This window comes from Chelonoidis abingdonii, chromosome 2 (genome assembly GCF_003597395.2).
Source record: "Chelonoidis abingdonii isolate Lonesome George chromosome 2, CheloAbing_2.0, whole genome shotgun sequence".
Classification (NCBI taxonomy): domain Eukaryota; kingdom Metazoa; phylum Chordata; order Testudines; family Testudinidae; genus Chelonoidis; species Chelonoidis abingdonii.
In genome coordinates this window covers 112,366,492-112,435,296 of record NC_133770.1, presented here as the reverse complement: position 1 = coordinate 112,435,296, position 68,805 = coordinate 112,366,492, and the positions used below count along the sequence as shown (strand labels likewise).

Genomic DNA, 68,805 nt, shown 5'->3' with positions numbered 1-68,805 from the left:
TGGCCACAGCTGTTCTAGTTAATCTAAAGCAAACCTTCCTCCCTTGGCAGGGAATAAGGCCCCCTGCTAACACTCTTATGCTGCCTTCTGGCCATGCTGTATCACAAAGGAGAAAGGAGCCAGGAGACAGGTGTGTCTGATATAATCTGCACTGAGAAGACAATCATGAAGTGCTGTAAAGAAAAGAAGAACCTGGTATGAATGAAAGGAACTGGTGTAGGAATGCTTCTCAGTGAAGGACACAGAAGGAAAACTCAGTGTATATGACAGGAGCTGCCCAGTTCCAGCTAAAGGAAGCAGCCACGCACACAAGCAGCTGGTACTCCTTGACCTGCTCATCAGCCTGGATTCGTGACTGCAGGCAGACACATCAGATCTACCACACTTAGACTTCTCAGCCTCCATGCTGTCGCTGGTAACGCTCCGCCTGTGTAAAAGTGTGTGGGTGCATGAGAGTCTGAATGTGGTGAATGTGTGCATGTATGAATAAGTTCCATCTCTTTTCTATCTGACCGAACAGTGACATTGTAATAAAACAAATACAAATGTGACCCTGGGTTTTTAGGGGAACAGATCTGGAGAATGCAGGCAGCTTAGTGGAGGATTTGACCCAAGAGTAGGGGTCCTCTGGTGCCCCTAAGTGCTCTCTTGGGTGGGTCCGGCTCCAGCCTGTGTAAAAAGTAAATCCACTGCAGGGAGAAAAGGACCATCACTGCTAAGTATGCCACTGTGGGGCAAGGGGAAGGGTGCCACCTGGGGTGTTGTTAGAATGGCTCCAAAAGAAAGGGGCAGAACCCTGGATGCCAGGGGCCATTCCCCCTGGGGGTACAATTCATGAGTTCGAGAAGGAATGGGATATGTGGAATGTGCAGGCTCTGACTGCTAGCACCCAGGCATCTTCCCTCTCTGTAGCCATAGTACAGGTGGTGGCAGCAGAGAAGCGGGACTGGATGGAAGTAGAGAATGGCGCTCTGAGCCAGGTAGTTACCCACCTGAAGGATCTGGTCCTGGAGGGGTCTGCCCAGGAGAACAGGGTCTGGGGGACTTATTCAGCCCTGGTCACCACCATCGGAGTGAAAGCCCAGGGGGTGTGGGACCATATAATGATTGGAAGAGAGATATCTGGTATGATCCAGATCTGGACTCCGGATGGCCAGATCGAAGACACCATGGACAACTCAAATGAGCAGGGTCTGCCACGGTGGGAGCACTGTGCTAATTTGTTTCTAAGCTTCTATCTTTCAGCCTCCAAACCAGAACATCAGGAGAGCTGCTACCCAGCTGAAGAGTTATAAAAATATCATGGTAATAGTGTCACAACAGAGTCTGTGTTTGGTGTTCTGTGTTGCATGTTCTGTGTCTGTCTCTGGTGGGTGTCCTGTGCTAGCATTGGGTCCAGAGAGAGAGAGGGGATACCACACTAGACAGGGTAAATGCCTTTTCCTCTCTCTACTTCCCTCATCTCCAACCAAATTATCAATCACATCCACCTCTGTCCAAAAGACTTTGGTCCCCAGTGCATCAGGTTTATTTTTTTATTAGGCTCTCTAATAAGCATTTTGTTGTTGATTTTTGTTATTGATACATTTGTATTGTGAGTTACATTCTCTTGTATTGTTAATTCCACATTTTCCTCTATGCACCCTGGTTCTACTTCCCCAAGCCCTGAAGGGTAGTTCATGGGCCCCCACAACCTGTAAGGTCTTGGCCTGTGACTGTAGGGCCCTGTCTTTCAGGTCTTGGATTTGTCCCCTCCCTCCCCCAAAAAGACCTCTTAAGAACAACTGTTAGTAATAGGGGATTCTGCAACATTTTAGCAGTTAAATGTTAGGTTAAGTCCAAATCATTTTAACTTTGCATGACAAGTGTGGTACTCCTACAAATCTTATTTGTTGTGTGTACTTAAGGAGGTCCTGGCCTCAGTGACTTTTATTGTTTGATGGCTATTGCAGCATTAATCTTGGGCTTCATTTTGTTTGTCAATGTACCTAATTATTGTAATGGTGATGTTTTTATTGTATTCCCAATTATTAAGATTATGATTGTTTGCATTTGTGTTTACGTTATATCTTGTGGTTAGTGAATTATAATGATTTTAGTTATATTCACCTGGTTATGATTGTTTGGTTCACCTGTGCCCTGCAACAACTACTACTGTAATGATCATAGATCAAGGGGCAAAGTGTTGTAGGAGCACCAGTGATCTGTATGCTATCTATAACCTGTATGCTTAAAAGGTCTGTTACATTTACCCCGCCTTCCCCCCGTTTTGTCTCCTCTCCCTCTTTGAATACCTATGAAGTGGCTTTTCCCCTTCCCCTCCCTCCTGGAATGCTTGTGGGATGAACGGGCTGATTGAACAGCTGAAAGATCAGAAGAGCTCCTAGGTAGACAAGATGTCTGGGACTCTAATTAGGCAGCACTCACACAACCAATGCATGGACACTGCCCAAGGTGGAGTTTGACCAACTAGATACGGCCAAGTCATCTCTAGTCACAGACATGAGGAGCAGGTCCTTAAAAGGGGAAGGGGCCCTGTGCTCAGCAGTGCACTCACAAGCTTGTACCTCCTGTGAAGGCCCTTCGCCCGGACTGCCGGGCCAGTGTTTCGCCACATTGCATTCCATCGTGCCTTGGGATGAAATACCTTCATCACACTGTCCATCACTCAGCTGAGGGACACTTACTTTAAAGAATTCTGACATCTCCAGTGCTGTGCCTGTCCTGGGAGCATGAATATGTGAGTGTGAATGTGACCCCTGCCCCTTCTTTTAAGCTTAGCTATCAGTATAATAAATATGCTGCTTTCTGCCAAACTCTGGTGGGTCATTAGTCCTCCCTAAGCTTACTAGCTAGCCCGATTTTGGGTAACAGTATCCATACCTTTGCCTCTCATTATGCCATCTCTCAACTATTTAGAGATGATGCTGAATTTGGATGTTAGGTCCTTCCATCTTTATTCAGATAGAATCCAATCCCACTTCTATATTGAACCACTTATGAGTCACCTAAAGTGGAATGGACCTGTGCAATCACTGGAATTAAAAAAAAAGAGCAGTTACTACGCTGTCCTTGTCCTGTAACTGTCATTCTTTAAGATGTGTTGCACATGTCCATTTTGCAACTCACTCTCCTTCCCCTTTAGATTGGAGGATATCCGGTAATAAGGAACTGAGGGGGTTCGGGGGTGGATCTGTGCTTTTTACTTGCATGCACTGGTGCAAGGCAGCAGAAGGCACATGTGCTGCCCCGCCAGGTACTGCTGAGGGAAATACCTCCTACAACTGTGTTCTGGGCCTACACACATCTGAAATAGAATGGACATATACAACACATCTTGAAGAATGACAATTATAGAACAGGTAACTTGTATTTATTCTGTTATTACCTGTTAGTAAATATTACTCCCTTAATCCGCTTTTTCTTGTATATTAAATTTATTTGAATATTAACTATTCCCCCAGAATCTTTTACAATATTAGCAAAGAGCGTGTCTGAATTCTAAGGATCAGAGTATTGGTTCTTCACCTGTGAGTGACCTGTTTTCAGAAACTTCGTGTGATCAAGTATTTGGCTGTACTTCATTATGGCAGGTGCTTCCAAGTCTGTGGGAAAATAAATGTGTACGGAAAGGACCCCTTAAACTGATAAAAAGTTGTTTACAGAAGTATGGTTTAAACAAGACTGGGTGATTGAAAAGAGGTACTTGTTACTGCAAACATTTTCTGTAATTTTTAACTCAGAAAGGACTGCCAGTGGTCATAGCTTTCAGTAGTAATCATCAGATTAGAATTCCCTTTATCTTATTAATCATATAATCTAACGATACCATAAAAGAAATCCCATAAGTAATTAGGTAAAATGAAAATGTCAAACTAGAACATATAGTGAAATTAATTGTGGAAAAGGATTTTCCCTCCAGAAAGAAGGGTAGGAGATTGGTCTTGTACTCTATATAAGACAGAGGGCTTGAAAAATTAGGTTCGGCAGTGCAAACTACTGACATCCCAGCAGTTACAGGGGAAAGAGAGAGGCCAGCTCTTTACCTTACATTATCACCCTTGGTGTATCTATTCTTTCTGTATTCCGTATAGCACTGTAGTAATCTCTCTGATATTTAATCAAGAGATTAACAAATTCCATTTGTATTGTTGCATGGTTGAAGTCAATAAAAAATTGAGATGCTTAAGCTGAGCACAATATGTAGGCTTTGAAGGATTAGATTTTATCAGTAAATGTCAGTAAACATCGATTTCACCATACACCAAATACCCAGTGACAAAATAATTCCATTGATAATGAGTTAAATGTACAGATAGGCAAAATAAGAAAAATGCTGCTTCAAAACTGACTTCGATTTCAGGATACTTGCTTTTTTATATTTTGCCATGTGGTATTGACAACTTGTACTTAACCGTTATAAAATTTAACTTTTTGAATCTCTCTACTATCACTAAAAATTGTTTGACTCCTCAACCAAGCCTAATTATATGGTAATGTTTTCACTTCTAGCCTTATGAAGGTTTTAAGCAAAGCTGTACTGACATCTTTGAGAAAATCCAGCTGGCATGAAAGTCTATTTTAAAAATAAAGCGCACCAAACTCTCAAGCCAAAATAATACCGTTAAAACCAATGGAATTCCTCTTTTCTCTGATACACAACCTTAGCTGTCCCTCCCACAGAAAACCCTTAGATCTTAGATATGAATTCTGGGACTCAGTCCATTCTCCAGTCTTTCTCACTTTTCTGCTTGTGACACTGTTTCTGTAATGACACAGATTAAATATATTAGCGTAAATCAGAGCTCTAAAAGGGACACAGAACAGCAGGTTTCCATTAGACTGGAATTCTTGAGCTCTATTCTGAGACTGAAGAATAGATGAAATTATAGTAGGGTTCTGAAGTACTGTTTGCTGGTACTTCAAAGAACTTGGACCAGATCCTCCAATCCAGCAGAGATTCAGGGGAAATCAAACTGAATCCTTGCCTGCTCGTCAGATGGATCATAGCTAAATGGCATCACCTGAAATTCTGGTAGGGACACAATCTTTCCCCAAAGCAGCCAGCATCACAAAGAAATCTAAGGAGGCTGCAGTCCCACACCAGAGCACGCTGACTGCATTCATAAAGTTCTCTCAGCAGCAAATCTGAAGAAACAGTTCATCTGGAATGCTGCAGATTTAAAGAGACAGTGCTCATTCTCCCACAAATCAATTACATTGTAAAAAATATTTCTCACGCTTTTCTATAAAACTGTTCTACATTCATGATAAACACTCTTTAGACTTCTTACTCTTAGCAAGCCTGAGAAAGTCTGTCCATCTCTCTCGTTTTCCTTTTCCCAAATACTTTGCAAATGTGCTTTAGCTGCTTGTAAAAAATATATGGTGAGCTCTGGCTGAATCAGTCACTGGTTGAAGGGCCAAAATCCATTTGCTGTGTTTGTAAAACCCTGACCACAGGCCCTGTCAAAAACTTTCCACATAGGCCCAAAGTCCAAAGCTTGGTTTGAGCTGGGGGCCTACCATGAATGATATTGGCTAAAAGAAGCTGAACAAACAAGAGACAACCTTGCTTTTTACTAAGATGAGCATGGTCAGTAAAACTCCAGATGGGGAGAGGTAATTGGTGTCCTTATCAGAAGCTACAGACATACCAAAGTATTGAAAGGGTCCTCCATGTTCACTCCGTGGAGGAATAAGATAGCTAATACCCTCCCCACATACCAACGTTGAGTTCATGGAGAGACCCAAGCATGTCAGTATGAGATATGACATTCTCTCTTCCACAGATGCCTCCCCGCCCTTTAGATGCCAATGTTAGCTTTTAGGAACACAATGGGGCACTCTGAAAACATTTTCTATGGCCATGTACTTTTCAATGTTTTTTTGCTTTAACCCCTAGGAATGTACCTGTTGGACAACCGGAAGAGCTACCTCATTCCTATGGACCTCAGATCAGAATTCAACATATATATATTTTATAATTATACACTCTACACATTGTTTGAGGGAAAACACCTGTATACTAACAATATATTGTATGTTAATATGTTAACCTGCAACCCTGGGTGAAGCCATTATGTAATCTTTTAGACTATTGGCTTATTGTGCTTATCTGGTCTTGCTGTTAGATCTATCCAGGGGCTCGGGACTTTCCACCCTGTCGCTTCCCTCCACCCACGGATAATCTATTGTTATCAATTTCTTGGCAATGTCTTTGAGCCTAATAAGCAAAGTGACAATCCGCGAGTGCTTTGTGTAATAAACCCATGTGCTTGACTCTACACCGTGTCCATTTTATTCCTTCACTGGTGCAAAACAGGAGTTACATAATTCATTAAAAATTATATTAGAGGCTATATGGAGCAGCCTCTTATTCATACTGATGAGCATTTACTTTCTTGAGAAGTCCCACTGACTTCAATAAGCCCTCACATCACATGCAATTAAGTAATCAGCAATTCACTGATATTAAGGCCACAAGAAATCATTTTGATCATCCATTTTAAACTCTCTGCATCAGACAGGCCGCTGTGAGGAAGAGTAGCAGAATCTGTCCTCTGGTACCTTTGCTGCTGTTCGTGTGTTACCCTTCTCTTTGGTCTTTTCTTCTGCTGATGAGATCCCACCTCCAGCTACCTCTTTATTTCAGTGTAGATTATTTCCAACACTGGAAAATGTTTATCTGCTTTAAAAAGAAAAGACAGAACAACTAAACCTCTATTGTGCTTTTGAATGACAGAAGCATCTAGAGCCACCACTGTACAATGTATGCTTTCCACACTTCCTCTGCAACCTCTTCATATGCTCTCTTGGGTGACGCTCTGTTCTTTGTTCTTGAATTTTGCTAGAAAGGTTTAATTAACAGCTGCTGAAATTTCACTTCCAGGATTATTTGTTACCTGGTGTGAAATGCACTTATAGAAATGGGATTTCATTGTGTGATGGATAAGACCAGGGTATCCCTAAACTCTGTAAAAAAGTTGGGCAATAGCCAATCCATTTATTCATTATTTGATTTAGTTTCTCTCCACAGAAGGGCAGAGGTGATAAGTGATGGGAAACTTCTGACAAATGTTAAAAACTTTGTAAGTGATATTGGATATACTGAATTTCTACAAGGGGCTCAGGCTTCTGCTGTATATATTAAGCAAAAGAAAGGCTTGTATTGATTTTTTTTTTGATGGCATAAGCAATTTTGAAACCATCACTGGTATTAATGGGGAAAGGTTAAATTTCCTGAAGAAAGATCACTTCTGCTATTAGAAGTTTTTGCTGAGAGGAGATTTTACTACTGGAAATTCACTTAGGAAATATAACTGAACCAAAAATAACTTAGTTTCCAAATATAAATGATTTGTTTACAAAATTGTGAAGAAAGTCTGGTAAAATTCTAAGTGGCAATGATGGAGAAGGGAAATAAGTGCCTGCTCTGGTTAAAATATGAAGATGTTAAATATCTTCTCATTAAAGCTCTGTTCCTCCTATTTCTGGTTTCTGAATTAAATATTGTGGCAAAGCACTGAATGCTTCATTGAGTAAACATGGGATTTTCAAAGGCACTCAGTCTTGGCATAACTCTGCTTCCATTGAAGGCAATTTAAATTTTTCAACTGAGCTCAATCGGAGCATAATTAGGCCAATTCTTTGCACTTTTGAAAATTGCAAAGGTGTCCTATACCAGTATAGCTATTCCCAAACAGGAAAAGGAATAAGCTATACTAATATAAAGTAGTTTTCTGTTTAGGCTTCAAAGGATAAGATTATTATCAATACGTGTTGGTAAAAATTGATTTCAGCTTGCACACACAGAGATGAAAAAATGTCAATTTATAATCATAGAAATTTACATATAGGCAAAGTAAGAAAAATGCTTTATAATTTAGATTTTGATTTAAGAGAGAGGTCCACTTTGTATTTTTTACATGTGATAGACAATTAGTGTGTTAATTATAATTAAGTTTTAACTTTTTTGAATCTCAGTGTCTGTCATTAATTATTGTGTGACCCCCATAATTCCCTCAAATGTAAATAAAGTAAGAAAAAATGTGTAAAAATAAACATGAATATAATCCATTGAAATTCTAAGAAAATCAAATTCTGTCAAGCCTACTATATCTATGGTAGGGGTTGTAGTGATAGAAGTGTTTGGTTTAAAAATAAAATCACACCCTTAAGTGAAATACTTATAGTGGTACACAAACTATATGTAGCCTAGGCCTTAAAGAGACATTACAAAGGATAAATCATGTTTTGTCATAAGCCTTAAATTTATTTGAATGAAAAGGCCATTTATGGTTGACTTCAGTCATACTGGCCAATGAACTTCATGAACTTGCAGTTCCTCTGGTATTTGTAAATGTTATCTGGGTTCCAGGTCACATCCACCCATGCTATTATAATCCTTGGATCCAGAATGGTTGTAAAAAAATCAAAGTACTTCCACCAGATACTAATCATCCATTGCCGGGTACTTTCCTCTTTCTGGGTTCTCTTTTGCTCTTCCAAGGCCAATTTTACCTTTTCCAGCATCTTGCGGTGTGCCTTTAATTCATGCTTATGCTCACACATTTGCCAATGGTTAACAATCTCCTCAGTCCTTGGTTGTGCATTCTTTAGCGTGGCGTTGGTATCTTCATCATAATCCAGTTGATGTGCAAAGATGAAATCTTGGGCAGCCTCCTCCCAGTGCCCCCAAAGCAGGTGTGCTTGCCCTGTCCACTTGTCAGACTCGCCTGAATTGGGTTTAAGCTCACAGGCTCTGTCACAGTCTCTGATGGCAGCATTCGGCTTCTGCAGCTTCACGAAAGCACTGGCTCGGTTAACATACAAGAGGGTGAAGTGAGGATTCAGCCTGACAGCATCCTTGAACAAGTCAATGGCTTTCTTATGTTCACCTTCATCCAGGGCGGCAAAGGCATGTTCCATCTTTTCATTGGCCTGATTTATCATCTCATTTGTTATTTCCAAATATTCGTCTCCCATCTCTTGGGGATCATCCAGATCCTGTTCAATAACACCATCATCCTCAATTTCCAAGTCACTTTCCTCACTCTCAGCTGCTTTGGGTTGTTTCCCTTGCTCCTTGAATGTTTTCTCTGCAGAGGCATGTTTCACTGAACGTAATATGGTATCTCCCATGCTCTCTATACAGTCCCGCAGGAAACTCAATTGCTTGGCTCTCAAAAGAGTTGGATCTTGGCTGAGAGATCCACCAAGGCCTGAAGTTCAGTAATTTTTTTTTGGATCCATGGTGGCTTGGCCAGAAGGGAGCTGGGCAACACAGACTGTGCTGGGGCAGAGGGAAAACATAAAAGCTGTAGCAATTGCTTAACTATTAACTCAATGTGAGACTACACTATGGAGGAACACGCTAAACTTGTATCTTCCCTTCTGACTGTGATCTTTACACTGCAGTTTGCAAATACATATATGATATTTTTTTTGAAGGTGTCATTCTCTATTACAGCTCTGGTTATGTCATAAATTCTGATGATATCATAATTTATGACATCATCTGAACCCACAAAAAGATTTTTATCTATTTAATCACCAGGCATGCATTCACTGAACTACATATATTATAGGAAAGCACCAGGTCAAAGCGGCTAACCATCCATCTATATTTTTACTGGAATGTTATCACCTTTTATTAATATATGTATAAATAATATTAGTTTGATCCCTTCATTCATTTTTAAAGAATATGAGATCTTGCATTACTATATAGAGGGTAATGTAACAATTTTAACTGCATGGGCTTCATAGATGCAATCATATTGTGATTACAGAATATTTTACCTCTCATTATTTTATGACTACTATAGTAACTATAACACCAGATATGAGGCACTATAGCCAAGCTGTATCAGCATTTCCATTAAAGGCCCCTACAGTATATTTACTATTAATTACCTCTGGGTCAAAACACAGCAGATTGATTCTTGACCGAGGAATTTGAGTAATATTTGTCCTGTACATTTTTTTTTTAATGGAGAGATCACTATGTCTTCAGAATGTTTATTTTCCTCACCCCTAAATAGGCAAGATACATACAGTTTACATTGGATAATTCAGTGTAAAGTGTAACAGAAAACAGAGAATAATTTTGGATAATAAAATACATTTTCGGTAGGAAATTTTATCCTCTTTCGAATAACACAATTTCTGACTACTGACGTTTAGATAATCAAGATTACACTGTGAAATAGCCACTTATTCCTGATTCAGAACAGAAATTTTCTGATATTTTCATAAGATTCACTAGAAATGCACATTTGCTTTTCTATAAATATATCACTGATAAAAATCATTACAAACTTGAAATGTTACATAGTTAAATATGCTGTCCGATAACCACTCTTTTGAATGATTACACTGTATTAGCAATGAGATTAGTGTGCCATTCACATAAGTAATAATCAGTTTTACAGTCAGTGATTTCTAGTTCATCTTCATAAAAGAGAAGCATCCCGGCCTACGTAGACAGGCTTGTGCTATGAAATAATCACATGGATAATCTTCCCTCCCTATAAAATCCTTGTGGCTACCATAGCAATTGCATATATGGAAAAAGCAATTTTAGAAAGGCACTTACTTTTTTTTTCAAATGTGATATAATAACTGAAAACAGAGAAGAAGCCAGAATCATGTAACCAGATTTTTCTCTATGAACCAGTAGTACAGTACAGACTCGTTTACGCACGGATGTTAGGAGTCAAGGTGTCATGACCGCATGTTAACGGACTGCGGGTTAAGAGGGCCATGCTGAAATATCTTAAGATATCTGTATAGACATGCATAGTTATCTAGGATTACATACATATCCACAGTGTCCCAAATACTGCAGGCGTATCTGTTAATGGCGCTTTGCAAGAATATAAATTTAAATGTGTAATCCAATAAAACCATTATTATTACTACACAGGGGTGAAAGTAACTCAGGACACTTACCGTATGGGGCAGGGCTCTGGCCCCCAGAGGAGCAGGGCCTCGGGCAGAAGAGGTGGGGCTAGGGGTCAGCATCCCCCAGCCAGCCCTTCCAGGCCACCTGGTCTGCGCCACCCAGAGTTCCTGTGGTGATTTAAAGGGTCTGGGACTCCAGATGCCACTGCTGCAGTAGTGGCATCCAGAGCCCCAGGCCCTTTTAAATTGCCATCCCCGGGGAAGCTGCTCCCTTTGTCCCCCCTGCCCAACTGCCCCTAAGGAGGGGGAAAAGGATCCTTAAAACACTGCCATGGCAGCGCTTTAATGTCCCTGCTCTTTTTGCCTCACCCATTGGCAGCCCTGCTGGTAGGGTCCCTACCAGCAGAGCCACCGTTGGGGATGGAGGGGGGAAGGGGCAGCAACATTAAAGCGCTGCCGGGGCAGTGCTTTCAGGACGGTTCTTTTCCATGGCAGTGCTTTGAGGATCCTTAAAGTGCTGCCACAGCAAAGGACTGTCCTTAAAGCACTGCCGAGGCAGCGCTTTAAAGTTGCTGCCCCTTCCCAGCTCCCCCCTTGGTGGTAAAGACATACAACGCATTTCCGCTGAACTGGGGTTAAGCTCACAGGCTCTGCCACAGTCTCTAATGGCAGCATTCGGCTTCTGCAGTTTCACAAAAACACTGGCTCGGTTAACGTACAAGAGGTTGAAGTGAGGATTCAGCCTGACAGCATCTGTGAACAAGTCAATGGCTTTCTGAAATTCACCTTCATTCAGGGTGGCAAAGGTGTGTTCCCTCTTTTCATTGGCCTGGTCTATCATCTCATTTGTTTTTTCCAAATATTCATCTCCCATTTCTTGGGGATCATCTAGATCTGGTTCAATAACACCATCATCCTCAATTTCCAAATCACTCTCCTCACTCTCAGCTGCCTCTGGTGATTCCTCCTCCTTCTTGGATGTCTTCTCTACAGAGGTATTGCACTGAAGAAGTGGTATAGGATCTCCTATGATCTTCATATTGTCACACAGTAAACTTAGCTGCTTAGCCCTCAAGAGGTCTGGATCCTGTCTGTATAAATGCACCAGGGCCTGCAGTTTTTTCAGTCTCCTAAGATCCGTGACACCGTGACCTGCACAGTATAGAGGAATTGGCAGGTTGCTGTTCTGCTTGTAAGCAGAGAGAAAAGAATTAAACAGTAAGCTCTTCAGAAGAGAAAATCACTATGGAGCTGCAAACGAACAGAACAACCTGTAGCTTTCCTGTGCACTAGTATAATGCTGCCAGTTGTTTAAAGGCTGTAGCTCCAACTCTGTGGATTGATGTCATAATACATGCAAGTGCTGATGGTGACATAATCAGTTCTATACAACAGCATTAAAACCAAACTGTATTTTATCTCCTTATTTTTATCAGTTTTTAAAATGTTTTAAATATAAGTATATAAATGCCCAGGACTAAGTACCATAAGTGCACAGATGACACATGTGCCTGCTATACAGTATGTTTCATGTTTTAACATGGGATTTTATTATCTCTACAATTAAAATGGATTTCCTAATTAAATAGCTTTATTATTGTCTAATACCCAATGTGTGGGTTTTTTTCTGGTGTAGAGAGAATCTTATCTAAGAGACTTTCAATCTGCCTTTATCTAGTGGAAAGAGAAGATCATTCTGACTGTAAGGTTGAGAGAGAGAAGGAGGAATCCCCTGGTTCTCTGTTGCAGTTTTTCATGATGAGTGAAGAGCATAAGTGAGTTAGGTGCCCAACTCCCACGGACTTTCTACAAGAGTTAGGAACCTAATGTGCTTAATCAGATTGAGTAATCCTACAGTCCTCACACAGTCAAAATTCCCATTGACTCAAGTGCATTTTGTTTAAGGTGTGACTATAATTAGTTATTATACTTTAACCCAAACTTATTTATATTGTGGGCTACTGAGCTCTTCTCTGCAGTGACAGACCCAGTATTGAGCAACTTTGAATTTTTATTGATACACTTCACTTGGTCTATCTGGTTAATAACAAGAGGAAATTTTCATAGACCCAAAGAAACAACAGCCTGCACTGGGCCCACAGTAGTTAGGTTTGTGCTAGATTTACACCTCTCTCTCTCTCTCTCTCTCTCACACACAGACCCCCCCGCACCTTTCTCCACCAAAAGAAAATGTTCCAATCAAAATCAACATTATACATGTAGAAATCAGTCTTTGATAGTTTGTGTGATTAGTCAGCATTGAATGTTTTATCAACTAATAACATGGCATCTACTAATAAAAATATTTAGTGATTGTGCCTTGTCTTTTTTCTTTTGTTTTTAACTGGAAAATGCCAGTGAGGTAACCAGAGAAAGGAGGATAAGAAATGACCTTGAAATTTAGGTTAATACATCCTACAAGCTACTTTCCTGTTTTAGGTCCCATTTCAGCAAAATTCTTAACCACAGGTCTAAATATACATATGGGCAACTCAATTTGCAATGACACAATCTTCTTTTGCCCACACTCTCAAATCCTTTTTATTAAATGTTTATATTTAATTATTGTGGAATTTATTTGTGAATAAATAAAACCTTGTCATCATATTTACTAAGATTTTAAGCATGGGGAGAGGGGTAGAAATACCAGGATAAATTCCAGTTTTCACTGGTATCCAGATAATTTAAACTTCTCTTATCACAACTTGCAAAACTAGCCCCTTCAAACTATATATTCTACACAAGAGAGTTAATTTAGGAAAACTCTTAATTCTGAAAATCAAGAAACAAATAATAACACTATAATTTAGGATGATAAAAACTTCATATTTTCTGTTGCAGGATAGGGTGAAACATATTTTACTATAATGTTGATTCATGAGACATAGTACATATACTGGTAGGGGTCATGAAATATGTCATGGAATATACCAGGAATTATTAGGTAATGTCTAATTTGTAGTTTATTTGGCTTTTCTCTGAAGATTTGCAAAATGCCATAGATGAAACTCACCTCTCTCAGCAATGTTTTTTTTAAAAAAAAAACATTAAGGGATCATCCAGAATAATTTTTTCCCTAACAAGATTTCTCAATTTCTAAAGCTTGAGTTTTAATAGAAAAATGTTAGCACAACTAATAGGAGCACAGCACTTAGAGATGTAAAAGACCTATTATATCATTTAATCTGAGTAAAATTTTCAATACCTACATGACTTAAAAGCTTAAATCTCATTTTCAGAAGTGACTTAGGGCCAGATTTACAAATCTGTTTAAGTAGCTACATGAGTTGCTAGCCAAAATTCAGGGTCTTGTAGGCTGTTCTGATCAGGAAGAGAAATTGATGGAGTCTGCTACCTTTGATGCAATCTTCCTTTTCTGTTTAAAAAGCATGTATGAGGTTTTGTTTCTTTGAATACAAGAGAGACCACACAACAGGAGGTAGTTGATTTCTGTTCTCTCTCTCTCTCTCACACACACACACCCTTAGCCAAACAATATCCTGCAAACTCCTTCCACCTAGATCATTCAAATTCTAGACTCATATACCCCTTTGTTTTGGTCTTAATTGTCTCTTATAGCTCACTTAAATGAAAGGGCAATGGTTAAACCTTTAACATGCATATAGGTGCCTAAGGAATTTACAAAAGAACCTACGTAGGTAAACCTCTAACTCCAATGCACTTTGAAATAGATTTCAGCTTCTAAGTGCCTAAGTCACTTCTGAAAGGGGACTTCAGCTACCAAATCACTACAGCACTTTTCGTAATTTTTCCTTTTTCCAAGCATGGCAGGCCAGATCCTCTAATGGTATACAGCTAGGGTGACCAGGTGTCCTGTTTTCGACCGGAACACTCAGTCGAATAGGGACCCTGGCGACTCCAGTCAGCACTGCTGACTGGGCCATTTAAAGTCCAGTTAGCGGTGCTGCAGAGCTAAGGAAGCTAGTCCCTGCCTGTCCTGGCTCTGCACTGCGCCCCAGAAGCAGTCAGCAGGTCTGGTTCCTAGACAGTGGGGACATGGGGCTCCGCACACTGCCACCTTCCCAAGCACCAACTCCGCACTCCCATTATCCAGTAACCATGGTCAATGGGAGCTGTGAGCATGGTGTCTGTGGGCGAGAGCAGCATGCAGAGCTGCCTGCCTCCCCTCCGCCTAGGAGTCATACCTGCTGCTGGCTGCTTCCTGGGTGCAGCATGGAACCAGGACAGGCAGAAAGCCTGCCGGAGCCCTCTTGCAGAGCTACTGCCCAGAAGCCACTGGAGTTAAGCCTGTGCCCCAAACCTGAACCCCAACCCGCTGTCCCAGCCCTGAGCCTCCCCAAAACCTGGATCCCCCTCCTGCACCCCAAACCCCTCATCTCCAGCCCCACCACAGAGCCTGCACCACCAGATGCAACCCTCACCCACCTCTGCACCCAACCCCCTGCCCCAATCCAGAGAACCCTCTCACAACTTGAAACCTTCTGCCCCACCCCCCCCAGGCTGGAGCCCCCTCCTGAACCCCATACCGTTCATCTCTGGTTCCGCCCTACAGGCCACACTCCCAGCTGTAGCCCTCACCCCCTCCCACACCCCAATCCCCAGCCCAGAGCCCCCTTCCACTCCCTGAGCCCCTCATTTCTGATCCCACCCTGGAGCCTGCACTCCCAGTGACAGCCCTCACCCCAGCCCAGTCAAAATGGGGATAGTGATCCACCGAGGGACAGGGAATGCGGTAAGCAGGGGTGGGAGGGGCCTGGCCTCAAGGAAAGGGCGGGGCTAGAGTTTTCAGCTTGGTGCGATTAGAAAGTTGGCAACCCTATTTAAATCACCATCAGTCCACTGAAAAATCAAGGTCTTTTAAAGTCTATCAAGTTGGGCACTCCAAAACTGAAGCATACAAAATCACTAGTCATTCATGAAAACTTAGGGCTGTATCTCTGACTGCCCCAGTGACAGGAAACAAAGGATTAATGAGGACAACGTTATGTGAAAAATCTATATTGCATGTATAATATGAATCTTGGAGATAATCCCAAATTAAATACAATTTCAGAAACACCTTTGAAATTACAGGCTTGATAATGCCTTCCTTGTACACCCAAAGTTGTAAATCTAATCAATAGAGGTTTTAGGCACACAACAAATGCATATTTATCAACCAGTTGATGGAGGAAGAAATTAGTATTACCAAATGGTATCCTTATTAGAGGAAGACTAGAAAAACAGTGGTAATCATGCATGACGAATCTATTGTAAGTGAAAAATGCAAATATAAAGTCTCCAGAGGTTTAAGTGATCAATGCAGTGATAGTAGAATGAAAAACAACAGGAAAAAAAATCAGGATATATATCAGGAAGTACTTTTACCCTACAAAGAATCATCATAGCTGTATAATGGCTATCCAGGCAAGATTACTTAAGCAAAAACATTGCATTATTAAAGGAACAATTAGCTGGCATCCGTAGGCAATGGAGCATTTACAAAAGGAAGTTTACAAATGCTAGTTAGATTGAATGGTCTTTATTAATGCCTTAAAACCTTCTAACACATGCTGTCAGGGCAAATCTATTTTGAAAAAAGTACCATTATCTTTCCCGATTGTTAGATGTGGTCTGAAAGCAAACTCTTTTTCATGGTTTGAAAATGTTTTAATCCTCCTTTCTCCTTAGTTTTCAGCGTCAAGCACATCTACACTTTTGAAGATTGTAGTGGTACATCTGGCCCAACCAGAAGCAAGAAACACTGAAAAGTTTGCCACCTTCTGCCATGTATTTCTTAAAAATTGGAAATTAATATATGCAATTTCCAGTTGAACAATTTCTGTATTCACAAATATTTTTTTCTACAGATGTAAATTTTCATTCTTCTTCCTACTCTGTAACAAGTGTGTAATCTGCTCATTGGGGTCGTGCAACACTTAACTATGTAAGTAATTTTTCTCTCTTACTCTCATAATGAACTTTATGGTACTTATGGAAGCTGGTTTTACGTACAAATGTTACAAGTCTAAATACTAAGATGAGTGAATTTGAGTGCCTGATATTAAATGAAGATATTGATATAATAGATACCACAGAAACTTAGTGAAATGATGATAATCAATCGGACACAGTAATGGCGGGTACAAAATATATAGGAATGACTGAGTAGGTCATGCCAGTCAGGGATTGGCACTATATGTGAAAGAAAGCCAAGATTCAAATATAGTAAAAATCTTAAATGAATCAAACTCTACCATGGAATCTAATTCCATGCTTGAATAATAAGAATATAGAAGTAGAGATGTATTACTGATCACCTGACTAGGATGGTGATGATGATTGTGAAATACTCTACAAGATTCAAGAGGCATAAAATAGAAAATGCAGTAATAATGGAGGATTTCAACTATCCCCATATTGACTGGGTGCATGTCACTTCAGAAAGGGATTCAGAGAGAAAAAATGTTAATACAACAAAAGATTGCTTTTATCTTTTTGTCTATACAACGCACAACAATTTGAAAGGACGTTTGCTTTAATTAATTTATTTTGAATTTATTTTTATTTTATATTTTACTAAACAAATTCACAAAAGAATTTATGAAATTGCCTCTAAAATACTATAAACAAAAATACAAGAAGATCCAAAGATTCAAACCCTGGACAATCAGCAGATCTCCTCAGCTTATGTGAAACTTTCCCACTTAACTATTACAAAATGTCCATATGTAGAATAACTAGACTATGAAAAACCAAAATTCTCCCATATCAACAATGTGGAAGCTAAGTGCTCATATAGCACCTTCAGAACAAAGTAAAAATTATCATACAAAAATAAAAAAATAGTAGCAAAACCGAATCAAGGCATTAGAATAATATGGTCTTTCCTAAGTTGAATTGTTTTGAGAAGGTACCACGTTCAAGCTCTACTAAATCTTTTCAAGGTGACTTATGAAAGTCCTTGAAACATTGTATTCTGACAGACATGTAACAGTCACCAAAATGAAATGGGTCATTGAATAATTTAGTTTCCAGTGGTATGGCACTGAAGTGACACTACATGGCCTTTATTCCTGCAGAGAATCTGCTTGGAAATACTCTAGATACTGAGATCTGGGCATGATGTGGACTGCTTGGTGAAATCCTGGCCTCACTGAATGAATTACAAAACTCCTAGTGACTTTACTGGGGCCAGGAGTTCCCCCATAAGGTTCCTGGCTAAGGTTCTCTAACACATGGCACAGAAACAAATATTTCATTTTGATGATGAACTTCTTTTCCCTTATCTTTCCATATGTGCGTGTGCATCTGCATGGTATGAAACGGCAGTGGAGCACACACAGAAGTAGCCATTCAAAACTTCACATGCCCTGATGCTAGAGAGGAATCTTTTATTTTATTTATTTATTTGATTGAGTGATTTATTTATTTAAAAAGAAGAACTTAGTGTTTATTGAATGGAATTCAACCTGCCAGGCAGAATTTTTTTTCAGGTTGGAGGACAGTATTTTTTTTAAATAATTATATATAAAAAGAAAAAGAAGGAAATAGTAACCCCAATCCTCTGTTGGTGTAAATCAGCCATAGGTCCACTAAAATTAATTGATCTAGGCCAGTTTATGCTAGCTGAGAGTCAGGCCCATCATGTATAATTATAAAGATAAAAATCAATGAACCTAAGGAAGAAATTGTCTACAGTCACAAAACACTGGGAATATTGCTACAAGAGGCTAGCATAATGTGGGAAGATTGAGTGAAATTGTAAATTCTAAGTGTCTTAATTTATGTAGTTTCAGGTTTGTCTACACTGGAATGCTTTGCTGCACTAATTAGACCAGCACACTTAAAGGAGCAAAAATAACTCTGGTGTGGACACGGCTATAACAGTATAGCTTATTCCAATTTGGACAGCAAAATAAGCTATATATTGATGTAAGGTAGTCTTTACACCAATAGAAAGAGCATACCAAGCAATAAGGGGTATGAACATCTTTAGGTATATTCTTAATGCACTTTCACTCTCAGACCCTGGTCCAAAGCCCACTGAAGTTAATAGGTGATGATCCTTGACTTCAGTGGTCTTTTGATCAGGGCCTGGCACATACAGTTTGATTTACATATTATAAATTAAGCATGTACTTTAGTCCATACATACATAGCAAAGTACTTAAGCATGTGCTTAAGTCCCAACAAAGTCAAGCACCTGCTTAAGTGCTTTGAAGAATGGAGATAGTCTTAAGCACATGCTTAAAGTTAACCAGGTGCTTAAGTGCCTTGCTGAATTAGGGTCTCTTTATCAATCTCTGTCCACATGACCAATTTTCATTGAGGTCAACAAAAGTTTTGTCCACTATTAAGAGCAGTGCAAGGCTCTGACGTCAGTTACACTGGTATATCGCTTAGAAAAAGCAAAAATAAATTACAGCATAGATGTTTGTTCTGTGTCTACAAATTATTATTATATCCTCCTTTCTCTAACTGGTCACACATAAACAGTTAAGAAAAAGATAAGTACTGGGAAAAGCTCTGCAACTCAATCCAAACTCTCCTACACTTTGAACTTCTTCTCTCTGCTGCTAACAAAGCCTTGAAATGAATTATTGGGGGACTCACCTCATATTTTGACCTCTTTTGACTCTCATTTTTATGCTCAAGAAAAGAAAAAGCACTCATTGTAAAATGTTCTCCAGAAGCTGCATTCATATGCCGTTTTCTCCTCCTCCTCCCCTCTCAAGCCCCATTCTTCCAAATGCACTCATGTGAGTAATCCTATTGATTCCATTGCGATTAATCATTGAGTAGTATATTTGCATTAATGTCTGCAACATCAGGCCTCTTTGATGCTCAAACTGTTACTTTGAAAATGTCCATTTGGTATTCCTATGCTCTATATTTCTTTGCATTTGAGAGTTAATCGTTAGCTAAAACAACAGTAAAAAGAAAAAGCAAATGGTGGAAGTGATCTGTTTCTGAATGTTACCTTCGGGCCCAATCTGATAGATGCTGAGAACCTCCTGGCAGTTGTGGAGCTCTCAGCTACCAATGTACTAAATAGAATTTGAAGGCTTTTAGACCCAGATCCTCAAAAGTATTTAGATTCCTAACTGCCATTGATTTCAGTGGGAGATAGTCACTGAAATACCTTTTGAGGATCTTTGCTTTTATGCCTCCTGAGAGATGCCATTACAGATTCAAGGTCATCATATCTTTTGTGCTTGAAGTATTTTCTACTGCCTAATATGTCAATGAGATTCTTTTCAATACATTATTTTAGCTTCTCTTTGTAACAAAAGAGCATATGGAAATAGATAAGACTTCTTTTGGAGAAGCTGTGGATGGGGAGGGATATTTTGTTTTAAATATTAAGGTCACTCTTTTTGACAGATGCAGTGTACTCACAAAATGGAACATGCAAGAGACCGGGGTGTTTGACTTTTTGGTGTAGAAGTGAATGCGCTATTCTTTTATAATACAACTGAGAGTCCCGTGACACCTTATAGTCTATAAGGTGCCACGGGACTCTTTGTTGCTTTTTACAGATCCAGACTAATACGGCTACCCCTCTGATATTTTATAATACGTGCATGCATATAGTTTGTAACATTCAAATGGATAGCACAAGATTTTATTCAAAGAAATGCTACCCCTAAATTAATTAATTAAAATAATTAAACTAATGGGCATCTTATATTCTTACTAGTAATCTATGATCTTAATACATACATAAGAAATAAGCAATTTATTATGCACCTATAATTTACTAACCATACTGTTCTTTGAGAGGACATGGGGGGGTGGTAGAAATCCAATAATAATCCAGGAAGAAAACATTTACACCCACAGCAATTAAACTATAATTTTATAATCATCGTAAATCAAAGCTTATGAAAATGTAATGAGGTCCAATTTATTGTTAATAGTGGTGTTTAATTTCCCTGAAAATAATGTTTTTCTTGCAATTTAAAACACAACTCTTAGGGAAAAATTTGAACAGTGTGGTATGAGAAGAAATATTTTATATATTTTCAGATGAAATTGTTAAGACTACAGTAACAAAATGGCTGTAGGCTTTGAGAAAAAAATAAAAAAGTAGAATGAAAACAAGAAACTTTTCAAATGTTTTGTAGAGAAAAGATAAACTGCAGATGGTTCCCCCAAATCCTTGAGATCTAAAAGTCAGATGCGTCCTTCAACCTGTTATGGAAGTCCTACTGATTTACATAAAAATTTGTATTTACAGGATGGGCAGAAAGGATGTAGTAATGGGACCTACATGGCCAAAGATAGCCACTGAAGTAACTTTTTATTCTGGAAAAATGAGCTGAAATCATGACTCTGATCACAAGTGGCAATATGTTTGGTGCAATTAACCTAACTGGAGTTGAGTGAACAAGCTGACATAACATTAGACCCTTTCACCCCATATTCAAAGTGCTCCATTTATTTATTTCAGAAGATGAACATACAGTTTCTTTTTTGGTTTCTTTTATTTGTGTTTGCATATGCACTATATTTCTCCTGTTGATATCAGAAGCTGAAGTGCCGAAACACCATTAGCTAGGTTATTTTCATATGACTTCTATTTCAGCATTAAGTAAACAGTACCCAAAGTCATGATAAACTATGACTTTGTAAAAGTCTCAGCTTGGATTACTTATTTAAGTGTCTGAATTTTTGGATGCCTCTCCAAACAGAACCAAACATTTAGAGATTCACCCATGTTAATCGTAAATTTAGTTTGCACATATTTCTGTCCAAGAGAAGTCCAGAATTGTGCATATCCTGTTAAAATCTGTATTCCCAGACATAGCTATGGGGAAGTGGAAACTTGCATAGCACCTGCCTATACTTAGTTCCCAGAGGTCAATTTTTTTTTGTTTTCATTCAGTCTTTTCAAAAAAGTAAATATTTCCTAAAAAAACAGTCTGACAAAATCTAAAGTCATAGTGCTGAAACCTTCCCCTTTCTACAGTTAATTCTATATGGGTTGTGCCTTGTGAGGGCACAGAGTTCAACACGTGGATTCAGTTGTAGAATTCTGTCCTAAAAGAACACAGGATTTGTCCCTTAAGGATTTTGTTCCTAGTCATACCCTTTATACTATTCCATGACACTGGATATTGAAAGGGATAAGTTCATCCTCCTTGATGTACTCCCACTGCTGATTTAGAAGAATCTTTCCATCTTCCATAGAAATTTCTGAATTTATCTCTGGCCCGCATCCTAGTGCCTAAATGTCAATGGGCATTTTGCCATTGATTTCAATGCAATCAGAATTTGGCTCCCACTGAGCATTCATATGTAAAATAATTTTCTAGTTGCAATATCATTGTCATGAAAAACTTTAGGCAATATTACATTGCACTTAATATACATATGGTTAATATTTTGCTGTTTTCTCTGATATGAGTTGTGTGTGTGTGCGGGGGGGGGACGGTTGTTGGTGTTTTTACATAACTCTGCTTGACAACTCTGCTTTATAATCGAACTTTAAAAAAAATAAAATTAAGCAGCAGCAGCATTGAGGCTGCTGGCTGCGTTAAGCTGGGAAAATTAACAATTATTTAGGAAAATTTGTCTTTTAATTTAAATACAGACACCCTCTGTATTTCTCTCTGTCTTTCTCTCAAGATAGTTTTGCTAAACATTTGGTTATTATTCATACGGGCATTAAAATTTGTGGCTACAATTCTTTCCATTACATGATAGAATTCATGCTTGTGAGGATCATAGGCTATGAATAAAATTTCTGATTCATGCTGTCAAAAGAAAAGGGAAATACAAGGAAAATTACCTGTTCTGGAAGCAAGACAAGATTAAACCAAGTTTTGCAAGTCTTCCCTCCCCTTCTCTGAGCCATAGGCAGCAGTGTCATTATCATCTTAAATATCTCCTGTTTGGCCTTCTCTTGCAAATCATGTTTTCCCTCTGAAATACTATACTAATCATAAATTGAACAACTAGTTGAATGTGATTTATTCTCACAATTTTATTAACACAGTGATGTTATTTTCATGAAGCAAAGTTCAGATCTTGCTCAGGAACATAAAACTTTCAAATCTGAAACCTTTCTTTTGCTTTCAGTTTGCTGTTTTTGTATCTGATAGAAACAGGACAGAAGGCTGAGTAAATCAAAATGAGTATGCAGCTTAAAGATTCACATACTGAGAAATTGTCAGCTGGAACAGATAATTGTTTACATGACTGAATGACTATAGCATTTCATATGGATTCCTTTCCCTGCTCATTTCATGAAGCTCCTTTGTTCTCTACTGGAATTACCTTTTTAATCACAGAGCATGGAGTAGAAGAACAAAATAATTGTGGAGCTCTGTTTGGGTTCACGTTTGTTTTTTTTTAAAGTGTGTGTGATTATGGGGGGTGGGGGGGCTACAGACTGTAGAAGTGAAACATATTAACCATAATAACAAACACCTGTGGACTGGCATTTTAAAGTGTTCAGCATGAGCTTCAATAGTTAGGCAACTGCTCAGTGGTTTTGAAAAATCCATCCCCTGTGCATTGAGGCAAGAAGGTTGTTTCAGGGGACAGCTGAGAAAGTAGAAAATCTAGAAAGCTGATGCTCTGGAAAATAGAGGTAACAATATTATTGAATGTATTATTCTATTAAATACAATAATTTGTTATGAATAGTGCTCCATTTCTACTATTAATGAACAAACTTAAAAGGATTCAAGTTTGGTTTGGAAAAGCCCTCAAGAGGTGAGCTGTAGATCCAAAGTTTCTCTGAACTCTAGGATCATAGAAGTTACAGAGCTCCAATCTGAGAAACTTCAAAGCTCTCCAATGTGAGAAAATAGGCTAGAGGTCCACAAAGAACTGAATGTCATGAACTTTCTGGGAATTCCTATCATAAGTAAAAATCATGAGGGCTTTTTTGTGTTATATCAACACCCCTGGCAATTGCAGGACACTAGCAAAAAACAAACATGTATTTGAATAGTTCAGAAGCTTCTCAAAGTTTGATTCAAATTAAATTCCAGAATCAGGAAAAAGTTTTGGAGGAGACAAATTTTATTTATTTAACCAAATTACTCATTCCTAACCTCTAAGCAGTTAAGGCCTAATAGTACACGCTAACACTTGCACAAAATAAAAGGTGGATGTACTTAGTTTTTCATTGATTTAGATGGAGCTCACACGTCCTACCACAAATAAAGTGCTGTCCTTTCCCTTTGTGGCACTAACATTTCGATACATTCCTTATGGTTTGTATTGAGATCACTGTTGATTGAATGAACAAGAGTCCAGAAGAACCTAATAATTAAAAAAATCTTCTGAATTCAAATAAAATACAGTAGGATACCACAAGGAGATTATCATTGACTTTAATAATTGACTCAGAGGTAAGTGCTGCAGAAGGACTCTAAACTAAAGATAATGATTTTCTCGCTGCTGGAATTAGATTTGTAATTTCTTCAATGAAATGCACAAGAAATTCCTCTGAGGTTCTGCTGACTTTTAGAACATATTTATTAGTGAATAGTGACAGGTGCTTGATTTACATTGTATTCTCTGAAATATAAATCAGTCGCTTTTTTGTTTCACCTCAGCTGTATATTGTGTTCTATTAAGTTTGTGTGCATAGCAAAATATCACTGCCTCATCCGGGTATAATTCTTAAAGTATAACCTCTACTTGTGAGTAGAAGGCTGTTGATTAACTGTGCTAATTTAGGATAGGTGTTTATTGCCCAAGTTACCCTCCTAGCAGGCAAAATAATTCAAAATTTAAATATTATTTAAAAGTCTATCAAGAGAATGAGGATAAACTAAAAATTCCACCAGACATATATGTAGTAAGCTAAATGAGTATTACCACCATTTTGCAGAGGGGGAACTAAGACGTTAAATGACTTGCTTAAGGTCTAGTTTGTAAGTATTCAAATACAAGTTGTATTTTACATTTAATTTGTTTTTATTAGTACTTAATCTAAATTATGATAATTGGGGTCTCAGAGACTTGGTAGGATAAATCTCGTGACTGGAATATTGGTATAGAGGGCTATAGCTTGTTCAGGAAGGATAGGCAGGATAAAAAGAGAGGAGGTCTTGTATTACACATCAAGACTATATAGGCTTGTTCTGTGTTCCAGAAGGAGGTGAGAGGTGGATCAGCTGAAAGTCTCTGAGTAAAGATAAAAGGGCTAAAAAAATAGGGGTGATGTCATGGTAGAGGTCTACTATAGACCACCAAATCAGGAAGAGAAGGCGAAGGTGGCATCTCTCGAACAAATAAAACAAATATCCAAAACAGTAGTAGTAATGGGGCACTACACAGACATCCACTGTAAAACTAAAACAGCAAAACACAATCTGGAATGCACTGGGGACAAATTTGTGTTTCAGAAAATGGAGGAAGTAACCAGGGGGACTGCCATTGTAGACTTGTTTCTGATCAGGCAGGAACTGAGAGTGAACCTGAAGGTGGAAAGCACTTTGTGGAAAGTGATCGTGAAATGATAGATTTCTTGTTTCTAAGGAAAGAGTGAGATCAGCAGAATAAGGGCAATTTATTTAAATAAAAACCAACTATCACACATTTAGAGAGCCACTAGGTGAAGTCCCATGGGAAGAAAATCTAAGAAAAAATAGAGTTCAGGAGAGCTGGCAGTTCTCAAGGAGACAATATTGAAGGCACAATAGTAAACTATCCTGATGTAAAGCAAAGGTAGGACAAATAGTAAAAGGCCAATCTTTCTCCATCAGGAACTCTTTACTTTCCTAAAGATCAAAAAGGAATCCTACAAAGAGTGGAAACATGGAGTATAAATGAATAGCACAAGTAAGTAGAGACAATGATTTACACCAGCAAGAAATGCAAAAGACAATAAGATGTTTATTAAATAGATTAGAGCTAGAGAAAGATGAAGAAAAGCGTAGGTCCTCAACGTCATGAGAAAGGAGAGCTAATAACTGATGATATCAAGACTGAGGTGTTTAATGTCTATTTTGCCTCAGTCTTCACTGTGTCCAAATACTCTACACAATTAATACTAATTATGAAGGGGAAGGAGAACAGTTCAAAATAGAGAAAGAACAGGCTAAAGAATATTTAGATGAGTTAGATGTAGTCAAGTTACCAAGACTGGACAAAATTCAACTTAGGGTACTTCAGGAACCAAGCTGAAGCAAGCTCGGAACAGTTGGCTTGATCTACGCTACAGAGTTAGATTGATATAAGGTAGGGTATCTGCTCCAAGCCGGCTACCACTCAGGCTTTCTGCTTGGGCTGCCACTCAGGGTCCCTGTGTGGAGCCCTGCTGCCCCCTGACTCCTGGCTCCCCACTCCTCACATGGAGTATGGCAGCCCACTGGACTCCAAGTGGTGATCTCCCCATCAGAAGTGAGAAGCCCCAAGTGGCTTGACCCCTTTTTCTGACTGGAAGCAGGGAGGCGAGAAGCCCTGGAGTGGGGCAACTGGGCTCCTGGTGGGGAGCTGTGCAGAGGTGAGAGCCCTGACTCTCAACCACCCATACTGCCCCTCTTCAGTCAGTGGAAGTGCTCCTGATATGGATGTGCACCACTGACAGAAAGAGAGTAGTGTGGACATCACTGCGGTGGCTGTAAATCAAGCTAGCATAGGTCCGTTAAACATTACAGTGTAGACATGCCCTTAGTAGTGATCTTCTAGAACTCAAGGAGGATGGGTGAGGTCCCAGAGGTCTGGAGAAGGGAAAACAGAGAAAATTATAGACCCAGAAAATTATAGATCAGTCAGCCTTACTTTGATTCCCAGAAAGATATTGGAACAACATTATTAATCAATTTGTAAGCATCTACCAGATAACAGGCTTATAAAGAATAGCCAACACGGATATGTTGAGAACAAATTATATTCTTGTGAGCAAACTAGGGATAGAGTTTGGTCACTAGCCTGGCTGGAAACATGTGGTGAGAATGTTTTGCTTGACTCTAGTATTGTTGGGTGAAGTTAAACATTAGTAAAGGTTTTATATTTATTTTTCTTGTAACCATTTCTGACTTATACCTTATCACTTGCAGTTACTTAAAATCTCTGTTGGTAGTTAATCAGCTTGTTTTTACTGTTTTTTATCTAATCCTGTATATTTAAATTTAAGTATCTGAGTAACTATTTAAGGTAATAAGCTGGCAAAAATATTGATACGGCTGAGGAAAAAGCTGGGCAATACAGGACATACATTTATCGGGGAAAATTCATGACTGCAGGTGTGTTGTGGTCACCCCGCAGCATAACCAAGGGTGGTGAGAGTCAGGGTGTAACTGGCAGGCTGCAATTACACAGAGACACTCAGGAGTGGGAGGGTGTGCCTTGCATGCTAGAAGACTCTTAGTGAGCAGCTCAGGTGAGAACCTCTTCAGCTAGGCATTATATGGCATCCAAGGTTCCAGGATGGGGGGGACACTGCCCCCACTGGTCTGGATTGTAATGTGGTATGTCACAGTGTGTAAATAACTGCTTGAAAGATCATACTCAAGGAGTAAACATCAATAGTTTGCTATGAAATGGGAAGGTCCATATCTATGGCGGTCAATCCTGGGTCCAGTGCTAGTCAATATTTTCATTAATGAGTTAGATAATGGAACAAAGAGCACGCTGATAAATTCGCAGGTGATACCAAGCAGGAAGGGGTTTCAAGTACTTTGGAGGACAGGATTAGAATTCCAAATGATGTCTGCAAATTGGAGAACTAGACTGAAATCAGCAAGATGAAATTCAATAAAGACAAGTGCAAAGTATTTCACTTTGAAAAGAAAAATCAAATTCACAACTACAAAATGAGGAATAACTGAGTAGGTGGAGTACTGCTGAAATGGATCTGGGGGTTATAATGGGATCACGAATTGAATGAGTCAGTGTGATGCAACTACAAAAAAACCTAATAATTCTAGGATATATTAACAGGTGTATCATATGTAAGACACAGAAGATAATTGTCCCACTCTGCACAGCACTGGTGAGGCCTCTAGTGGATTATTATGTTCACTTGTGGGGATCACACTTCAAGCAAGGAGTGAACAAAGTGGCGAATATAGGAGAGAGCAACAAAAATAACAAAAAGTTTTTAGAAAACCTGACCTGTGAAGAAAGATTTAAAAACCCGGTCATGTTCAGTCTTGAACAAAGAATGAGAGGGAACATCAGAACCATAACGCCAACTCCATGGGTGCTCCAGGGGAAAATTAGTGGGTGATCTGCACCCACTGACAGCCAAGCTCCCCCCTCCTTGCCTCCTTCTGCCTCAACTCTAGCACGCCATGTCCCCGCTCCTTCCTCTCTCTCCCCCCTGCCACCTAATAGCTGTTTGGCAGCACTTTCCGGGAGGGAGCAGGAGGAGTGGCGATGCAGCACATTCAGGGGAGGAGGCAGAAAAGCTGCGAGGACTTGGGGGAAAGGGGTGAAATGGAGGAAGGGACTTTGTGGAAGGGGTGGAATGGGGGCAGGGTGAGGGGTATGCAGGGGTGGGGCCAGGGACAGAGGTGGGTCAAGCACCCACCAGGCAGAGGGAAAATAGGTGTCTATGATCAGAGCAGTCCAACAGTCTTCAAATGTGTTAAGGGCTGTTATAAGCAAGAAGGTGTTCAATTGTTTTTCATGGATAATGAAGGTCGGAGAAGTAGTAATGTGCTTAATCTGCAGAAAGGGAGATTTAGGTTAGCAATTAGGAAGAACTTTTTAAATATAAGGAGAGTTAAAATCTGGAATAGTGTTCAAAGGCTGGCTGAAGCATCCCATCACTGGGCATTTTAAATGAAAGGTTAGACAAACACATGTCAAGGATGGTCTAGGTTTACCTGATCAGCACAGGTGGCTGGATTTGATGACTTCTAGAGATCTTTTTCTGTCCTACTTTCCTATGATACTATTATTCTATAAGTTGTTACTACATTATACTGTAATCTAACAGAAAAAAAATATAGCCAGAAATCTCATGAAGTCCTTATTAATGAGATTTACAGCTCAATCCACAGACCCCTCCAAAATTTGGTCAAGTATTTGATGAAGATTAGGCCTTTGGGATTCTTCTTCACATTGGGGAAAATGCCAAACATTTGGAAATTTGGTTCCTATAAACATCCAAAAATACTGAACCTATCCAAATTGAATAGATTAATAAATTCACCTAGATATCTCAAGAGATCAGTCATTCTTGCAAGATGTTCAGTACTTCATTGTTTGGGATTGAATTAAAAAAGCTGTGAAAACTCTTTTTTTGTGGTATTATATTCCTTATGCACCTGTGTCAAATCCTGCACTTCCTCTACTCCAATCAGTCAATGGTACTAAGTAAGATATTGAAGTCAGAGGGAATCAAAAACACTCAGGGTGAAATCCTGGCCCCATTGAAGTCAATTGGAGTTTTGAGATTGACTTACAGCATCAGGATTTTCCTATCAGCATTTTGCAGAAAATAGATAGAATAAATAAAACTAATCAGGCATTTTCTAACCTCAGTTACTGGTTATAGTGACTGGTATCTTCAGTGTTCCAGATTCTTCACAATATTCAAATAGTGTTTCTGTATTGTTTTTTAAACCAATGAACTACAGAATTACAAATTTTAAAGACCACATAAATGTGGTAATATCATAATATGTACTATATAACAAAATTCTAACTAATATTATTGAACCAAAGTTGTAATATAATGACAGCTGTCTTTGTCAATTATCAAAAACATTAACTATGAAACTCATCCTTAAAATACTTTACATAATTAAAAATGAAAACCACAGCCAGATTGCCTTTTTCCCCCAAAATTGAAATTTGATTCAGTATTGTAGATGACACCAGAAGAGAAGTGATCTAAAGTACTGAACCATCTGTGCTGCTAAATCTATACACAATGGAGTGTGTTAAAGATGGAATTTCATTTCAGGCATAACTTTTAATTGCCTTGCTTTCATGGGATTATTTATGTTAATCTTCCTGCCGCTCCAAAAATATGTGCAACTTCCATTAATGTAAAGAAGAAAAACATGCATATTAAGAGGGTGAATATAGCAATGTTAATTTTAAGTATGCAAATATACTATCAAAACTGATAAACAAAGGTCCCACCAATGGTCTCTGCAATGCTTGCCTAGAATATTTAAAGTTTTAAAATATTTTAAGTTTACGGCCAAACAAATCTTTCATTTGTTTGGGCAAATGAGCAACAATCCCTCAGATGATTTCACAACAATGATTTAGAATAGAATTTTCATCAGAGCCTAAATGACAAAGAAGCACGAGTCCCATTGACTTTCAATAGGATATGCGCTCCTAAGTCATTTAGGCTTTTTAGAAAATGTCATGTAGAGTGACAAGTTGCTAGTAGTCCAGGGTTGTACTTCTGGATTTGCGATGACAGAGAATATTACCTTGTGCAAATCTGTAACTGTGTCTCAGTTTACACATTCTGAAAACTGGAATAATATGTTTTACCTAGTGTACCTCCTACAGATGTTGTAAAGATTAATATATAATTCTAAGATGATTTAAAATGTTCAGATGAAAGGTGGCAGAACATTTTATTTAACATTCTCACTGTCAGTGTAAGATTATTTTTATGTATGTGACTGGAATGTGAAGCGTTTTGTGTTCAGACTTATTGAGCATTTAGCTCTTAATTTTACCTCGACTTTGCTTCTGTTCAGCACAGTCCTGAAAAATGTAGGCCAGATTCATTGGTCAAAATGGTCTTTCTGAATTTACTCCCCACAATCTGATTCCAGATTCTAAAATATAGCTTCTTCTATAGTTAACCAAATATACAGCGCAAATTATGTAGACACGGATAACTGTAAGCAATGGTGACAGCATTTGTCTATATTTCTGAGTGGTCTGGATAAGTTGAGATCATAATGCGTTTTTTTCCCCCCTTTCTCATTTCCTTCAATAGTTAGATCACTGAGTACAGCTGCTATTTGCTTAAAATGCTGATCTCTTACCTATTGAATTATATGTGTTATTTGCCCTGGGTTTCATAAACGCTGAAATCTGCTGTCTGAAAGCAAAGACATACAAGTGTCCACAATGTTTTATTTTTTGGTAAAAATGGATTTGCAATTTCAAGGAATTTGTTATTAGTGAAAAGTATTACATTGACAGCATTAGCAACTGAAATACTATCCATATGGAAGTATACGTTTTCCAATACTGTTTTACATGTCCCCAATTTAGGAAAGCACTTGAGCACACGCTTAAAGTTAACTGTGTGCTTAAGTACTCTCCCGAATTGGGGCATTCATGTCTATAATTTTTTTTTCCTTTTTCTTCCTCTCCATCCCTCACTTTCATTTCAATGGGAGCAGAATTAAGTCACTGTTCAGCACTTTTGAAAATCCTACTCTAAATTTTCTATAATTTTTCAGGTCCATTGATCTCATTAATGTATGTTCCTCCTTCTACTGTTCTACTTCCTAATTATTTATTCAGTCCTTAAGAGAGCTTTGAATTGGAGTAGCTTCCTTACATCATATTCATTTGTAAATAATACTGGAAAATACCAGGAAAACACAAACATTATTATAATTCAAGGCCAGACAGGACCATTGTGATCATCTAGTTTGACTTCCTGTATAGCATAGGCCATAGAACATGAATTTACATAACACACTTGCCAAATAGTTCCTGCAGAGTTTGTCAATGAATACAAGGCAAAGAAACCAGAGGGAAAATTTAATTCAAAGTGTGTTTAAAGAACACTGTTCCTCTAGACAATAAAAATCTTAGAGTGTGTCTACACTGCAATAATACGCCTGTGGCAGATGACTTGGGCTTGTGGGGCTATAAAATTGTAGTGCAGACATTCAGGCTTGGGCTGGAGCCAGGTCTCTGGGACTCCACGAGAAAAGTGAGGAATTTTATAGACCCACAACTGTATAGCTCCATAGCCTAAGCCCCATGAGCCTGAGTCAGCTGACATGGGCTAGCTGCGGCTATTCCATTGCAGTGTAGCCATACTCTTGTTGTGCATGGCACTGAATGTTATGTTAACTGATACATTACACTACCAGTCATTAAGTAAAAGTGCTATTTGAAATTCATTAACATGAGACAGCTTGATTTTTTTTTGTCATAAAACTTCAACAGTTGTATTTTAATAAGGGATTAAAAAAGTAGAAAGAGTGGGAAAGAATAATAAAAATATTTTTTCATGTTCTGTCAGGTAATATGATGGTGGTTAGTTATTTATTCATATATTTCAAGGCCAGAAGGGAACACTGTGATCATCTTGTCTGACCCCCTGTATAAGACGAGCCATAAAACTTCCCCCAAAATAATTCCTAGAGCAGATCTTTTAGAAACAAAATTAAGTCTTGATTTTAAAACTGCAAGTGATAGAGAATCTACCACAATCCTTGGTAAATTGTTCCAGTGGTTAATTACTCTCATTGTTAGAGCATATTTTTTTTATCTCCAGTCTGAATTTGTCTACCTTCAACTTCCAGCCATTGGATTATAGTATACCTTTCTCTGCTACACTGAAGAGCCCATTATTAAATATTTGTTCCCATGTAGATACTTACAGATTAATCAAGTCATTCCTTAACCTTATTTTCGTTAAGTTAAATAGATTGTGCTCTTTGAAGTTATCACTATAAGATATGCTTTCTAATCCTTTAATCAGTCTCATGGCTTTATTCTGAATCTTCTTCAGTTTATCAACATCTTTCTTGAATTGTGGACACCAGAACTGAACACAGTTGTGACACTACTCCCCACATTCATCATAGTGGTATCATTATGATATGATTATGACATAGTTATAATGCATATTCTACAAGATAAGTCTTGTGAGGTATCTCTGGAAAAGTTATAATTTGATTAACATAATTGTCCTCTCTGTATGCATGTATCATTTTTGTATCTGAAGTTTTTAATATTGACTATGTATCTGTATTTCAAATGTGCTAACTCTGGAAAACACCCACAGCTAACCTTTCAGGTACAACAATGAAGAAACTAGACAGTGCTGATGGCCCATCAACAAAGACAATGGACCATGGAGGAGCTTACCCTTCCTGTAAATGTTTCAGCCATCCTGAAAGTAATGGCTGCTATGACTCAAGAGGGCATGTGACCAGACCACATGCTGCTGAACTCCATTATGATACCTGTGTTTTTCCACAAGCTAGACTGGGAACTGAGTTCGGAAGAAAGGATTCCAGCCTTATGGAAAAGGTATATAAGGTGGGGAGTGACATCATCTCTTGACCTCACTTCCCACACAAGAGATCTCCTGGAAACACCTGAGAAACAAAAACTGAATTGGGGGGGGGGGGGAAGTGCTGGTCCCAGGAAAAAAGGGATTTCTAGCCTGTGTATGGAAACCTGGTGGATTGATTGTATCATCAGCTAGAGTGAGAAACTGCTAACTCATATCCAATACATCTAGTATGTTAGGTTTAATTTGCATTTTGTTTATTTGCTAGGCAATCTGGTTTGATTTTTCTGTCCCTTTATAATCACTTAAAATCTACCTTTTGTAGTTAATAAACTTGTTTTATGTTTTAATCTAAATCAGTGTGCCTTTAAGTCAAGTGTCTGGGGGAAATCTCAGCTTTGTGTACAAAAGCTGTTGAATATCTTTCCCACATTGATGGGAAAGCGAACATATTAATAAGCGTACTTTGTACAGATCCCTGTGCAGTGGAAAACAGGATAATACTGGGTTTATATTCAGCAAGGGTTCAAGCCAGAGGAGCTGGGAAATTAGTTATTGTCTCCTGCCTATCTTTGAGTGGCTTAGGTAAAGCACTCAGGTAGCTCAGTTTGTGTTTGTGGCACCACTTGCTGTAATGATTGGTGATAACAGGGCCTGGTAAGACTGACTGAACCTCCCAAAAAGCAGTTTGTGCAGGACCAGCCCAGCTGGAGGGTTAGGGGGCACAGCGATTTCCATGGCTTCCAGACTGCACCTTGGGGGTGTCGAGGTTGCACCAGTGCCAATTATAAAGATAGAATGACCTCTTTACTTAAGTTTCTCCTGTTTATGCATCCCAGGATTGCATTAGCTTTTTGGGCTAGAGTGGCACATTGAGAGCTCATGTTCAGTTGATTATCCACTACAACTCCTAAATCTTTTTCAGTCACTGCTTGCCAGGGTAGAGTCTCCCCTTTCTGTAAATATGACCTGCCTTCTTTATTTCTTGATGTATACATTTACATTTATCTGTACTAAAACACACAGTTTGCTCCCAATTAACCAAGAGATCCAGATTGCTCTGAATCAGTGACTTATCCTCTTCATTATTTACCACCAGCCCCCTTTTTTGTGTCATCTCCAAACCTTATCAGTGATGATTTTATGTTTACTTCTAGGTCATTAATAAATGTGTAAAATAGCATAGGGTCAAGAACTGATCCTTGTGGGACTCCACTGGAAACACTCCTCCTTCGTGATAATTCCACAGTTACACTTACATTTACATTTTGAGACCTATGAGTTAGCGAATTTTTAATGCATTTAATGTTTGTCATTAATTTTACATCTTTTTTAAATCAAAATGTTATTTAGAAAGTTTTCTGAAGAAATGTAGAAGTTTCTTTCAAACTCTCCTGTTATTGGTACAGTCATATAATCTAACTGATTCTCAGATCATTGTCTTTTATTATTATTTATTTTTATTGGTGAGACTAAAGCAATGCAAGTATTTGAGTATCTTTTGTGTTCTGGCCTCATGCTTTTTATCCCTCTCTAGTATCCATTTCTCTAATTTAAATCAACTGTTCCCAGGCTACCCATGGGTCCATCACTCGGCTACGTCCTGGGCCAGGGCTTCCAAAGAGGACAGTGTAGGCATCTAAGCTCTCCTTACAGTGGGAAATTATCTTGTCAATCAGTGATTTTATGCAAGTGCTAACTTAAAAATGGTATTAATACTGACCTAAAAAGACCAGATCTCTTAGAAGTAGATAATTCTGCTTAAATTATCTTTTTACTGGTTTCCTGGGAAAGGTTCTTCTATGTAATGGAGCAATACCCTTTGAGGGGATCTATCTTCAGAGATAATTAATGACATTTTTCTGCCTTGAGGTAGCTACTGTCAGGTACAGCTTTGGCAAAACTGAATCTTTTGGAGTTTCGTTTTGATTTCTCAGAATAAACTTGTGAGGACTCTTTTCTACCTCAAAGCAGCTTTGATTGCTGTTTTTCTATATTTTCACAAGATGTGCATTTTACCTGCATTTATAAATTTTCAGCATGCTCTGGATCATTGTGCTTTCTAAGCCCCTTGGGAATACTTAACAAATTTTGGAAAAATAGCATAATATAATTTTTATGTTGTCAATCATATCCCCCTACAAAATAATGCATATTCAGCAACGAAAGCTACAGCTTTTCATTGCTTTAGTCCTCTATGCCATTCTCAGCTCCCATTACATTTTACATTCATGTCAGCTTAAATTTTTACGAGTTTGCTATATTTGTATCTTGATTCTTCAAACATTAATTTCCTATTGTCTATCGAATTGTTTAGTTCGTATATATTGAATTCCAGAGCACTTTAGAGTATAAAATAAAACATACAGCAATAGACCTGATGGAAAGTTCTTAAACAGTATTTGGAATACAGAGTTAATGGGAGGAATAATACGTGAATAAAAGTAGCATCAGTAGAAAAATATGATTGGCAAAAAATATTATATTGTGCCATTTATCCAACATGTTCATTGTTCTCAAGGGATCTTAAAGTAAAATTATCAGGAACATATTAGAAATTTATAAAATCAGTTAAAATACATCTTGCACAATAATACATGTAAGAGCAACCAAGGCTCAAGATGAAAAGGATTAGAAACCCACATTTCCATTCTTACAAATAAAAATTTTCAATTTGAAATATGAAATGTTGCACAGTCTATGATCTGACTGAGAGTAAGGGAGGAAAAAAATTGCCTAATGTCCCTTAAAATTAATCTCCTTGGATTTAAAAGGTGCTTGGATAAATGGCAAGGGAAGTGTAGGAGCAAGCGCATTGTATGCATAGATTTTTGTTAGGCTGGCACCCATTGCTATTGCTAAGAGGGATATTCAACCTTGTGCAAAGGATTATGTACAATTTATGTCCCACTTAAGCCATGTTTTGAGGATGTCAGACAAGAGACAAAGCCAACATGTTGTGATACAGCATGGCCAGAGGGCGGCATGAGAGTGTTAGCAGGGGGCCTTATTCCCTGCCAAGGGAGGAAGGTTTGCTTTAGATTAACTAGAACACCTGTAGCCAATTAGAGCACCTGACTCCAATTAGAGCACCTGACTTCAGTCATGTGATAAAAACCCCTGCTTCAGTCAGACAGTGTGGGAGTTGAAGGAGGAAGGTTTGATTGGAGCAGAGTGCAGGTTGCAGAAGTTGGAGAAGAGAAGAGTTTGATAAGAGAGAAATAGAAAGTTTGGAGGAGTGCTGCAGTGGATTGTGAAGTCCAGAAGAAACCCTAGGTAAGGGGCACCAGGCTTGTGTAGAAGGGAGGCAAGAAGCCCTTCACAAGCTGAAGGGTAGGAGAGGGAAGTAACCCAGGGGAAGGAACCGCTAAATCAAGTGGTTTTCACCACAACCCTCAGGGCCCCTGGGTTGGGACCTGGAGTGGAGGGCGGGCCCAGGTCCCTCCCTCTCTACTCTGCTCCTCCAAGGACACTAGTGGAGTAATTAAGCACCAGTTCAGAGGCAAGCAATAGCGCCCTGAACCTACCCCAGAGAAGAGAAAGCGCGAGACCCAGCAGAACAGTACCGGCAATTTGCCACAATGTACTTTTCATTCATCTACTCAAAAAGCCAAAGGTTTCAGGAAGATAGAGACACTGATGCTTTTGGTGATGATGGTGAATGGAACTGGTCAATTTTTTTCTACTGGAAAAGTTTTAATTTAATAAAATTGACACTATTGAAACAAAATGACTGGATGGTTCCAAACTGAAATTTTATTGGAATTTTCATTTTGCAGGAAGTTTTGGCTTTTTGTTCCAATTGAAAAGATTTTCTCTTCTCCTCAAAATATCAGAATTTCCGATTGAACAGAAATTTCAGTTTCCAAGAAGCTGTAGTGAGAAATTCCTCAGGCTGCTTGTTCCAGAGGCCATTAAAATCCATGTTGACAAGGCCTCATATGCATTATCAAAACCAATCATTTCCTCTGTTCCAACTTCATGGTTTACAGATTCTCTTGACATATTTGGTATTGACATGGAGCCACCACGAGAAACATGAGCTTTTTGTGAGCTCAGCTGCCAATATGCAGATGATAAACAACTCCATCTGTCTTTCATAACACCATATGACTGTTATTGTCCTGGTATTTGGTCAAACTCAACATACTGATGAGGAAAAGCTGGGTCATAACCCTAGACAGACAGATTGTACTGCTAGACAAAGTGAAATATTTTAGAGGACTTGCCACCATAGTGCTGGCTTCACCAGTTGAAGACATAAATATAGAGATAAGCCTAATTTTAGGCTTCTATTTAGAACAAAAAAATAGGGCTGCCTTTTACTTTCTGGCTTTGATAGACTTCCTGTGTGTCACTGTATAAGTCAGTCTTATGAAGTGACACTAATGTCCTGGGAGACCAATCACTGTGGGAAGTGCTGCCCATGATAGAAATGATTGGCAGCCCCTTCTGTTACCTCTGATTAGCTCAAACCTACCATTTAAGCCTGGAGAGAGTACCAAAAGTTGTCTGTGCAACAAGGCTGACCTCTCTTTGTTCATGCTCCCTTGCCTTGTGCCTGGTTCCTGCCTCTTGCTCTGGCTTCTGGCTATCAGTTCCATTACAACCTTGGCTCTGGCTCCTGACTATTGACCTTGGCATGACCCTTTACTCTGAACCCTGGCTACCAACTCTTGCTCGACCCCTCAGGTCTAACCACCTACAACTCTTAACATTGGACATGACCACTCATACCCCTGTTTATGACAGGAGACGTCTTTTAATAGGTGATAAGATCCTAAAGTAGACCCCATTGTCCTTAAGCATTTCTACTGATGGATGAGCTCTTTTGAAAATCTGGCCCTAGAAGTCTAAATTCAGGCCCACGTTTTCTAACTCTTTTGGTCAATGTCTTTTGATTACCAACACTGTGTTTCAGTCACAAATATAGTGGTTATCAGCAAAAGTGTAGGGAAAAGGCTATTAACAATTATTCCGTATGTTTTCTCTGATTGCTGAAGTTTTTTTAATAACTCTATTTTATTTCTGCATTTTTACAAAGAATAATCTCATTGCTACTGAAGATATCTTTCAATGAGGGACCTATTCTGAAAAATAGTTAAGTGTCTTGATACAAGTGTTGGCTATAAACAGGATTTCCATCCCATGGGGATTTCCAAGATTTAAAAAATTTTGTTTCATCTTTAACTGGGTTGAAAAAATCAAAGTCTCTGATTATTTTTAAACAAAATGAAATATTCATAAAACATTCTGTTTAAACATTACCAACATATTTTGACAGTAGAACAGTCAATATTTCGACTTTTAAATTGTTATATTATAGAAAAGGCAAAACCATAGTCAAAAACACTTATACCTTATCAAAACAAGAGTGAGATAATTTCCCATTAAAACTTTCAACAAAATAATACATTCCATGCCACATTTTGATTTTGTCAAATCAGTATTTTTCCAGTTGAAAACTGTTCTTTTTCCCCTAACCAGCTCGAATTGCTACTATTTCTGAAAAAATTACTCAAAATGCTTTACAATTGTGATAGAAGATTAAGAGTCTTTCCATTTGCTAAAAAAAAACACCATAATTAAAGAGAACTTGTGGAATTATAGACCAGTCATCTTAACTTTAGTACCTGGAAAGACAATGGAGTAAAAAAATAAGCAATCAATTTTCAAGCGTCTAAAAGACAATAAGGTGATAAGTAACAGTCCACATGGATTTGCAAAGAACAAATCACATCAAACCAAACTAATAGCTTTCTTTGACAGGGTAACAAGCCTTGGGGCTAATGTGGGAATGGGAGACATGGTATAGCTTGACATTAGTAAGGCTTTTAGTATGGTTTCCCATGACCTTATCATAAACTAGGGAAATATAGGCTAAATGGAACTACCATAAGGTGGGTATACAACTGGTTGGAAAACGATTCCCAAAGAGTAGTAATCAGTGTTTCACAGTCACGCTGAAGGAGCATGTCAAGTGGGGGTCCCGTAGGGTGTGGTCCTGAGTCTGTTCAATATCTTCATCAGTGATTTAGATAATGGCATAAAGAATACATTTATAGTTTGTAGATAATACCAAGCAGGCAGGAGTTTCAAGTGCTTTGGAGGTAAGTATTAAAATTCAAAATCCTCTAGACAAACTAGAGAAATGGTCTGAAGTAAATAGAATGAAATTAAGTAAGGGGAAATAAAAAGTACTCCACTTAGGAAGGAACAATCAATTGCACATGTACAAAATGGGAAATGATTGCCTAGGAATAAGTCATAGTGGATCACAAAATAAATAAGTCAACAGTGTAACATTGTTGCAAAAAAATGATGGGATGTATCACCGGGTGTGTTGTAAGCAAGACATGAAGTAATTCTTTGATTCTACTCTGCACTGGTCAGATTTCAATTGGAGTGTAGTGTCAACTTCTGGCACCACACTTCAGGAAAGATGTGGACAAATTGAAGAAAGTCCAGAGAAGAACAACAAAAATGATTAAAGGTCTAGAAAACAAGAACTGTGAGGAAAGATTGGAAAAAATGGTTTTGTATAATCTGCAGAAGAGAAGAATGAGTGCAGACATAACATTTTTCAAATACAAAAAAGATTGTTGCAAGGATGAGGGTGAAAAACTTTCTCATTGTTTTCCTTCCACAGAGGTTAATGTCCTCACTCTCAGTCTGAAGCAACAAGCCAGAGGTAGCTTTATTTCGAGCAATTGCAATATGCACAGGAGAGTACACATGGGCAGGTCTCTTCCCTAGGCAGGTCTCCGTTAGATAACACTGCTCTGCAGCCAAAATGCTTCTGAAATAAATGTAGTCAAACTTTACTAATTCTGGGTCACTGAGAATGAAAATGATGCTTAAAATTGTTGATTGGCTCTAGTCTAGCTGTTGGGCTCCAGGACTACAGCAGGAATCCTGGCAGGTGATGTTAGGGTTTCCATGTTCCGTGACCGTCAAGGATCTTTTCCCATTCTTCTTCATGGGAGGGTGATCTTGTACCTGCAACAACATCGAGGGTGTGATGGGCAGCCCTTCAACATGGTTCACGATCCAGATGAATGGAGATTGTTCATTGATTCATCGAGACGGCGTCTTATAAGTTTTGCTGCATAATGCAATGTTTTGCCATCAATCCAGTTGGTCATGCAGTCCATATGAAGGAAACCTATGACACATGAAACAACTTTTGAGGTGCATAAACTATGACAACATCAGGTGGCAAGCTTGTTGGCGATTTTGAAGGTTGTTGCTTCTGCTTGGTCTGCCAGACGGATACACAAAGTATTGCTGTTTTCTTCTGTGAATGGGATAGTCCTGCGAGAGATTCCCACTACATCCAAGGAAGATTGGCCACTCCGACCCAGTCATTGGAGCTGGGAGGAAAAGTGTTCAGCATCACCACTTGTTGAATCAAAGGAAGATTTGTTACACCCTTACACATCAAGGTGGGTCGAGAAGAACTTTGTCAAGGGCCATTGACAAACACAAGCAGCTTTCCAAGTACCTCCGGAAAATTCTCCAATGTTAAGTGAAGGCTAGTAAAGGGCAAGGTGTCTTTGTTGGTCCTCAGATTCGTGAACTTCTATCGAGATGATGCATTTTGACCATTGCCTGCGTTGCAAGAAAAGACGGCATTTGAAAGCCTCCAGTTAAGCTGGCAATAAATTTTCTCCGGGAAACAACAGGCATACAACTACAGGTTGTTGGTGGAGAAACCTCCTCAAGCATACAAAAGCTTGCTTGCAACATGCCACTAAGATACATTTTTCTGCACATTCTCATTGACTTTTTCCCACTGAACTGCCGGAGCACAGTGAGCGACGAGCACGGAGGGCAATTTTACCAGGAATCATAGGTTTCTCCATTTTGCAATTCACGGGCAAATGGACCATGAATGTTGCAGACTATTGCTGGACATTGACAAGAGATGCTCCATTTAATGCAATACAAGAGACAAGCCAAGAAAGCGCGAGTAGACAACTGAATAGGACTAAACTATGTACATAATGTTTTTTGCCTTTTTGTTTCATAATAAATTTTATATAACACTTTAAAAATCAGCAAAAGGGTTACATAAACAGGACAAGTGAAATATTATCATGTAAAGAAACCATAAACACATGAAAAGACCTAGGTTTACAATTTATGATTAAAACTCTACTATCTACACAATATATATAGACATAAAATGTAAAAAACTTAATATCTTAGAAACAGTAGCCAATCAGTTATTTTAATTGTCATATTTGAATTCAGCACATCAAAATACATAATAAATACCACATTTTATCTCTGAAGCAGACAACTTCTCAAAAATTGTAGACCAGTGCAATTAGGGCAAGCATTTATCTTTTGTGACATACAATAATGAGCAACAACTGCATTTTGTCATACGTATTCCTTCTGATATCTTACTTTCCTCAGCAGTTCCTGCTACAGTCTCTATTTAATTCTTATCTAACACCAGGTCGAAAAATAGTATCTCTTACAGTTTTGTTTTGTTTTTTTTTTTCCCCCACTCACTTTCCACTTGCCCAGGCCCTGCCTTGAAATTTTGTGTTATTAGAGCTAGTGTTAACCTGACTCTTGCTCTATTCCTAGAAACTAAGATATCTGCATTCAAATTCCCTTTATTCTTTTCTCTACTTCCACACTCCCCCCTTTTATGCTTCAAGCACAACTATCAATCTTAAACCTCCATGTTCATCAAACCTTGTGTTTCTGATTCTAGATCAAATGGTTCAGCCTCATGGGTTTTGATTGGATGCAACTACAATGCATGGTTAGTACGAACATAGAAGGTGTTATTAATCCTTTGCAACAACAATAACCTAATCCTAAACTAACAACAATAAAAGGATTAACATTCTATTATAATAATTTGATGGAGTTGTTATACAACCTTAGTCACAAAACACAATACGTCATACTTAGTACATAAAATAGACACTCTGTATGTGGTATGAAAGGCATACTTTTCAATTTGATATATATATTTGGAGCATATAAATCTGCCCTTGTAATTCAGAGATTTTCTGGACCTCTGGTAGGAGTGAAAGCAAATTTTGGAACCAGTCAGGTACTAAGGCAGTCCAGTTAAAAAGGTATCTTGAACCAAAGGGCTGATTGTAAAATTCTATCCGCAAGTCAATAAATAATATTGCCTGCAGCAGTGGTGAGATTAAAATGTATGTCTTGTAAAATGGTGGCCTTAACATACACACAGATGTCATTAGCTTGGAAAAGCAGGTGTCCTGTCAGGGTAGTTCCTTGTCCTATACCTTCCCAACAAACGTTGTCATAAACAGTGACAACTCCTCCTAGCTTCAGCTTTTATACCGACTGAAGCTGCAGGGGCATTCAATGCCAAAATGTTCATTGATTTTCTATCCCTAGCCAAACATCAGGCATTATTCCAGGAGCACTGACTATAAATCAGCTAGAGATTCCAGGTGGTTTAATTCCCCAAATGTCATGGTGAATTATCCAATCCCACATGCATCCTCCCCACGGACCCGTCAGGATTCAGTATATGATTATTTACTTAAATAATATAAAATATACAAGTAAATTCTGGTGACATTTTGTAGTCTTGCCGCCTCATCCATATTCAGTAGAAAGGGTTGTAAAATCATGCTGACAAGTTGAGAAATATAAAACCCATGAAAATTTGGGGAGATGCAGTGCTCACCAAAAAATTGGAATGAAGCAAATGCGTAAGTTACCATTGTAAAACCTGTACTAATGGTGCAACGTCTATAACATGCTCATCCCACAGAACACTTATCTGTATAGACCCAGTTCTACAAACACTGGACTGGCCTCTGTGCCATGCAAGTTCCTAAAAGCCAATTTTTCTGGGCTCTTGTTCTTGCCTTGTTCTCTTAATCAGGCCCTTAGGTATTTTTTTTCATACTTGCACTGTAAGATATACTGTGTTTTATCAGAGAATCATCTTTCCTATATAAAGGAAGTATGTTAATGTCCAACATGGAGTTGACAGAGCATCAAAAGTGGCAAACATTGGTTGCCATGACTTAAAAGAAGATAAGCATGGACAGAGGAAATCTATTCAAAGATATTTTTAAGCCCAAAGAAGTAAAAATGGTTCTTTCACTTGTTTGCAATTCCAGATAGTATATTTCCCATTTTATCTTGAGGACAATGGGCTCTGAGGGTGCTCAGCACCTTGTAGGACTTGTCCCTTCATTCGTAAACTGAACGATAGGACCTGTATTTAAGGTTTCAGGAGCTATTTTGATAAAGATGCCTTTAACCAGTAAATAGGATTTATTTGTTTTTAGTAGGTGAGAATTAACTCTTTTACATGTAATTCTTTTGACAAGATGGGATTAATTAAGATGCAGAGATTTGATTTTATTTCCTACTGATATCAGTTACACCTCAACATTTTGCATGAACGGACGTTTACACTTATAACTAAGAATAATGCCAATCTATGTTGTTTTTTCTAAACAAGTTCCTTCTCAAAAGTCTCTCAAAATCATAACCTCAAGGAAAAGCATCATTTTCCAACTCTTTTGTGATCTTGTTTAAATGAGACTTTCATATTCATGTGTTCTTGGAATACTGTATGTCTTATCCCTCTTATCTGTATTTGATGGCAACTTCCATAATAGTCTTGGAAAGTATTTGTAAACTGTTTTTGAAAAATTGTAAAATCTGGTTAGTCAACACATGTTAACTACTTACATTTCTTATTGAAACAGCCTGGTTCAGATATTGTTTCCCTAATCCCTGAATTAATATTCCTGTGCCTTCCAACAGAGCAAACTGATTCACAAAGTAAATGTTATGGATTTGGTTGAATATTTTTATATAATACTTCTCTTCCTACATTTATCTTATACCTGATCTCTACTATTTTGCTTGCAAGTCTACTAGGGAAGTCCAAGGTGGCCATGGCTAACCACTGGCCCTAAGTTTATGGCTCCAAAGCCCTGTACAGATATGCATTATATCCAGCTCTCACTGAGTCAAGCGCTCAAGCTTGAGCCTGGTCTCAAGGGCTAAGTCTACACTAACTAGTACATTTACTACTATTGTCCAGAAAACACAGTGTTAAAATGCAGTTAGGCTGTCTATCCTTATGCTCCCACACATGCTATTAGTGAGAAAGTGAATTGGCATTAAAGAAATAGTGGGAGATAAGAAAAATGCTAGGGTAGAGAAAACCAAGCAAGATGAGTGCGGGGACTATCACGGAAGTCCTCTATACAATTCCTGATGCACAAGTCAGTGCAACAAACAATCTGAGCAAAGAAAGCAGGGCTGTCAGGATCCCTTCCTATCTATTCAAGAAGCTAAGGGGGGGATAGATGAGAAGAGAAGTGCTGCACATTCCTTGTCTAGCTATGCCAAAAAAAGAATAGGAGACATTTGACATGGGTTTAATCGGGCCACAGCTTTATTATATGTCTAGGACTACCCGGCAGATAAGTGGACAGTAAGGGTAACCCCCATATTTATTCCATAATTACCTGGGTGTGTTTACCAGCTCCTCCTCTTTTTCCATATGTGGGGTGAGAGGCTGCCATCAGCTTCCCCTTTTTTTCCTTCCTAGTCCCTTCAGCAAATCAATTGTTGGGACCTTACTCTCCACTCCCACCTCATAGGAGAGTTAAGCTGGGCTATAAGAAGGGGCGGGGGTTTGGTTCCCTGCTGTACCAATCATAGGAGTCCCCAACTGCCCCCTTTTCATTTCTTTAATGAACACTCCTTTTTAAGTCCTTTTCCAAGCCATTTATCTGGTCACTGTAAACCTTTCCTATGGACTACTGACTCTGGACGTCCACCACAAGGAAACACCAGCAATTAGCTTGGCTGCCTCCTTCCCATATTCAGTCAGGTTCCCAGACATCTTCTAATGCCATCTTTTATATCAGTTAAAAACATGACAGCACCTAAGACAGACAGCTGAACCTCATCCTCCCAAAACAACTCTGCTTCCCATATACTATGTCAGGATGTGAAATTATTGTCCCTCCTATGGTCCCAAGGAATTTGGGCATCTCCCTGTTCACATACCTCCTTGTCTTTTCCACCCAGGCCGTGGTCCTTGTCTTTTCCACCCGGGCCATGGGAGGAGGGTAAGTCACGGCTTCCTATCAGACCTTGCGCTGAAGCATGTCTGACCACATCTCCCCCAACTCCCAGCCATAAACCGCTGGTCCCTTTACTTGGCAGACCAGCCGAAAAAAAATCCTGCTTAAAAATGCAGGGCAATCATTCTGAGAAAACAGAAGAAGGAAAGACACTGAAGAGAAGAAATAATGACAGACAACCACGAGTTCTTGCATAGCATGGCAGTGTTTTGAGATACTGTTGCAATTCAATAGAATGTCATGGCACAAATATTGCAACTTAATGTCAGGATGCTACTCCATTAATTAATGTCTGTCTGTAATTCCTTTTTCTTGTGAAGACACTTTCCAGTACTGCAGTGTTGGGAAGGACTCGGAACAGAGGGACTTAAGTGGCTTTCAATGAGTTTTTCACCTATGGCCTTCAATTAGAGTGTTGCTCTACTATCAAAATAGAAGGTTCATCTGATGAATTAAAGGAGAAATAAAAGTAGTATTAAAGTGCACAGATATCAGAACATCTCAGATGGCTGGATGCATGAGGCTCATTAACCACTTTTTCAAGCATGTTAAACTTTATAACAGCATAATTTCTGCTGAGTTTTATTATTTAAATATCATCTATATTTAGTCTCAGATGAAGGGTTTTGCTCTTTGCCTCAGTTCTCTTGCTAAGTGTTAATCTCCTTGTTATTTTATTTTCTCATCTGTAATGTTCTCCTCCTTTATTTTTACATCCTTTTGCTATTTTATGTTTATCTTTTCTTCTGTAGTCTGAGTGAAATCCTGTCCCCACCGAAGTAAATGGGACTTCTGTCATTCACTTGACTAGGGCTGTGATTACATCCTTTTACTCTAATGTTGAATCACCTTTTTCTCAAACGTCTTGCACAGTAAAAACAGAGCAATGGTCACCGCCAGTGGTTATTTGATAATCATTCAGCAGAGTAGCAAATATTCAGCACAGCGTATGGACATTTATGCTAACAGAAATGCATTTTGAAACTGGAATTTTTGTGTGAGATTATGGAAGGTTACATTATTTACCACTTCGTAAATACACCATATAATGTCTATAAACCAGCAATTTTCATATCTTTCTGCACACGATGCAGGAAATGGATCTGAGTCCTGAAGGTAAAATATGGATCAGCCGATAGTTATAAAAATAATGCAGCATTCAAGTGGCCAAGATACAGCTTGCATTATTACTCTATTTTTTTGTGGCTGGTACGCTAGCGTAAAGTAGTATTCTGATTTGTTCAATTATGACGTCTATAACTGTGTGAAACTCTGTTCCACCACATGCAGCTTTTAAAAAAAAAACAAAACAAAAAAAAAACTGTTCTAACAGTTCCAGTTCCCATGATTTTGTATCCATTTATTTGGGGGCTGATTTTTTTGTCTGATCCCACATTGCAATCTAAGGTGTGATAAAATATGAAAAAAATTCTATTTACAGTGGACACCATTAAATAGAAATGTCTATCTTGTGAAAAAAATAGTTTTTAATTACACATACTATCAAAATGCATATACAGCGGGGGTAGAGAGGGAGAAGCAAATTAAGGTCACATGAGCAAACTTAATTCTGGCATTTCCTGCCTTCAGTGCTATGTGCTCTTCACGTAGTTTGCTTTACCTAAAATATGCAATCCAGTGAATGTGCCTATTAGCTCCTTAAGCTTTTTAAATTTACACCAGCTGCTAACTATATTGTGTCTTCTCAAGTGTGCTTTAACTGTGCCTCTCTGAAAGGTGACTTTGTAAAAATATAGGATCCTAAGATGCCGTTAAGTGTCTCAAAACAATTTTTGCTCCTTTTTCCTAGTTTTTTAAACTTTCCTAATCATCTATCTAGATATAGATAGATATAAAAATAACTCCACATAATAAGACTGGGATCTGAAATCCTGCAGTATTCATCCTCACCTGTATGGTAAGGGGATTGGTGGAATGTGTGATGGCCGTGGTATTCCTGGTCAGAAGTCAGAAACAATTTCAACTTTGAGGACTTCAAATATGATTCTCATCTCTAAAACCATTTTAAACCATTTACATGATGTAGTCAGATTAACAGGTAATTTGCAGCCTAACTTTCAAATGCAAGTTGATCTTTAAGTATGCATTGAGGTGTGAAATTCACACTCATATGTGCATGTATTTCAACAGAAAAAAGTCATGTATTTAAGAGTTACTTTGGTCAGTCTCTTCCTTCCCATCCCCCACATACAAAAATGTATAATGTGTTTCCAGATACTTTACATTTTAATATTTGAGCACAAAAACAAATGAGGCTTTTTTCCCAAACATATTGCACATTCATAAATGATTAAATGCAAAGTATGCTTCATCCATTAGTAGCTGCCCTAGTTTTTGGGAGTTCTTCTATATAACATCATACCAAGCTGCTCTTAAGTCAGTGGATCAGAATGCATTTGATTGCATATGCTACACCTTTGTTGAAAATTCAGCCTCCTTTCTAAATGGAAAAGTATTATTATAATGGCCAGATTGAGGCATGTTAAGAAGATAGAAGAGTTTCAAGGAAGTCACCTTCATCAGTCAAGACAGAAAATAATTGCAAATTGAGCCTTGTATTCACAAATTAATGGCTTCTCTGCTGAGACTTTCCATGATAAGCCATTTTATGTTTAACAACACATTCCTTAGGGCATGTCCCAACGTCTTTTCGGAAAAACAGACCACTTATGAATTTATAATATTTAAGTCAATGGCCACTGAGGCATAAGTGCAATTTAACAATCATCGTTCAATATAAAATGGTATTTGTGTACATTATTTACCTTTAGACCGGAACTATTTTTTCCTCTTTTCTTGTTTAAACATTTTTGATTAGACATTTGGATTGAAACACAAGTGCCACTTGTGCTGTCCTTCAGTCAGCTCTAGAACTTCATGTTAAGCTAAATTACTATGGTATGTCAAATGACTGTTTTACTACTGGCATTGTTAATAAGAGAAAACTTTGAAGAATATCAGAGAAATAGCTTCCCCATTCTATCCCAACTGACTCTATGTTTTTTTTCCATCTAGATGCCCTACTTTTAAATTATTTTCTTCAGGAAAAATCTCCCTCCAAAATAATATGTGATTTGCTGCCAATCTAGTGGAAACATTCTTTAGTTAGTTTAAAATCAGCTATTAGTATAGTGGGTTCAAACTTTGATAGTATAATGGAAATTTTTGAAAATCAAGAGGAAAATGAAGAGAGTGGATGTATTTGTGAGATAAGGGTCACTCAAGGGATGGACAGTTCCATCAAGAGTTGGTGTGGATACTTTTCAACAAGCCCCCTTCTTCATGTAATCTCATTGGGACTGGGACCCTCTTTTTGTCCTATGCTTGTACAGTGTCTAGCAGAATGTGGTCCTGATCCATGGCTGGGATTCCTAGGTGCTACTGCAATACAAATAAATAAAACAAAAAAATTAATAACTTATGTTCAAGTGATCATGCCTTGACCAAATGTATAATGTGTAGACAGAATAATGTCCTGAGCAGTGATATATACACTTGGTGCTTTAAAAGGTACTGAAAAAAAATTATGAGCCAGTTTAGCTGAGAGAAAATTTAATCAGAAAAATCTGAATGATAATTGTGAATCATTTAACAACATTTTACTCAATGACCCAAAAGGAAGAAGGCCATACTGGTTTAGGGGGGAAGTGAAGACAGCTATAAAAAATATAGATATATAACAAATGGAAGAAAGGGGAATTGATAGTCATGAATATAAATTAGGACCTGGGGATTTTAGAAAATTGATAAGGAAATCATAAAAGAAATCTCTGGTCACCAGAGTTAAATACAATAAGGACTTTTTGAAGTATAATAGAAACAAAAAGAATCCTAACTATATTATTGGTCTATTACTAGATAGAAATGGTAGAATTAATCAATAATAATGCAGAAAAGGCAGAAGTGTTCAATAAAATATTCTGTATATAGGAGGAAGAAGGAAACACATGATGTAGTCATATCAGATAACATTCTTTCCATTTCACGAGAATCTCTGGAGTTTGTTAAAAAGCAGCTACTGAAGTTAGAAATTTGTAAATTAGCAGGTCCAGACAACTTGCATCCAAGAGTTTTAAAAGAGACGGTTCCTGGACCATTCATGTTGATTTTCAAAAAGTTTTGGAAAACTGGGGATGTTCCAGAAGACTGGAAGAAAGCTAATGTGCTAATATTTAAAAAGGGTAATTGTATGATCCAGATAATTATAGGCATGTCAATTTGACATTTATCCCAGGCATAAGAATATAAGAATGGACATACTTAGTCAGACCAATGGTCCTTTTAGACCAGTATTCTGTCTTCCAACAGTAGCCAATGCCCAGTGCTTCAGAGGGAATGAACATAACAGGCAATCATTGAGTGATCCATCCTATGTTGTCCACTCCCAGCTTCTGGCAAACAGAGGCTGGGATACCCAGGGCATGGGATTGCTTCCTCACCATCACAGCTAATAGCTATTGATGGACCTATCCTTTAGGAACTTCATTCTTTTTTGAAACACATTGTAGTTTTGGCCTTCACAACAAGTTCCACGGTTTGACTGTACATTGTGTGAAGAAGTACTTGTTTACATTTATTTTAAACCTGCTGCCTATTCATTTCATTGGGGGGTCTCTTGGTTCTTGTGTTATGTTAAAAAGTAAATAAAACTTTTTCTCCACACCAGTCATGATTTTATAGACCTCTATCATATCCCCTTTTAGTAATTTCTTTTCCAAGTTGAAACATCCCAGTCTTTTTAATCTCTCCTCATGTGGAAGATTTTCCATACTCTTAACCTTTTTTCTTGACCCTTCTTTTGTACCTTTTCCAATTCTAAGGTAGTTTTTTTCAAATGGGCTGACCCGAAGTACATGCAGTATTCAAGGTCTGGGTATACCATGGAATTATATAGTGGCATTATCATATTTTCTCTGTTAATTGTGTATCCCTTTCCTAATGGTTTCTAACATTCTGTTAGCTTTTTTGACTGCCGCTGCATATTGAGTGGATGTTTTCAGAGACCTATCCACAATGTTTCCAAGATCTCTTTCTTCAGTGGCAACAGCTAATTTAGATCCCATAATTTTGTGTGTATAGTTGTGCATTACTGTGAATTTGTAAACATTGACTTTCATCTGCCATTTTGTAGCCTAGTCACCCAGTTTTGTGAGATCGCTTTGTAGTCTGCTTTGGACTTGACTTAACTATCTTGAATAATTTTGTATTGTCTGCAATTTTTTCCCCACATTATTGTTTATCCCTTTTTCCAGCTCATTTGTGAATCTCTTGAACAGCACTGGTCCCATACAGATCCCTGGGAGACATCACTATTTTCCGCTCTCCATTCCAAAAACTGGCCATTTATTCCTACTCTTTGTTTACTGTCTTTTAACCAGTTACTGCTCCGTGCAAGGACCTTCACACTTATCCCATGACTGCTTATTTGTCTTTAGCATGAGACCTTGGCAAAGGCTTTCTGGAAGTCCAGCTACACTATGTTCACTGGATAACCCTTGTCCACATTTTCTGTCCCCCTCAAAAAATTCTAATACATTTCTGAGGCATGATTTTCCTTTACAAAAGCAATATTGGGTCTTCCCCAACAAATCATGTTCATCTATATGTCTGATTATGCAAGATAATGGAGCAGCTGATATGGGACTTCATTAATTAAGAGTTAAAGGAGATTAATACTATTAATGCTAATCAACATAGATTTATGGGAAATAGATCCTATCAAACTCACATGATTTTCTTTTTTATATGAAATTTAAAAATTGGTTGATAAAGGTAATAATGTTTATGTAATATGCTTGGACTATTTAAGTCATTTGACTGGATACCACATAACATTTTCATTAAAAAACTGAAGTCATATAAAATTAACATTGCATGTAGTAAAACTGATTAAAAGTTGGCTAGCCAATATATCCCCCTAAATAATTTTAAACGGGGAATCATTGAGGACATGTTTCTCATGAGTTCCCATTAGAATCAATTGTTGGACATATACTCTTTAAATTTTTTATTAATGAGCTGGATGAAAACAAAATCATCATTGATAAAGTTTGCAGATGACACACAAATTGGGATAGTGGTAAATAATTAAGGGGACAGATCACTGATACAGATCTCTGGATCACTTGGTAAACTGGACAAAAGCAAACAATGTGTGTATTATTATGGCTAACGGTAAACATGTATCTGTGAACAAAGAATGTAGGCCATATTTACAGGCTGGAGGATTATCCTGGGAAGCAGCAAGTCTGAAAAAGTTTTGGGGTTGTGTTAGGTAATCAGCTGAACATGAGCCCAAGTGCAATGCTATAGACATGAGAATTAAAACAGTATTTGGAGAGGATTCAGAGAAGAGACATGAGAATGATTAAAGATTAGAAAATATGCTTTATGGTAATATACTCTTGGAGCTTGATCTATTTAGTTTAAAGAGAAGGTTAAGAAGTGACTTTTACAGCCTATAAATGCCTACATGGGTAAAAGAAATATTTAATAATGAACTCTTCAAACTAGCAGAGAGAAGAACATGATCCAATGGCTGAACGTTGAAACTGGACAAATTCAGTGTCGAAATAAGGCATAAATATTTAACTGCGATGATAATTAACCATTAGAACAACCTACAAAGGATAGTGGTGGATTCTCCATCACTGGCAATTTTTAAATCAAGACAGAATTTTCTTTTTTCAAAAGATCTGCTTTAGTAATCATTCTGGGGAATTTTTATTGCCCAATATACAGGAGGCAGACTAAATGGTTACAATGGTCCCTTCTGGCCTTGGATCTATGAATATTATGGATATGTCAAACTCCAACTTAATTTCATACTGTACCACCATCTATTACATATTGAATATATAATATAGTTCCTACCATCTGAGAAGCTCAAAGTACTTTATGGAGATTGGTATTAGTACCTCTATAATATTGAGAAGATCTTCATGCTTCAATTCCCCTAAGCATCTTATTCAAGCTCATATAGCAAGTCAATGAAAATCAGGAATCAACCACACATTTCCTGAGTTCCAGTCTCTTCGATTAATCACTAGAATATGTTGCTTCATGGCCTATATCATCCCAATGACTAATAATCTCCCAGTGTACTTAAATTCTCCTACCCTCACAGATTTATGACTTTGAAATAAACTTGGTCTGCTATGCTGTGATTTTTATCTTTTACCCATTCACTGACACCTTGCAAAAATACCAGCTTGATAATATTTAAATTATGGTGATATAAATCAAGTCAGACATTTATGGAAAAGTGGTTCAGAAAACTTGAAGTACCTTCAAGGACAGAATTACAGAGATCCACAAACACTTTAAGATTTTGTTTATTTCTGATACCTTTAGAAAGAGATGTGTGCCACTTCTTTGAGTGTAGTATTTTTAGGAAGCATTAAATGATGTCAGTGTCACTCAGCACTGATTCATTCAGGCTTGGACTAAATATTAGTTATATTGGCATAACTATATCAGTCAGAAGTGTGGGAAAAAGCACACCAATGACCGACATAGCTATATCAGCTAAAACCCCTAGGCTGACAGAAGAGAGCTTCTGTTGTTGCTAATGACATTGGGAGCTTGTATTCCTACACCACCAGAAAAACTCCTTCTGTTGGTATAGACTCTGTCTATACTAGGGACTATATCAGCATAAATGTGCCACAGGCTTTGCAATATAGGCATAGCCTTAAACTGTGTTGTGATTTTTCAAGCTGGGCTCAGCTAGCCCTGTCAACTTACCTCTAACACTTTCTTCCTGCCTTTTATCAAGTTAGTCAGCTGATGGGCCGTGTCATAAGTAGATAGGTAAGGGTTAATTTTCTTTTACCTGTAAGGGGTGGACAGGGGGGAATCAAGCACCTGACCAGAGGACCAATCAGAGAACTGGATTTTTTTTAAAGTCTGGGAGGGAAAGGAATCGGTCTTTTGTTTCTCCGGCTATGGATGAAACAGCTTTTCTGCTAACTCCATCTGCTTGTCTCTATTAAAATAATAAACAAGATAGATGATAAAAAGAAAAAAAAAGATAGATAATAGTGGCTTTGGTTTGTATTTAAATGGGATAGGTAAATATAGAATAGGAAACTGGTTTAAAATTGGCTAAAATATAAATATAAATTATAATGTGTATTGCCTATTGTTTATAGCAGAGCTGTAATTGACATCTAATGAGTGGGTTATTTTTCTGTTTTTCTCTCTTTTATATAAGTTTTTTTTAAACTGTTGAGGTTTTGGTTTTTCTCTGTGGGCTACAGAAAGGGGCTGGAAAATGTCTTTATGTTAGCTTTACTGGGTTTACTGCATCGTCCCAAGACGCGAAGGGATGACTTACTCCATAATATTAGTATTGCACTTACACAAGAAGTTAGTATGCATCGCCAAGTCCCAGGGAGGAGCTGGGGATCAGATAAGAGGAGAAGGGGGAGGAATGTTTCCCATTTGAGATAGGAGACAGGGTTTCTGGGGTATGGGGTCCCGGGAAGGAGAATCGAGAATAACAGAACCTATAAAGAGGACAGAGCAGGGGGTATAAGCTTGGGGAGAGTTTCATGTTAAGCCCCCAAATTTTGGATGCTAAGGTCCAGATTTGGGACAGAGGCTTTATCACAGGCCGTGATGTGGTGTTCAGCCCTCACTAGCTCTGAAAGAGTTAAGGAAGCTGAGACAGGACCATTTAGTGTGATAGGCCAGACATGAGGAAGATGAAGCTCAGCTGAGTGGATTTCAGGTTAGTATAAAACCAGGAACCTGGCAACAGAAATGGTAACAGTGAGAAAGTGTGCAACTATCCTTTGTGCACTGGAGCAAGAAGGAGGGAGGAAACTCAGGGGAAGAGTGAGACTCCTGGGAGCCAGGCCCTTAGGAAAGGGCAGACCCAGAAGAGAGAAGGTTGGAGAAAGAAGCTTGTGGGAGGCGTAGGGAGCAGGTTGGGGACTGAGCAGACCTTGGCTACATGTTATAGGGTCCTTTGACTGGAACCTGTAGTACTGGGTAAGTCCAGGTTCCCCTACCAGCTACTGACTGAGTAGCATTTCCTGGACAATAAGTGCAGGGAGACTCTATACCTCAGAAGGGGAAAATCACATAGAGACCTTGCTGGAGGGCTGAGTCATGAAGAGGAAACTGCAATGACTGGAGTGAGAGAGCAGTTACGGAATGAGAGAGAGAAAACAATGTGAGAGACTGCAAGGGAAAACATTGGACTTGGAAGAGAGCTTATCCCGAGGATAAGGTGGCACCTGTGGTGAGTGAGTGTACCCTTTGCATGGTCCAATTAATTCTATAACTCATCCAGCCTCCCTATCTGATTAGCTTATTCCTCCCTATTCCTAGAAGAGGCTGTCCTGGGGAAACCAATTGAACCTACAATGCTGACTCATCTGTCTAGCCTCAGCACTCTGTCATATCATGTGAAGGCTATATTGGGTTCTAAATCCAGTTATAGGCTCTGAAATAAGTGGTCTGATTTTTTCAGAAGGGTTGAGAATGCAGCAGCTCCTACTCAGGACTCTTGAAAATCACCGCACTTATTTAGGAGCCCAAGTCCAGATGTAGGAGAATAAGTTTAAGCCATTTTTTAAAAAAAATCATGGCTGTTGGCTGCATGGGAATTATCTGGTACAGTAAAGCCTGTGAGTAAGGGTTATAGGATTGGCACTCAGTTACCTTTGCCAAATACTCAGGACAGATAATCCTGGGCCATTGTTAAACTTAATGTCTGGTATTTCTAGTCGCTGACTGACAGAGAGACTCCATAACCAGGAGTCTTTGGTCAGTCATGAAGCCATGCAATGTATACCTGAGTGCCTCCTACCACAACCTGTCAGGTGGCAGCAAAGCAGCTGTTTTTTGCTGTCTTTGCAATGTGCGCCAGGTGTCAGGAAAGTGTGAGGAGGGTAGTCTTCATTTGTAGAAGCAGCAGCACCCTGTGTGTCAGGGAGGCAGTTGATTCTTGGTGGTCTGGGAGGGCTCACACTGCTTATGGAAGATGTCTGGTAGAAGCAGTGGCATCTTGTCTGCACTCGATGGGGCAAGAAAATGGTGCATATGTAAACAGCACCCTTTCCCAGTAAGACCTTGAAGAAATCAGCAGCATCTGCATGCTGACTTTTTAGCAGCAAAAAGCTATAGTGGGATAGGAGGGTACCAGCAGAGTGCACTAGATAGATACACTGGATTGAGACATCCAGTAGAGTGGTGAGTGAGTGGGGTGGAGACAGTGCCAGTGAAAAGCTGCTCAATGTGGGTGGTTAGCACAGCAGCAGGACTATGTGGTCTGTGAGCTGCACAGTGGGAAATGGGTGAGTACCTTCAGGTAACAGCTGTGTCAGAGTGGATGAATGAAGAGTGTGAAGGGAAAAGTCAGGGGCGGCTTCTGGCACCAGAACGCCAAGCGTGTGCTTGGGGCGGCAAGCCATGGGGGGCACTCTGCCGGTTGCCGCTAGGGCAGCAGGCAGGTTGCCTTTGGTGGCATGCCTGCGGAGGGTCCACTGGTCCTGCCGCTTCAGCGGACCACCTGCAGGCATGCCGCCAAATCTGTGGGACCATGGACCTCCCGCAGGCAAGCTGCTGAAGGCAGCCTGCCTGCAATGCTTGGGGCAGCAAAATACCTAGAGACGCCCCTGGGAAAAGCAGCAGTGTTTGGAAATTTTAAACAGGCAGTCAGTGCGCCGGGGGTAGGTACCTAGATATGGGAGGACAACAGTCCTCTTGAGGAAGAGAAAATTTTGATGATGCAGCAGCAATTTGTGGGAGGTAGCAGAAATGATAGATTGGTTGTTTTAATGAGGTACGTACAATAGAGTGAAGATTTCCTTTGTGAAAGCAGGGCACTGGCAGAGTGACCTGTGAGCAACACAGTGTAGGGTGTTCATAGAGGCGGCAGCAGCAGGCTGATGGTTGCAGGGAGAGAGTGCGTCAGATTATAATGCAAACTATAGAGAAGATTCTAGAGCATGACAAGTGGGTACCCACAGAGGAATGACAGAAAGAAGAGCAGGATGATTGACTAGGGATATAAGATCAAGGGAAGTAACTGGAGAAGAAAAACTAACAGGATGGATGTAAATTTATCGCATAATTCCCAGTTTATCAAAATGCTTAATAATTTATTGTATTAATATCACTACCATCACATATCATACATGTGATAAATGGCATTTTGGACTAGCTTTCCTTCTATGTTACCCAGTAATCCGTCTCCCCCAGGGCAACATCTAATATGCCACACATCTTACCATCTTCAGAACAGCCACTGTTTTAAAGGAAAGTCAGCCTACCACAAAAGTGTTTTCTTCTTTCCCCTTCATATGTAAAATTGCTCCCTCCAATGTGTGCACCTTCTTAAAAAAATTACCCTTCTTGGACATCAGGCCAATGTAATGTTCAGTCTGAGGCCATTATCAGATGTAAAGGCTGATAGTCTATGTGTTGCTTGCCAGAAGTAGAAAGAGGATTTTTAACACAGAAAGGAGAGATTCACAGCTTCCTAGGCATGACACTTGTTTTTACCTCAAGACATTTTTGAGCTAATACGCATATCCTAGCCGCTTTAGAGTCTATGTATAAAAAATGCTACGATAGATGTACTATCCTATATATGTAGATGGTGTCAAATGAATAATTACAGACCTAGAGTGATAAGTTGCAAAAACATGTAATAAATTTCAGAGCCATGTGATAAATTGTATTTTTATAAACTTTCCACTTCACCTGTTCTCTGATCCACCAGCCCATTTCCTTCTGATTTATTCCAACACTCTCAGCCTTTGAGCAGCTTAAAACCAAAACTAAAGTTAGCTAACTCAAGCCGGTAGAGAAATATTGTCCTTCCTCTCTCCTAAATCTATAATTCTCTCCATCCCCTAGTCCAGTGGCCCTTTGCACAGAATGTGCAAAATTCAGTCATAAGACATGGAGAACTTTTCTATACATAAGACACTAAAATGTCACAATTTTGAAGCCAGATACCCTAAAGGAATAGAAACAGAAGCTTTAGGCCATCAGACAGGAGATGCCGTATTTTAAAATCATGATATTTGTAGCTTCAGAAGACTTATTTTAGGCAATCTTTAGACATTTTATGGTTCCACCTCACTCCTGCACTCCTAGTTACTAAGATACCCGGCCTTACAGGAGGAGGAAAGTGAACAGTAGTCCCAATATTTTAAAAATATACATAAATTATATAGTCTTGCTAGATCACATGTGGAATATGCTAAACACCTGATGGTGTGGCATATATCCAAGATTTTATCAGAATTCAGTTGAGATGACCAGTATAACCCAATACAAGTGAAAACAGACTGCCTACGAGATATACCTATGGCATGTTAATTGCACTGGAGGATTTGGTTACTGTGGGACATACAATCAGATGTTAAAGTTGACAGACAGGAAGTACCAGTTAGAGAAGACAGAGTTGTATTTTTTCTTTCTTGCTATGTTGTTCATTATTAAAATACACTACTTCATATTAGCACAGCTTAATGTCTATTATAGTATTTGACTATGAAAGGTTCACTCAACTTTTATTTTATTATTCTCTCTATTGCCAATGCAATTTTCTTTCATTTAATGCTACTGGAATTGGGTCTTAAGACTGCTGGCTGATGTAGCTAAAGATAAGCGCTTCAAAGAGAAAAGATGGTTTAAGCTAAATTTGGAATAAGCCACTCATACTGGAATACAAGCATGCATCCAGGAATTTAATCAGGAATAGCTATTCTAAATAATTCTCCATGTAACTCACTCTCACTCACTCATGCCCATCACCCCAAATGGGGTATGGGCCACCAACCACAGATCTCCAGAGTCCTCTATCCTGGGCCATTCGCTCTAGCTGGTTCCAGGGATAGCCCATTTTTTTGCTATCAGCCTGAAGGTCGCGTCGCCAGGTGTTTCTTGGACGGCCTCTTTTCCGCTTGCCTTGGGGGTTCCACCGCAGTGCCTGTCTGGTGATGTTAGTTGGCTGCTTGCGTAGTGTATGTCCTATCCAACCCCACCTTCTCCTTCTGATTTCTTCCTCTGCTGGGAGTTGACGGGTCCTCTCCAAGAGGTGGATGTTACTGATGGTGTCTGGCCAGCGGATCTGGAGAATCCTTCTGAGGCAGCTATTAATGAAGGTCTGGATCTTCCTGGTGGTTGTTTTGGTTGTCCTCCAGGTTTCAGCTCCATACAGTAGGACTGATTTCACATTGGAGTTGAACAGTCGAATTTTTATTGCCAAAGACAGCTCTCTGGAGCTCCAGATGTTCTTGAGCTGTAAGAAGGCTGCTCTTGCCTTACCAATCCTTACTTTGATGTCTGCGTCTGTGCCACCCTGCTGGTCGATGATGCTACCTAGGTAGGTGAAGGACTGCACTTCTTCCAAGGGGCTTCCATTCAGTGTGACTGGGTCGTTGCTGATGGAGTTAATCCTAAGGATCTTGGTCTTGTCCTTGTGAATGTTGAGGCCAACCTGTGATGACGTGGCTGCCACAGTGTTGGTCTTCTCTTGCATCTGCTCTTTACTGTGCGAAAGGAGTGCAAGGTCGTCAGCAAAGTCCAGGTCATCAAGCTGGGTCCACAACGTCCTCTGGATTCCATTCCTACACTCGTAAGTGGATGTCTTCATAATCCAATCGATGACGAGGAGAAAGAGAAGTGGTGACAACAAGCATCCTTGTCTGACTCCAGTTCGCACCTGGAAGCTGTTAGTGAGCTGCCCTCCATGGATCACTCTACAGTGTATACCATCATATGAGTTCTTGATCAGGTTGACCACCTTTGCTGGAATGCCGTAGTGCCGAAGGAGCTTCCAGAGGGTCTCTCGATCCACGCTATCGAACGCTTTCTCATAGTCAACAAAGTTGATGTACAACGAGGAGTTCCACTCCACAGACTGCTCGACTATGATGCGAAGTGTTGCTATCTGGTCTGTGCATGATCTGTTCTGCCGGAAACCTGCCTGTTCATCTCGTAGCTGTGGATCGACGGCATCCTTCATTCTCTCTAAGAGAACTCGGTTGAAGACCTTCCCTGGCACCGACAGGAGTGTGATTCCTCTATAATTGGCACAGTTGCTAAGGTCTCCTTTCTTGGGGATTTTGATGAGATATCCCTCTTTCCAGTCTGCCGGAATCACTTCTTCTTCCCATATCTTCTCAAAGAGGGGGTACAGCATTTCCACTGAAGCATCCAGGTCTGCTTTCAGGGCCTCTGCTGGGATGTCATCAGGTCCAGCCGCCTTCCTGTTCTTCATCATGGTGATGGCTTTTCTGATCTCATCTCTGGTTGGTTTATCGCAATTAATTGGGAGGTCCTCGTTGGCTGGGTTAATGTCTGGTGGATTTGGTGGTGCTGGTCTGTTCAGGAGTTCCTCAAAGTGCTCCGCCCATCTGTTCATCTGTTGTTCTATTCCTGTTATAGACTTTCCCTGCTTGTCTTTAACGGGACGTTCTGGCTTGCTGAACTTTCCAGACAGTCGCTTGGTAGTATCATACAGCTGTTTCATGTTACCGCTGTATGCTGCCTGCTCCGCTTCTGCTGCCAGTTCATCCACATACTCTCTCTTGTCCTTCCTAATATTCCTCTTCACTGCTCTGTGGGCTTCAGCATACTCTTTTTGAGCTTTGGCCTTTGCAGCTCTAGTCCTGCTGTTGTTGACTGCTGCCTTCTTCTTCTTTCTGTCTTCTATCTTGGTCAAGGTCTCTGCTGTGATCCACTCTTTCTGCTGGTGTTTCTTAATTCCAAGCACTTCCTGGCATACTAACCTAAGTGTCTCTCTCACTTTCTGCCATCTGTTTAGTACACTGTCTTCCTCTTCCTCAGACCGATCCTGTAATACTGAAAACTTATTCTTCAGCATCAGTCCAAAATCTTCCTTGGTCTTATGGTCCTTCAGAAGGCTGACGTTGTACTTCACTCTTCTGTCTGACGTATCTATCCAGCTCTGCTTCAGCTTCAGCTTCAATCTAGCCACCACTAAGTGATGGTCGGACGCCGCGTCTGCTCCTCTTCTAACTCTAACGTCCTGCAAGGATCTTCTGAACTTCTTGCTAATGCAGACATGGTCGATCTGATTTTCTGTCGTGCCTGCTGGTGATACCCAGGTACTCTTGTGGATCCGCTTGTGAGGAAAGATGCTACTTCCTATGACCAGGTTGTTAAGTGCACACAGATCCACAAATCTCTCTCCATTCTCACTCATCTCTCCCAGAGCGTGGGTCCCCATGACTTGTTCGTATCCTGTGTTGTCAGGTCCAATTTTGGCATTAAAGTCTCCCATAAGGATGATGATGTCTTTGTCTGGGAGAATCTCTAATATTTTCTGGAGTCTGTTGTAAAAATAATCTTTGTCCTCCTCTTTGCTATCATTAGTTGGAGCGTAGCACTGAACAACATTCATCTTAATCCTCTTCATTTTAGTTCTGAAGGATGCTGTGATGATCCTGGGACCATGTGCCTCCCAACCAATCAGTGCTCTCTGTGCCTGCTTGGACAACATGAAGCCTACTCCCTGTGTGTGGGGTGCGTCACTCTCTTCATGTCCTGAATACAGCAACAGCTCTCCTGTCAACAGTCGTCTCTGTCCAGCTTACATCCATCTTGTCTCGCTAATGCCTAATAGGGTCAGGTTGTTGCTCCTCATCTCTGCTGCAACCTGCACCGTCTTTCCTGACTTGTACATGGTCCTCATTTTCCATGTACCTATGGTAATCCTCCTGGTTGCAAGGAAGGTAATCAGCTTAGTGGCTTCCTCATGGCTTTCACCACCCAGCGTCATGCATCTTCGAGTTGAAGATCCTTCTTCCAGGATAAAAGTCTCTGTTGTCTCTATTGTTGGCGTTTCTGTAGCAGGTTGATTTTTTTATGGGGTGGAGTTGCTAGCCCCGCACCCAACCCTCCTCCGTTATCCTGACTTGGGACAGGCAGATGGCCCAAAAGGACCTCTCTGTTGGAGTTAATTCTCCATGTAAACAAGCCCTAAATTAACTCTTTATACCTGTAGCAGACATGGCAGTAATCAGAGGTACATCAAATCATAAAAATACAGATATCTACCATATTCTTCACAAAAAGTACCTGCTGTCTATGGATGCTTAAGTTTTAATGAGAAAATTAAAATTTAAAAAACAAAGAATTTTCAGCCAAAAATATTTCAGTGTTGCATTGAAAAACTGTTTTTTTTTCCTGTGGAAAATTGACAGATTTCTTGCATAAAAAAAAATTTCCCTTGCCTCCACATTACCCAGATCTATTCTCATGACATAATATAAAGAAACAAGGTTCAATATTGTGACTGACAATGAGGAAAGTGGAGCTCTGAAATATTTTTAGGAGTAGAAGAGAATATCTATCTAACCTATAAATTATAACGATTGTCTTTTTTTCCCCTTCTCTGTATATCATTCTGCCACCTTCCTCAAACTTGCCTTTCATGTGCTGCACTCGTACTGCTAGTCTATCTTCCTCTACTCTGGTTTCTGCTCTGTCCGCTGTTCTGTTATGGCCTTCAAGTAAAGGAAAAGCCAGCAGGGTGCAGGTACCATAAGCAGGAGAAGGAGAGGAGAAAACCAGACACTGTAGAAAAAAACAAAAAATGTGGAAAGAGAGAATGATGGAGAAACTTCATCTTGACAGAGCATATATATCATCCCTGAAAGGTAAGAGGACAAAAGGGATGTCAAAATAATTTACAAATAAGAAGAGGAGAAAGTGACTTCTGGTAACCCCACAGTTCCTATAATCTGTATATACATGGTATGCTTTGGAAAAACATTCTTAGGCAAAGAGATAAATGCATAGTTATTAAAATGTTCTACAGAAGCGGGGGACCTCCTCTGGCCTTCAAAACCGCTTCTCAAACATCTAGATTTATCACTCAATACTCCCTGCAATTTAGGTCTACCATTGGCATCACTTCTTTCTCATCTTTCCATTCTATGAGGTTTTGTTGTGGAGCCCCAGAGGCTCTTATATACTGGAGTACTGTGCTGGCCCTCCTGGGAGGGAGGAGTACAGAAAATGGAGCCCAGGACACTGAGGGGGGGAGCTCAGGCAAAGGTAAATTTAAGTCATCCCATTAGGAGCTTCTCCAGCAATCAATGTGGCTTCCAGCATAAAATAGAGTGATATAAACCTGCTCTACTACTTTATGGTGCCACTCTCCTGGGATGCCTCTGGAACACTCTGAAGCATTCAGCACCCAAGAATCCTCATAGTGGCTTACACTTAGAGGAATCCCCTTCCTACCTCTCGCATGTCCCCTCTGCCTTCAGCAAGCATTCTGTATTGGTGCCTATGAGGGGACCTTTGCCAGAATATTCTCCCTTAGCCAGCTCGGGGGCTTTTAAAAAAGTCCCTGTATGTTGTCAGAGCGGGAGCCAGAATCCTGCACAGTCATGTAAATTATTTTAGTATGTGGTATAATAGCAAATACACTTCTGGAATCACTACTACTCCCCTATACACAAGAACTGTCATAAATAGACAGTTAAGGGTTAATTCCTCTTTTACCTGTAAAAGGTTAAGAAGTTCACACTACCTAGTTGACACCTGACCAGAAGGACCAATAAGGGAACAGGATACTTTCAAATCTGAGAGGGAGGAAAACAGTCTTTTGTCTGTTCTGTGTGTGCTTTTGCCTGATGGAGGAGAGGAACCATCACACTCCTACAGGGTAATGAGTAATTAGAAAAGGAATGTACTAAATTACTTTTATTTCTATTTGTGATTTCTTTTTGCAAAATAGAGGGAGAAATAAATTGGGTTTCTGTGTAACTTTAAAGTTTTGCCCAGAGGGAAACCCTCTGTGTTTTGAATCTGTTGTCTGGGAGATTATCTTGCATGTTAATCTCACAGAGGTATTCCTTTCACCTTTTTTCTTTAATTAAAATTCTTCTTTAAAGAACCTAATTAATTTTTCATTGTTTTAAGATCCAAGGGTTTTGGATCAGTGTTCACCAGGAATTGGTGAGGAAATTCTCTCGAGTCTACCCAGGAAAAGGATGTAAAGATTTGAAGAGGGGGGAAGGAATTAGTCTCAAATCTGCCCAGGAAGGGGGAGTTAGAGACTTGGGAGAGATTTGGGGAAAAGCAGAGTTCCAAATAACTCTTCCCTAAACGTTTGTTTAAATCATTTGGTGGTAGCAGCAACAGTTTTGCCTAAGATGGTAAAAATAAGCTTAGAGGTTATTCATGCAGGTCCCCACATCTGTACCTTAAAGTTCAGAGTGGAGAGGGAACCTTGACAAGGACATTGTGAGGGAAGATGTACAAGCACATCTGTTATTTACTATGGTAGAAGAATTAGGGCAGTGTATTTTATTAAAATAGAAATATTTCAGGCAGGGAGTTCCCATTTGCTAATGTGAACTAAAACCACTTAATCTCACTAGAAAAAAAATCAGCTAGTTTTAGTTCTAAATAAAATGGATACCTATATGTTGTAGGTCACTTTTTGATTGCGAAGTTCAAAATATTTTTCTTCATGCATAGACACAAAGATAATGACATACCAACATTAGAGTACGGTTAAAAGAGGAGACCATAATTTTATTATTTGACAACTTCAAAGGAAATAAATTTCCTATTATGTACCTAGTAGAACTGTTCTAGTGTGAATCCTAAATTGGTCCTACTGGCCACATGGAAGAAAAAAAGGTGAGGCTGCCAGGAGCCATCCCAGCTAAACTTAAAGGAAATCTTTTCCTTCAGAGAAAATTGCAAGCCACTTGGACTCACCAGAGGTTTTAAAGATCACATAAAGGTTGCTTCAAACAGCGCAAGACACCAATAACTGCACTTCCCCTTACTGCAATGCCAATGTCCAGAGCTAATATATGTACAGCTCCTAGCTGGTGTCCAGGGGCCCAAAGTGACATATAATGCACACTGTAAGCCTGTGAAGTGCTATGACAATTTAAAAATCAAGAGAACTCAAATGGACTAAACCTACTGGATGCTGAGAGAAAAGTGGAAAAAAAAATCCATGACTGTTCCCATTATACCATGGGGGTTGTGGGGGGCAGGGACTTTCCATACTCTGGAAAGTGATCAGTGGTGCTTCCCTCTCTCCCGCCCCGCCAACTGCCACCTCCAGTAGACCTTACAGTCCTAAACTAGAACAGAGAGAGAGACTAGAGTCAGAAACAGCACCACTCAGAAGTGGCCCATTTCTGGGAGGCGCCTTAAATACCACTGGTTAGGCACACTGAGAGCCAGTCAGGCCTCCCTTAGCACTGCAAACCAGCCAATCAAACCAAGGGGCATGGCACAGGTCCCAGCTCTGTTCCAAATGTCTGATGGAGTTTTCCCCACCATCACATTGCTGTGAGTCCTAGGTCCCAAAGAGATTTTTGCTATCTTCTTAACACAATCAAAACTCCATTCCATTGAGCAGAGAGGTCTTTAAACTGCAAACCAATTTGCAGCCTTGGATTAATTATTATGTCATGACAATTTGCATATTTAAAACAATGGCATTGCTATATTTTGTTTTATATCATTTAATGGAGATGATGAGTGAATTATTTTGAAAAAAACCCAAAACATTGCTGTCACTACCTTAAAGGGAAAAGAAAAAAAAATAGAGCTGATGGTAAAATATACCATATGTCTTCCAGCATAATGCAGTTCTGTCTTCATTATTTGCTTTTTTAGTATAACCAAACTACTTCTGCTTATGCACATAACATGTAGATAGTGGAGAACATATGGTATAATACATTTCACTCCAAACCTTATTTTTCATCAGATTTTTGCATAATGCCTTTTTGTACTTTGACTGATTCAAATCAAATGTATTAATGTCTTTTTCATGAGCCAAAATTTCTAGCATTAACTATTTAGAAAATAAGTCTGCTTATTCCTTGCTTTTATTTTTGCTTTTTCACTGCAAATAAATCCACTTTCTTGAAAAATGCTATGACGTTATCTATCTGGTCTGAATGCTACTAAGTTCATGGTGTTTGTTTAAATTCAATCTATATGAAGCTTGGAATGAAAAATGAATATAATCTTAATCCATTCACTGATAGAAAAATGATGGGTTGATGTGATCCTTCAGAAGAAAAATCATTAGCAGAAACATATTTTCAATAAGAGGTAGGACACTGGTGCATAAGTGCTGTATACTCAGAAGGTTTAAACTTGCCTAGTGATATGGTGGATTCTCCATCACTTGAAGTATTTACATCAAGATGGGATATTTTTCCAAAAGACATGCTCTACATCAGCCAGAAGTTATGGGTTTGCTGTAGGGACTACTGGGTCAAATTCTATGGCTTCTTTCATGCAGGAGGTCAGACTAACTAGATGATCAGAACAGTACCTTCTAGCCTTTAGAAATAATGAATACACATGTTAGAGAGAGAATCTTATGTCAAAAGTTTTTGCTATTGTTGCTCTCTCTTTAAAGTGATTTGTATGTCATCTGAAGAGGTTGATTGCAGACATTCTAACCTGCCAAAAAAAATGCATATATTGGGCTTGGTTTTGGCTTAACTAGCTTGTGAGTTGCTTGTTGGTTAGTTTTTTAGCTTGTAGCTTGTTGCTACCTTTTTTTGATTGGCTCCCGGCAAGGGGTGAGAGAGAGAGACAGATGTGCACAACGGGTCCTCCACAGTCCTAGACTGTACATTGGGTGGATCTAGTCACATAGAGTGTTGGGGTTCTTAGGGACTGGCTTCTTTTGAAATAGGATTAGCTTGATTTTTTGGCTTATTGTGAAAGTTGAGGTGCTTATTTACCACATGAAAGTGGGTGTGATGAAGTTGAACTGTTCTTAATGTTTCCTCTGAATACTGTGTGGGTGCCTCAGTTTCCCCTATGCATTTCTTAAGTCTCTAGGGGGTGAGAATGTTGCAGAGCAAAGGGCTAGTGCCAATAAATGGCCTGCACACTGTCTCCTGGCAACTAATGGCTGGGGCCCTTCCCCCAGCAAGGAGATAGCTAAAGGCGTTGGAGAACAAAGGAATCAGGTGACCTCCTGGCCTGGGAAAGGAACAAAGCACAGAGAGGAGACTGAAGGGGGTTTCAGAACTGAGCTGGCTGGAGATGGGAAGTGTGGGCAGACGGGGTTGTCTGGCTCTCTGGGCCCCAGAATGGACTCAGCTGAGGGATCCCGTTCTCTGTACCTACAAGCTCTGTTTTAGATTGTGTTCCTGTCATCTAATAAACCTCAATTTTACTAGCTGGATAAGAGTCACGTCTGATTGTAAAGTAAGGGGGGGCGGGTGCAGGACCCTCTGACTTCCCCAGGACCCCGCCTGGGTGGTCTCACTGTGGGAAGCGCATGGAGGAGCATATGCTGAATGCTCCAAGGTCAGACCCAGGAGGTGAAACCTTGTGAGCTTCTTGCCCTGAAGACAGTCTGCTCCATGGGAGAGGAAACTCCCCAAAGTCCTGACTGGCTTTGAGGGGAGCAGTTGCAGATCATCGCCCCGGGACTCCGTGACAGTTGGCAACTGTGGTTGATTGCTGTTTTAGTTTACAATCTGTCCTAAGTGTGGGGGGAGGGGTGAATGTGGGAGATAGATATCAAAAAGCAAGAAGTGTTGATAAAATCAGTAACAATAAAGCCAGAGTACAAAATGACTTTTCGATAGTTTTCAAAACTCACTTCTCCTGTGGCCAGTAATTCAGGTGATCAATCCGTCAAGAAGCTCTCAAAACAATGTTGCTCAGCAGGTATGTTACAGTTCATTGTTTTGTTATATAGGCTGTGCAATTTCAGTTTTGCAGCCATTTAAGAATTTTCATTGCCCTTTTCCTGAACAGAAGAAATCAAATATGCTGATGACATGGGTCTCAAGGGAAAACATGGTGTCCAATCAAATGACAGAGGTGTGGGGGTAGCTGAAATAAAAATAGATGGCAACATTAACTCTAACACTGCTTTATATTCTATTCATTGTCAGACATTTATACTTGCACAACTACATCTTCTCTAATTTTCTTTCCACAATCACATGCCTCCCAGTTGTCCTCGTTGTCAGATATGTTTTCAATAACTTTATTTAATAGAGTTCAGAAAACCCTTTCCTCTTATTTTATTCTCCACAGAGAACAGCTTGCCCTAATTCCCAGCTTCCCAGTTCTCTCAGTTATGTCAGTTTCCTCTATTAGTCCAACAACAACAAATTCTGAAATATTAAAACACATTTATATACTAGAGTAGCATCACACACTCTGCTAGCAACTACAGCTGAAGGAACCCTGCAAGTTCAGGTGGTATAGTTTACATTGAAGTAACCTGGGGGCCTCAAGTTCCCATGGAGTTATGCTATTGGGGAAGTACATGGGATTCCCAGGTCATGAATCTTTTTGCCAGACAGCCCTGACTGGCATATACCTGGGGTTCCTCCAAGTTCTTCAGATGGCTTCTTGGGTCAATCCATAGGCAGAAACAGTCCATCTCAGAGACCATCTCAACAAAGCAATCAGGAGGAGTTCCACAGGAAGGGGTCCATCATTCCACTAGTAAGTTAGGGCAGTTGTATCTAGAGACAAATCTGGCACTAGACGTAAAACATTTTTCTTCGTGAGACTAGATCATTAAGATGCTTGTGGGTGATTTATATTGTCTGTTATCCTGAATGGAATCTGGCCCAGTGTAGCCTGGAATTTGCTACAGAAGAGGAGAAAGAAAACCTCGTACTTTGAAGTATCTTTGTATAATTGTCATCCAAAGAAATATCAGTGCAAAAATTATATCCCAGGCTCTACACTAAATGAACAACCTATTTTCCATCTCAACAGCTCAGCCCTAAGTCATCTTTGCTGACTTGAAACTATCAAGAAACCTAAGGCTTGACAAAAAACTGATTACTTAGCTTATTTTAGTTGAAATTTGCCATCTGATAAGTTGTCACAAAAGTAGTGGAAGAACCTGGGGACTATTTCCTTTGATACCACTTAGTGGTTGATACATATGTTCAGATGGCTGTTTTGTCACAAAAGATTGTTTGCAAAATGCAATACTATTTGAATGCATTGTAATTATAAAGCCATTTCTGCTGTTCTCTTTGCTTGCAAAAGAAGAAACAGGCATATTAAGTAGTACTTTACACCAGATTATGCTGTTTTTAGTCCATTGCTTTAACACATCACTCCCTGACACTTTCAATACAAGTAGTTTAAAGAGAAGTTTCCCATGCAGACCCTTTTAACTAAACACAGTTTGTCTTCTGTTGTTTTATCATATAAAGACATAAGTGTGCTTGTATTATAGAGGCACTAGTCAAAACTGCATAAATATAGTTGAATTCTGACTCATCCTACTTTAAAAATGGAGCATAATTACTTTTTTCTTTACTCATAGGTGGCCTTTAACTCTGAAATTTAACATGTTTTGTTATATGAACTTTTAATTTTCTTTGTTTTTATTTGTACCTATGAAAATTATACTGTATATTTACATAAAAGGGAGTAAAATGGTAAGTAGTATAGCTTCTGTAAATAAATATTTTTAATGAAGGGTCATTACCTGGCATTACTGATCATAACTGAACATTTGTGTGCCAGCAAATGTTATCAAATAAGATGCCCTATATAGAAACTCATGGACATTTGCCATTTTTCAGCATGGCCACTGTCTCTCATTAGTACCAGTGGGAATAAAATCAGTTTGCTCTCAGAAAG

The 68,805-nt window shown here is 39.2% G+C and overlaps 2 protein-coding genes across 2 annotated transcripts; both read right to left on the bottom strand.

Annotated features, from left to right (window-relative positions):
• Positions 1–8,307: 8,307 nt before the first annotated feature.
• LOC116834971 (putative protein FAM10A4) lies at positions 8,308–10,474 on the bottom strand. Its single transcript, XM_032797423.1, has 2 exons — positions 10,435–10,474; positions 8,308–9,224 (listed from the first exon to the last, which is right to left on the bottom strand). The coding sequence occupies exons 1-2, from the start codon at positions 10,472–10,474 to the stop codon at positions 8,308–8,310; spliced, it is 957 nt and encodes a 318-aa protein (XP_032653314.1).
• Positions 10,475–11,353: 879 nt separating this feature from the next.
• LOC116834970 (putative protein FAM10A4) lies at positions 11,354–19,575 on the bottom strand. The gene is made up of 2 exons (XM_032797422.1): positions 19,486–19,575; positions 11,354–12,097 (listed from the first exon to the last, which is right to left on the bottom strand). The coding sequence occupies exons 1-2, from the start codon at positions 19,573–19,575 to the stop codon at positions 11,354–11,356; spliced, it is 834 nt and encodes a 277-aa protein (XP_032653313.1).
• Positions 19,576–68,805: the final 49,230 nt, after the last annotated feature.

Excerpts from the sequence above, each read along its gene's own strand:
- LOC116834970 (XM_032797422.1), bottom strand. The coding sequence starts at position 19,575 with ATGAATGCAGCTTCTGGAGAACATTTTACAATGAGTGCTTTTTCTTTT. Across the intron at positions 12,098-19,485 it reads AAAAGAGGTCAAAATATGAG|CAGAACAGCAACCTGCCAAT; the intron begins GTGAGTCCCCCA and ends TCTGCTTACAAG.
- LOC116834971 (XM_032797423.1), bottom strand. The coding sequence starts at position 10,474 with ATGCTTCTCTTTTATGAAGATGAACTAGAAATCACTGACT. Across the intron at positions 9,225-10,434 it reads TGAACTAGAAATCACTGACT|GCCTTGGTGGATCTCTCAGC; the intron begins GTAAAACTGATT and ends ACTGAACTTCAG.